General features: G+C 46.6%; 1 protein-coding gene across 15 annotated transcripts; it reads left to right on the top strand.

Moving 5' to 3' along the window:
* Positions 1-33,613: 33,613 nt before the first annotated feature.
* On the top strand, positions 33,614-66,494 carry LOC145516623 (uncharacterized). 15 transcript variants are annotated; one of them, XR_014061557.1, is made up of 8 exons: positions 33,614-33,732; positions 56,350-56,452; positions 57,457-57,871; positions 63,311-63,364; positions 63,436-63,606; positions 63,823-63,921; positions 64,725-65,198; positions 65,777-66,492. XR_014061557.1 is itself a non-coding variant. In XM_081518001.1 (7 exons), exons 2-6 carry the CDS (start codon positions 38,739-38,741, stop codon positions 64,762-64,764), a joined length of 378 nt encoding a protein of 125 aa, XP_081374127.1. In that variant the 5' UTR covers positions 33,614-33,732; positions 38,090-38,738; the 3' UTR covers positions 64,765-65,198; positions 65,856-66,492. The 15 variants fall into 15 exon arrangements, 4 of the variants coding, with proteins under 4 accessions (XP_081374127.1, XP_081374125.1, XP_081374124.1 ...); XM_081518001.1 differs by lacking the exons at positions 56,350-56,452; positions 57,457-57,871 and adding an exon at positions 38,090-38,746 and having other exon boundaries at positions 63,458-63,606; positions 63,795-63,921; positions 65,856-66,492; XR_014061559.1 differs by lacking the exons at positions 56,350-56,452; positions 57,457-57,871 and having other exon boundaries at positions 63,458-63,606; positions 65,777-66,494.
* The last annotated feature ends 4,844 nt before the right edge of the window (positions 66,495-71,338 follow it).

Genomic DNA, 71,338 nt, shown 5'->3' with positions numbered 1-71,338 from the left:
CCCAAAGGAACTTGCCCTCAGGCTCTGGAGGTTGGGTCTTTGGGGTGGATACTACTCAACCCACCGCACTTGGGGAACCTTCTTTAGAAACCGAGCAGGTCTTGGCTGTGTCTGCATCTCTGGGGGTCCCAGGGCAAGTTCTCAGATGAGAGGACGGTCTCACATAGCATCCCCGTGCCTGGTGACCCCTCACACTGTCCTCGCCGCAACCCCAGGGCACCCAGGACGCCCTCATGGAGAGAGTGCCCCCACTGCCGCATGGGGGCCGCCCGGTGCGGAGCAGGCCAGCCCGCTGAGCAGGCATAGGACACGCCAGAAGCCCACTTGCTGAGCCACTGTGGTCAAGACCCCAGGACTTCGCCCTCCAAGCTATCCTTGGGTGCTCGGTGGGTTTTCTCTGCAGACTCAGGTCCTCCCCTTTACCATGGTGGGATGGCATCACCAACTCAGGTGACCTGAGTTTGAGGAAACTGCGGGAGATGGTGAAGGACAGCAAAGCCTGGTGTGCTGCAGTCCATGGGGTTGCAAAGAGTCGGATACAACTTAACGGCTGAACAGCAACAACGGGAAACAGCACCCAGATAGGGCTGGGGGCCAGGGCGGGGTGTTTCTGGTAGCAGGGGTGCTGAGGACACTTCGCCCCTGGGGAGTGGGATTTCATTTCCCTCCTGCACCGCAAGAGACCCCCAGGCCCCCAGGACTTCCGCAACCCTAAGTCACAGCCTCCCTGTCACACCCACATGTGTCTGCTGCACTGCCCTCTGTCAGGCTGCACTGCAGTGGTCCAGCCAGCCCCCAGCCCATGGTTACCCCGTATGTCCCTGGACGTAGGATCACCGGAGAAGCTCACGACTCCCAGAGATTTCCGTTATCCTGTGGCCTCCACACACACCAGCCAGATGCTAGACTCCTCCTGGGATGCTGCCCTGGGGGATTGGACAACTCTGTGCCCTGGACTGTGTTCCCTGTGTACCCTCAGCCATCAACCCAAAGGTCACCCAAGCCAGCCAGCATCCTGAGGCTCCATTTCCTTCAAATAAAGCAAATGACCAGTTTCCTCTGGACAAAACACAAGCATGCACAACTCTGCTTTGCTTCTTTCTGGCTCCATATCTCTGGGGGCTCCCCTGGGTCCTTGACTCCCAGAGGGGCTCACGCCCTCCCTTAGGACTCCTGCAAACTCCTGCCCCTCCAGCCAAACCACAGTCCTGCGTGTCCCCAGGGAACCCATCACGCAGGTGGCACAGGCTGTCGGGAGCAAGGACCTTCTTCCAGGCTCCTGGAGACCTGGATGGCTCCACCGAGCTGGTTTCCCTAAAGAAATGCGTGAGGGTACCATTTAGACCCCGTGCCCTCCTCAGTACAGTCTCTTCTGAGGACCCCACAAACCCAACCCCACAGGCACACCGTAGGCTTGGGGAAGAGAGGGGGAAGAAGGAGAGTCTCTGGGGAGGATGCAGAAAGTGCCCGAGAGGGCCCCAGGAGGCCCCCAGAGGCCCTCTGGGCCCCTCGGAGGCTCACGTCTGTTCCCAGTGGGGGCTGGGGACCGCCTCTTTGAGGCTGCTGGGCTGACTTCTGTCTGAGTTGGAAGCTGAGTTCAGAACTGTCCTCAGAAAGTCTTTGTGGTTCTAGAAGGCGCCTTGGGATGGAGCCGCCACACCAGTCCTAAGGGAGGCATTTGGAGCATCCATCCTCCCACCAAAGCCCAGCACTAGTCCACGCCTCGCTCCACAAGCCCCACAGTGATGTCTTATCTGCAGAAATGGACCCAGGAGAGTCAGGGTCATTTGCGTGGTGCACGGGTTCCAGCATGCCTCTCTGCTGGGCCAACCCATCCATCACCTGCCTGTTCAGCACTTCAGCAGCTACTCATGATGTGTTCATCTGGGGCTGAACATGTGGTCTCTGCCTTCAGGAAGCCAAGGCCCAGTGCTGGGCACCCAGGGACAAGCCAGGAGCCTTCTACAGGGCATGCACAGACCTTCCGGCAGATTTGAGCAATGCCGCAGCTGGTGAGGCTGCATGTCTAGGGACCTGCTCTCTGATGTCAGGAAAGCTTTCCTCTGAGATGGTCTCTGACTTTCACAGGTGAATGGTCCGGTGTGGAAGAATATGGGCATGCTCCAGCGTAGCCTCAATCGCCTTACAGTAGGATCCAGATTTCAACAGATCTGTCTGCCATCTCATCAGGGTGGCAGGGCAGCCTCCATAGGTCCAGGCCTGTGCTCCCAGGGGCATTGTTCCCTCTGCAGTGTGAGCCCAGGTCCTCCAGGCAGCTTGGCTGGGGCCTCTCTTTGCCATGTCCTGCATCCGCCAAGGCTAGGGGGCCAAGGGTCATCTCCAGCTGGTTGGTTCTCTTCTGCACCCTGAGTCAGGAGGGCTGGGACAGGATGTCACAGTGGGTGCTCTTCCGGCTAAGATGGGTGGAAGCTTTTCTGCAGCCTTTAATTCACCAGCGAAGTTCAGAGAGCTCTCGACCTAGGAAAGGCAATGTGAACCTGCTGCATTATGATAAAAGACAGTTTCGTGAAAGAGAAACGTTGAGTGGAGATTCTTTCTTCTCAAGGAGCCCTTTCCACAGTCTGGCCTTAGAGCGTCTTGGTAGAGACAGATGTTCAGCATTCACCCGCAGCGGTGGATGGGAGAGGTCCCTGGACAGGCTGTTTCCTTCCTGTCCTGGGGAAATGGGAAAGACTCCCACAGGGCCGATTGCTCCTCAATCTACCATTTAACTGTGTCAGGATCATGGGACCGGAGATGGGGCTGAGCTTCAGACATGGGGCTGCTCCGTCCCTCCCTGCTCCCCCCACACGAAGGCCAGCCTCACACTCACTTCAGGAGGGGGCGTGTCTCATGCCACACTGCAGGAGGGACCCGACCCATGACCCACGTGGGTGGGAATCTAGCCGTCCTCTGTAGCCTCGAGGCTTAGGGAGCGAACTTCTCTCAGCATTTCTGAGCGTCCAGAGCTCCTGTCCAGTCCACCAGAGCCCCAGAGCAGAGGATGGAGAGGCTGGAATGAGCCGTGGGCTGGCTCGCAGCACAGTCCCCAGGGCATCGAAGGTACCTGTCAGAGGCTGGTTCCCTGCTGCCTCCTGCCATCCTCAGGGTGAAGGGAGAGGTCCTCACAACGGCTTCCTGAGCATGACTCTGCATTCTGGCCTTTGCAAACGTCTCAGCTGTTTCCTGTCCCCTTTCCCCAGGGCTCGGCACTCTAAGGGGGATGCTAGCAGATCCTCACCTTGTCTTCAGGAATCTGTCTCCTCTCCATGTGCTCCCCTCTTCTCTCCAGTCTGTTTTTTGGGGGCAGGGTCTTTGGGACCATCTGTCACCATGTGCCATGCCTGCAGGGGTTCTGGAAAGCCAGGGGCTCAGGCTGGTCAGGCCTGCAGATAAGAGGCAGGTCCCACCATTCTAGCTTCGGGCCAGGGCTGTGGTTCCCATGAGCCTAGTCCCTCAGCAGATGGAGGCTGCACAGGGCAAGTCCTGCTCTGTCCCGGGGGCCCAAGGAGAGCAGGCGTGGATGGGGGCTCACCGTGGACTCCTCTGGGAGGGCTGGAACTCAGAAACCCGTGGAAACTCCTGATGCAACTTAAGAAGGAAATAGAAGGACAGGAAGAGGGGATTGGGGTAATGGAAAGGAACGGTGGAGCCCAAGTCCCGGCTTTTGGCCCAGGGCACCCCGCTGGATGGGCTGAGCCCCTCCTCCTTCTGTCTGGTGGGAACATCATGTCTTGCTTCCTGTCTCAGGTGTCACAGGCCTCCAGTCTTCCAGATGCATTTTTCTTTTTTTTTTTGCCTTCAAGAGCTGGCTCTGCCCTGACTTGAGAACAACCTTCTCTTACGTCACTTGCAGCAGTGACAGTCCTTCCTGCCAGGTTCCTGACAACAGAAACCTCACCCGTGGAGGTTTCTCGCAGAACCGGCTGCTTTGGACAGCTGGCAGCATCAAGTTAAGGCCGGAATTTTTGCCCCCGCCCCCCGGACCCCTGGAGGCAGCCTCCCAGCTGGGCTGGCACCTGGAGACAGGTTGTGGGGTTGAGGTTTGGAAGGAGGGCAGCGAGAGAAGTGGTGGCTTTTACTTTTCTGTGGAGCTGATTCTAATTCCGACAGCAACTCGTACCATATTTTTGGGACGTTCAAACAATTCCAGCTAAACATTAAAACCGTGCGTTGCTGTTCTGGGACTGAAAATTGAAAAGCACGGCACTAAGTCATTATGTTTTTATGACTTTGGTTCACATTTGGGTATAAAATCCAGTAAATAACTGTTAAAAGCAGAGTCATTTGCTCAGAAGTATTTTACGAGCATAGTTTCTTGGAATGGCAGAACTTTCCGCTGGATTTGCCCCGCTCTGTATGTGCGGAAACTCTGTGTTCTGCTGCTGTTAACAATGCTTCTCCTTTCAGATCTGGGCGCGGGTGCGGCCCGACCTGTCCGAGCTGCAGTCCTTCCCGCGCTTTGCGTGGAAGGACCGGTCTTGCTCTCCAGGCTCAGCCGTGGGTGCTGATGTCAAGGTGTGACTGTCCAGCCTCCCTGGAGGCCCCTCCATGGTGTTCACTCTTGGGTCAAGACCGGCAGGTCCTCTGCTCATCGGCTCTTGTGGGTCTGTCCTGTCCGACGGGCATGTGACCTTCCCCTCCCCGCCCCTTATTTCAGCAATGACTGGGCAGGGTCATTCCTCGGAGGTGCTGGGAAGACCTCCTGGACGACAGGCTGGTGGACAAACAAGACCCCTTGAGATCAGCTCCGGAGCTAGATAACTCAGAGATGGCCCTGATCCGGGTGTCCTGTCCAGCCTATCACAGACTAGAGCTGAGTACTGACAGCAACCCCGCAGATGGTGTGAACCCATTTTACGGATGAGCAGATTGAGGGGGCAAGGGCTGAGGGGATTGCCCCAGGCCATTCAACTAGCGAGGGACAGGGACACACTTGTGTGGCCCTCACTGTCCCCACCACGGTGACAAGGTGTTTGAGTAGACTGCATTCTCAGGGGCCATCCGTCCCATGTCAGCATCACTGCAATCTTCTTAGACAAGGCTACTGGGCTCCGAGGGGCAAACAAGGTGCCCTTCTAGTCCCATCCAAGGTGCATCTGTGCTGCCTCCCAGACCTGTCCGCATGCTCCAGGCTGCACAGCTGTTCCCGATTCCTGGGGGTGGAGGCAGACGTCAGAACAGTGTGTGCTGTGGTCCTGATTTGAGTCCAACCTCACTCCTTAAGTGGCCTTGGCCTTAAAACAGTAAATGCAACTCTTTTTAGAAAGCAAGCAGGTGAACCAGGAAAGTGTTTTCTTTGCCATCATTTTACCTTCTCTATGGCTGTTTTCACAACCTGTAGGAACAACAGAATCCAGCATCTTGATATTCAGAATGTCCTTGAGAAGGCGTAGTAATAACATCTTCTGAATATTTATTGGAAAGACTGATGATGAAGCTCCAATACTTTGGCCACCTGATGCAAAGAGCCAACTCATTGGAAACAACCCCTGATGCTGGCAAAAACTGAGGACAGGAGGAGAAGGAGGCGACAGAGGATGAGATGGTTGGATGGCATCACCGACTCGATGGACGTGAGTCTGAGCAAACTCCGGGAGAGGGTGAAGGACAGGGAAGACTGGTGTGATGCAGTCCGTGGGGTCGCAGAGAGTCAGACATGACTGAGCGACTGAACAATAGCAAGAATGCTGCTCACTGCTAACACTATTATCTGCACGCGCTCCCTTCTGAGGTTCTATTATCATGCCTGACAAAACAGGTGCCACTCTTTTCCTGCTTTCTCATGTGAGGAATGGTAGCCCTGAAATGACTCAAGTGTGGGGGCATTCAGTGATTGGCACCCAGAAGGAATCCCCGAGGGACAAAGCCAGCCACCGCCTCGCTCTGGACCCTCAGCCATGTGTCTGTCAACGTCAGGCATCCTGAGAGCTCCAGGGCCCTAATCTTCAAGGACTTTCACCTTAATGTAAGGTTTCCTGAAATGTATAATCTCAAGAGCATTTTCTACCTAGAGTCTGCTTTTAATTTTTCCCAACAAAATCTCGAAGTGTTGGCCAATGATCATGACTAAAGATGGAAGTTTAGGACAGGAAACATGGGAGATGGGATGTGAAAACCAGTCCTTTTGGAAGCCACAAAAAAAGGATGCTGAGGTCCTTTCAACCAGGTGACATGGGGAGGAGTTTAGTGTGGGCCCGTTCAGATGCCAATGCCACAGATTAAAATTTCCCACTTCCGAATAATGAAGCTTGAGTGTCCACACATTCCTTCAGATAAACAGAGGGCATGCCACAGTGTTGCAGAACTATCAAATACCTAAACTGGAGCTCCCAACAAAGGCTTGCTGTGCTGTGCTTAGTCACTCAGTCATGTCCTACTCTTTGCAACCCCATGGACTGTAGCCCGCCAGGCTCCTCGGTCCATGGGAATTCTCCAGGCAAGAATACTGGAGTACGTAGCCATTTTTTCCTCCAGGGGATCTTCCCAACCCAGGGGTTGAACCCAGGTCTCTTGCATTGCAGGTAGATTCTTTACTGTCTGAGCCACCAGGGAAACCCAAGAAGATGAGTGGGTAGCCTATCCCTTCTCTAGGGGATCTTCCCAACCCAGAAATCGAACAGGAGTCTCCTGCATTGCAGGCCGATTCTTTACCAGCTGAGCTACCAGGGAAGCCCCCAACATAGGCTTACTTTACACCAAAACAAAACATTCAGGTTAATGGAGTCTGTGCCATTGGTTAAATTTTATAATGGGAAAACAACTATAATTAAAAGACTAGGTTAGAAGGAGGAAATATTGTACTCAGGGATCCAAGTAGCGTTTGAGATTCTTTTCATGAACTTAGAGTCAGACACTGGTAAAGTATCTTTACAGCTTCATAAATTGTAATTTAGAAACTATTTCTGTTTTGTCTATGTTACCTTGCTTCCTTCCTTATAAGCAGGACTAGCTTAGGAAATGGAAGGTAACAATGGAAAATTGTTAAACTGTAAGTGCTTCTTAGGTGGCAGATACCCACTACCCCCTTATCATCGGATCCAACCTCCACACACCCTCATGAGGTCAATAAAAGAATAACCCATTTAGGGAAGAGGCAACTGAGCTTCAGGGATTCAGGCATCTCACTCCAGGTCTAGGTACTGCTAAGCACGTGGCAGGCTGGGAAACGCACCCAGGTGTGTTGGAGTCTGAAAATTGCCTTTTTTCCATTGCATTACACACCTGATGAGATGCTCATGTAACCCACTGTGAAATATTGCCTGTAATTATAAAAATACAGGGGACTTGTGTGCCGCGTGCCCGTATCTCACTCTTCATTAAACCCCAGTGAGAACCTGGTGATAACAGTGATCAGCTCTCCCGTCACCCAACCAGTCATAACAGTGTCACTAAATTCTCAGAGTGGGGAGCAGGACGCTGCCAATATTGAAAAGCTATTCAACACGCGCCTTTTATGGCCTGAACGGAGGTGTCTGAGTTTGTACATTTTTCATGGTCTTCATCTGAATCCGGATAGTAAATGCTGCGTCAAGATTTAAAGCCCAGGAAATAAGTCCATTACTGTTCTCAGTAGGTGTCACTTAGATGCTTCTAAACCACATCTGCTGAGATGAAATGGCATTCCCAGGACATGTGGCCACCTTGTGGCTGAGCGGTGGTTCCAGGACGTGGGCGTGTTGGGCCAAAGCGAAGCCTGGAGCAGCCCGAGCTCTCGGAGTGGTCCTCCCCAGCATCTAGAGCCGGAAGCAGAATCGCCTGCTGCCAGTGAGGGCACAGAAACACTGGGCCCCAGTCTGGCTGCCCCCTGGACCAGGCAGATCCCGGACACAGGATGCTAATTGGATTCCAGGCGATGTATTTTTTTCTGAGACAAAGCCCCACATCTTGCCCAACGGGACCAGTGTGGTCAGGTAAATACCAGGCAGCCCCATGAGGGACATCCTGACAAAGAAATGAGAATGTCCGTCAGCGCCCCAGCACCAGGCTGGACTGCGGCTCCCCGCGCCCTCCTGGCCTGGCTGGCTCAGTCACCCGAGGTCGGCCCTCACTGGGTGGTCCCCTGCCCTGCCCCCAGTCCGCTGTCACATCAGTTCGTAAAGCCCAGTGAAAAGTACACGGATGCTCATTGTGAGGGGTTTTTTTTGTTTTTTTTTAAACTTCTCATAGGTCTGACATGTTTCCAAATTAACAAGTTGGAGGAAACTTTGTCTCAAGACAAAAAGCCCCAACAGGGTCCTGCTCTTGGTTGGATTTCCTGTTGAGCAACCTTGCAGGGTGTGAGCTCCGAGCTTCCATGCAGATGCTGTTCCAGATTCTAGATGAACCACAAGGCCCCTCTTGGTGCGGTGAGGAGGCAGCCCCTATGCGTCTTGTACTCAGACATGCAGCCCCCATGAAACTGGACCCTGGAGTACAGCCTCGACCAGCTGAGTGGCTCCTTCATTCCTAGCACTCTGGGGGCCCCGGGGTCCCTTAAGCTTCCCAGCAGATGGGGCAGGATCTTGGGGTGATGGGTCCAGTGAGGACGCATCCACTGGGGCCAGGACTGGTCTTCAGAGAATCGGGTAAAGAAGTCTCCCAGGAACCCGGTCCAGGAGGACCAAGGGCAGGATGGAGCTGGGGGTCCCGTTGATAGACTGGGGTTCCTGTAGCTGAGTCCCCTTCTGAGGGCACTGAGCATGGTGACTCAATGCTAAGGGCAAGGCTGTCAGTCAGGGCACCCACACGCCTACGTGAAGGGCTACTCCCCGTGGAGACTGGGCTGGGAGGCGGAGGGAGGGGGTCCCGGAGGTGGGGCTAGGCTGTCCCCTCAAGCAGTGCTGGGTGCTCCCATCATCACAGACTCGGGGTTCCGAGCCCTCTTTACACAGCGGCTTTTCTTAAATGTCATTCTCAGCGTTCAAGGGGAAATTTGGTAGAACAGTGGATAATTAAATATCATGTTTCCCTAATTCTAAGGTGCTGACAACTATAATATGCACCATTAACTTAATAACAGCTTTTCTGGAATTCATCCGACATGTAACACCAACAGGGCTTCCCAGATGCTCCCTGACTTCAGAACCAGTTTTTAAAAGCACCTGAACACAAGGAAACACTATGAGTTTGGGAAACGCTGGGTTAAATTTGGAAAGTGTGTCTTTCCTGCAGAACTTACCAGAGATCGGACACACTGCCATTTCTATGGGGTTGTGACGGGCAGTTTGTTCAATTCAGCCGCAGGTGCCTGGCTCCACCTCCCAGGGCCCTGGCTTGGTGCCCACCTGGAGACCCTGGTCCCTCCATCTGCTTCTCTGCGATGGTGTGAATCCCCCCGAGTCTGTGGTGTGTGAGACGCCATCACTCTGGAGCTGGGGGTCTGTGCATCCCACCAGCCTGACCCTGAGGTCTCCTCTCTCCTTGCAAAGCTATTAGATTTCCTTGTTTCCTTAGGGAACCCTCAGTGTGATCCGGCCACCAGGGAGACTCAGCCTCGTGCAGCTCTGCAGGGAACCCTGGGGTTGAGGGGACACACCTTCACATTCTCGGGCTTCCAGCCTTCTGTATCCTCTGTGCTTCTCAAGACCGCCTTGCCCGTGGGACTCCAGCCCTGCCCCGAAGTCCCTCCAGGTTGGGTTTCTATGACTCCCTGTGATCCTGAAAGAGCCTGAAGGTGGAGTCCTCCCCATGGGTGATGCCCACTGCCAGGCATGTCCCAGTGGGGTGTGGCCGCAGTGTGGACGCACATCCCAGGTGCCCAGGCACAGACTTGCGGAGGGACTGTCAGGGATGCAAGAGCTTTCGATCCATTTATCCAGTGAGTGTTTACTCTGCCAGGATCCCTCTAGGCTCAGGGACCCCGCATGGACCCCGCAGAAGGGGTATCTGCTATTCTGGGGATGGGAGACCAGCCGTACATTCACGTGAGATACAGGGGTGTTAGCTCTGCAAGCAGCGAGGAGTAAAGGGAAGGGGGAGGACGGAGCCCCACCATCTAGGTCGTTCCAGTGGGAACCTGAAACCCCCTCCGATGAACTGGCCCAGGGTGGGAGCCGTGGGCTTTCTGGGGATCTGGGTCAGGATGAGCTGGACTCCCCTAGTGGGTTCAGTGAATAGGCCAATAGTTTACAAACACGGTTTTCTGTAGAGACTTGGGCGTTAGTGGGGATGTGCCTGTCACTCATGAGACCACCCATGGGGATCTGGGCATGAAGACTCCAGGCGTCCAGAGTCTTCTCTGGACCAGCGTCCAGCCAGTGTGTTGCGGGCCCCCCGGAAGCCAGGTCTGAAGCACAGGATGCCAGGCCTTTTCTCGGTCACCCTCTGCACGGTTGTAAGTGAAGAGGATTCAGGTCTGAGTCGGAACTCTTGTCCTTCCAGAATGTTCTTTCTTGGGCTGCATGTTCCACTGTAGACGCGAAGTCCTATCTCATCTTTCTCTCTTTCTCAAACTGAAAATAGACCGACATGGAATTTACCAGAATCTCTTTGTAGGGCAGACTTGTTGAGTCACTACACAGCAAGCACACCTGTGTGTGAGGTGCGTGGTCCTGCATGCCAAACGTCGGAGATAAAAACCAGACTACCCGTCAGTCAGCCACACTCCACCATCAGTCTGTCTTTCTGCAAAGATCGTATTAGTAAATCATTGTCACAAGAAGAAGAGATGAAAATGTGGAAAAGGATTCTGGCAGTTGATTAATATGTTATCATTTTAGACTTTGTGGTGTGTGTGGTCTTCATTAAATTTTTTAAATTTGTAACTTCACGTTCTCACTCTCCATAAATGTCCACTTTTGTGCCTAATTCTTTTCCTCAAAAAGCCTCCTCCGCTCTCCTCACCCCATCCTTGCATAAACTTCTGTTGCCCGCACCTGGATCTGTCTCCATGCGGAGGTGTTGAGGGGGTGAACTCTCCAGAGAGAGAAGCAAGCAGGAGAGCCTGGACTGCCTGTCGGGGCGAGGAGGCCCTGCGCCTGGAGGGAAGGCAGGCAGGCAGGAAGGAGTGGGGTCCAGGGGTGCATCCTGGGGGCCCTGAGGCTCTGATCATGATGTGAGCTTTTAGGAAGAGCGAAATAGGCATTGCTGGGGGAGCCGGGTCAGAGAATTGGCCTGACCGCGTTCAGGCTTTCTGGAACAATTCTGGCCATTGCCTTACAACCTGCTCTCAGGCTTATCCGTGGGCTGCTCCCCAAATTTCCTGATGCTCTTGGAACCCCCTTCCCCTGCCCCTGTGGGGTCTAGAAGGTATTTCATCATGATATGGGAATGAGTTCTAAAGCTGTTCTCAGGGAATGTAGGGTCAGATTCGAGCGAGACCTTTCAAAATGAAGGAAAGAGAAAGAATTACCCACCGCCTTGTGCAAGCCCTCCTCACCTGCATCTGCTGAGGCCTCTGAAGAATTCACCTGGAGAAGGAAATGGCAACCCACTCCAGGACTCCTGCCTGGAAAATCTCATGGACAGAGGAATCTGGTGGGCTACAGTTCATGGGGTCGCAAAGAGTCAGACATGACTGAGTGACTTCACTTTCTTTTCTTTCAGCAGACTCCACAGAGGCAGACTCCCAGTGGGACCACAGACTCTGGACACGTGGAGGGCACACTCGTGGGATGGAAGGTCTGCTCCCCGATGTCCCAGTGTAGTCCTGGGACCCAATACCCTTCTGTCTTTCAGTGTTTACTTTGGAGCCGATTGCAGAATGCCCCGCACCTGTGTGAAATGACACAGAGCCGGTCCCTGCATCCAGTTTCTCTAGACGCTAAACATCTCACAAAATACAGGACATGAGCTCAGCAGACAGCAGCATGTCCTGCCCGATGACCCTTTTCACCTGCATGCCTGGGTGCATGTCTCATTCTACATTGTGAGCATCGTGCAGATTCCCATGGGGACAGCCCGATCAGGATGCAGGCACCGCATCACCCCCAGGACTCCTCCTAGAGATGCTCTGACCTCTCCCAGCCACACCATCCCCTCCTGCTCTACCCTCCTGCACCCCTGGAAATCAGTAATCTGCTCCCTGCTTCCAGAATCCTGTTTTCTCAAAGATGTGGCCTAAATGGAAGCACAGGGTATGTAATGGGGGGTCCAGGTTCTCTCCAGTAGGCATAGACCCCTTGGGATTTGCCCAGGCCATGATGTGGGTCAACAATTGCGCTCCTAGCTATTTCTGAGTAACGTTCCACAGAACAGATGGGCAACGCACTTTTTGAAATGCATTTCTTGTTATCACAGTCCCTTGGAAAAGACCCAAGGGACTGACTCCCAACACGTCTTGAGTGGTTTTAGGGTCTTGGCGGTAAGTCTGTAACAGTGCAGGAGGTCTTCCTCATGGGACTGCATATCGGGGGGCTTATTGGAAAAGCAAAGGGGGCACAGTTAAACTCAGCCTGAAATGCAGCTCAGTGACCAGGGGGCGCCGGGAGGAGTGGGCACAGCTCTACTTGCTGGCCACCTGGGTTCCTGGGGCTCTTTAGGGGATGATGCTCCTTGCAGGGTGCTCTGGGCTGCCCCGGGAAAGGGCAGCGGCTTTTGCTGTCTCCACTGGCACAAGGGGGCCAGGATGCCTTGTTCCTTGCAGAGCATGTGGGCAGTCTTTCCTTCAGGGGTTACCTGGTGTGAAACGGCAGGTGTCCGGGGGGTTGGGGTGCGGTCCGTATCTGTGGGGTGTGCCAGTCCAGGATAACTTTCTTCAGATGTGGAGCGGCCCTGCCCATTTACTCCATCGCAGCTCGGGTACCAGCACCCTCTGCTCTCTGAGAATGAATTGGTTAATTCTGCAGAGTGCTTTGGAAATGTGAAGTGCAGTAAAAGGCCCCGATATAAGAGGCCTTTCCTGTGCACGAGAAGGGAAAGTGTGCAGAGGGGTCTGCGGCGTGTGGTTTGCCTAGTAAATTTCATGATTGCTTTTGGAAATTATGCTTTCTTATTTATAAGTCTTGTCAAAGACATAAATTGGATGGAATCACCAGATGGCCCTAAATATTGTCTTTATTGCCTAGAACCATCTTTAGAGAGCTCTCGTTATAGGAATGGGAAGCCTTAAGATGGGGGAGCCCGGGAGGCAAAGGACGCAGGCTTAATTCCAGTGATTGTCACGACCATCTATTTATTTGCTCAGTAAGGTGAGGGGGAGACCATCTCATTTAGACTTATTAAAGCGTCCAAAAGTGTAACACTCTTCTAAAGGGTCACTATAAATATGCCACATACTGTATTTCATGGAGTTTATGGGAAAGGAAATTGAAATCTCCTAAAAATAGAATTGAATCTTGTCCAAACATATTGGATACACCAAATGAGTGTTTTTGTTATTACATCGAACGGGCTGATATTCCAAGCACATTTTTATAAAACTTCAGTTTGTTTTCATAAATTTTGGACTTTCCTACAATTCTTGGGTTTCTTGCAATTATCAGCCAGTGTGACGGTGTTTTTGAAAGTGAAACTGAAAGGCTGGTTTGTGGCAGGGCGACACCTCCTCCTGTCTGCCCTGTCCTGGTCACTGGCACAGCTGCATGGTCTGAGGCAGCCCGGTGGGGCCAAGGGGGCAGGGGGCGAATGCTGGCTGGTCTGCACACGTCTTGGGTCTGGGAACAGAAACAGGGTCCACCCTCAAAGCCTCTTATCCCAGTCCACGGGACAGGCTTGTGCCCTGGAGGCCTCCCCACTCTCTCCACTGCTATCTTGAGACCAGGAGGAGTGCTGATTTCCTGCAAGGAGACAGAGACCAAGAGATTTGCAGAGATGTGAACCCAGAAGCTTCAAGCTTCTAGGCCTCTCACCTATGACATTCCATTGCACAAGGAAAGTGAAGCCTCATGCTGTTATAGCTGCTCTCTGTAGGGTTTTGCTACCTGCAGCAGAATGCACTGTGCTAATAGCCAAATGACTACCTACTGGGACAAGATAGGGAACAAACAGAAGGGTTAGGAATTACTGTGTAATAGCATGGCTGTGCTTCAGATCAGACAAGTGGAGACATCCCAGGCCATCCCCAAGTCCACCTGGATGGTTGTACCTGGACAGGTGAGTGAGAGGAGGAAGGGTGAGCCTTCCAAGTGTGTTCTCAAGGCAATGCCCGACATTTGAGCATCGACACCAATGCAGCTGAGACGGACATTTTACGGGGTGGATAGGCGCCACTTTCTTCTGGAAAGAGGCCTTAGTAATTCACAAGGAGCCTGGTTTTCTTGGTTTATAGAGCTCTCCACCAAGTGTTTCTGCCACATGGATGCTGCGTGGGCTCTCTGTCCATGTATACATTTTCTCAACGATCCCTAGTGTTAGCGTAGATTATGTTAACTTCTATTACTCAAAGACATACACAAATAAAGCTAATATAAACCCTTTACGCTTGCCTTTTGCACATTAAATTGAAAATTACATGCAAGTAAAGCTTTACTGTCAGTAATACTTAAATCAATAGCATCAGTGCCGTCACTGGGTTTCAGCAGTTGCTTTCCCTGTAAATGATGTTCGGACTTTCGGTGTTTCTTTTGGTTAAACACACTGTGCTGTGTGGTGATGAGAGTCCTCATCACTCTCCTCTCCTTGAACTATAGAGAATATCCTTCCAGTCACCTGGATGTTGAACGGACCTTGCTTGTACAAAGGGTAATAAATTCCAGTTCTCTTTTTCTTATTAGCAGGTCACAACCAAGTCCAGTTTATCTATAAAACAAAGCTCTTATAGGTCCTTACATGCTTGATTATGACTGAAACTCAAGTGCAGAATTAAAAACATCTTATAAAGGAAAGATGCATGGGTTTCTGAGAGCGTCTAGTCTATGGACCCCTCCTGATCTGTAGGACATGCTTATAGAGAAACAATCAACTGATTCTAGAGTGTTTGGCCACAGCGTCTAAAGACCAACTTTTCTTCGCAGTATGCAGATGTGGACTTGAATTGGTTTAGATGTCCTTGTGGGAACATGCTTTATTACATTCATAAGGAAGTAGCTTAAGAATCTTACATGGTGACATACCCACTGCAGTAAGATTCTGAGCCTCCCCTCGCTGGCGGCTTTCCTTGTTGGAAAAGCACAGGCATGAGGCGCAGCCACAGAGCTGTGTCAGGGGTTGAGAAGAAGATTATTCATTACCCAGCACCTCCTCACAACAAATGTCATTTCTTAAAGCAGTTTCATGTTGGAGTGCAGCAGAGTAGGTTCAGGTAGACAGCAAACGGACTGAGCCATAATATACATGTATCCATTCTCCCCCAAATGCAACTGTTTTTAATCTACCATTAAAAGAAATTTTACCATCCTCAAAATGCTCAATTGACTTTTCTGAATATATAGTGTTCTATTATGGGTCGAAATTTAACAAAATAAGTAAAAAGTGTCATGGAGAAAAAAAAACTCCCCCCTCCACCCCCGCAGCCTAGACGTGATCCCTCGCCCAACAGCTGAGGGTACTCGGCTCATGTGTCTGCCAGGGTGTTTGTGTTACGTACAATCCTGTACCAGCACTTTTACACACAAGGTGATCAACGATACATTGTTCTGCCCCTTCAGCTTTTAAATTTCTCTCTTTTAACTTTACAGTCCTCAAGTTGATATGAGCATGCTCAGTTGCTCAGTCTTGTCCAACTCTTTGTGACCCTATGGACTGTAGCTTTCCAGGCTCCTCTGTCCATGGAATACTCCAAGCAAGAATACTAGAGTAGGTTGCCATTTCCTTCTCTAGGGAATCTCCCTGACCCAGGGGTTGAACCCACGTCTCCTGCATTGGGGAGCCACGGGGGAAGACCCTCAAGTTGATATAGGGACCATATGTTCACAAACAAAAATGATGCAATTTAGCAACTTTCATCTCGGGTGACAGTTTTGATGCTCATCCCATGACCATTTGGCATATTCTCAGAATAGTCCTAAAGACGACTTGATGTGGATTTGGGATTGATAAATGAACTCCACCCAGAACTGGGGGAATCAGTGATTAGCAAAGGACTTTGAATACGTCTTTTATTCATGCATCTCAAATACTCACTTGTTCAGCTTGACTCTGGACCTTCACACAAGGAGGACAGAGGGAATCCTGACAAGGCTGTCCAGAGCCACCGTCTGAAGCCCAAGGGCGGCTCCCTGGGGGCGTGTATGTGACATGGGGAAGAAGCACAGAGCCCTCCGTCTTGCTCCTGCAAACGCATCTCTCTGGTCCATTTAACAACCGCCCTTCTTGACCATTGCCCACTGTCTTCAATGTGCTATTTGTCTCACGTTCTTTATTGCTGGTTTGAGTCCAATTCAGCAAGAGTTGCCCGTTTCCGCCCCCAGCATCTCCACCTGGTGCCGGCTGCCCCTCCCCCACCTCCCTGCAGGGCTCAGCCCTCTCTCCCTCCCTCCCTCTTTCCCTTGGGGCCTTCTCCAAATGCCACCTTCTCCAGGAAGCCTTCCCAGACCACCCTCCTCCCACCCAGTTTGTTCACTAATCCCCCCCCCCAGCCTCTGCTTCTCTTGTATTTTTTCTCGGCATGCAGAAATGATTTGCTTATTTGTATGTTTCCTTTTTAGTAAGACCCCTTCCCTCCCAGGAGAGAGGGAGCGGGGGCTCTCGATCCACCCCGTCCCCCTGGTGAATCACAGGGACCCAGAACAAACACCTTTGACGAGTGAGCAAGCACACGAGTGAGCGGGTTTCTGGGGCAGCCACCCGCACGCCCCTGACAAAGGCCCGGGAGCTCACGCGGGCCTCCCTGAGCTCACAGACCACCTTCCCAGGAGACAGATGACAGGACATGCCTGGGACTCTGGCCTGCCTTCCTCCAAGCTTTCTTTCAACCTGAATATTTTACATTATAAAACAAACTACTGGCAGGAGAGACCCCAAAACCAGGAGGACTGTGGTTTTCAAGCAGAAGGGAGACTGAGGAGGGGCAGAGGAGACAGTGTGCCCGAGAAGACGCTCCTTCCATTGTGTGTGGAGCATCCTCGTTTTAAAGTGGATTCTGCGCATGTCACTCCTGAGCTGTTAGAAGTTGAGTCTTTGTTAAATTATTTAGAGCTTTTGGGGGCTGCCAATCAGGATGGGATTAAAGCTGGAGATTCCTTTTTTGGTCCTGTTGGTCTGCTGCTACATATTTTCAGTAACAACTCATTTTCAGAAAGCACCATTTCCAAAGGAAACTAATTAGCCTCTGATTAGATGAAATCGGCTAGGCCCCGTTCAAATCCTGCCAGAGATGGTCACCCTGAGAGGAGATTCTGTACGGAAGGAAATCAAGGTTCACATTCATCTTCTTTCTCTACGCTTCTCTGGTTTGTGCAAGGCCAATTTATGGTGAAATGTAATTCCCATTAAATCGTGGTATATATACTTAATTTGAGGTTAGAACTATTAGAAAAATCATTAGGAAATTATAAACAACTTGTAATGATCTTAGAAAAGTATTTATTCAGAAGTCTTAGCTTAAAACTTGTCTTGTGAACCTATTACTTAGGCAAGAAGAAAGATATCTTTGACAGTCTTTACAAAGAGCAGGAGCCATGGACCTCACTGGCCCTTAGGGGTTATTTATGATGGAGGGTACAACCTTATACAGTGTATTCCTAACCAGAAGTTCTCACTGTGTCCATGAACTCCTGCCATGTTAGAACCGGATATTTTATTCTGCATGCTCAACTCATCCCGCACAGAGAAGTTCCAACTTGTTGGACATTCTTCTGTGTTGAAAATTTCCTCTGAGGAAAATTACCTGTAACTGTCATTTCTTAAATGCTAAGTTTTTTACATACATCATCTCATTTAATTCTCATAACAATAAATGAACTTGTACGTTATTATCAAGTATTGATATTTAAAGATAGGAAACAAAGGCTCTCAAAGAGGCCAATGCAGATTCAGGACCCGTCGTTATTCAACAGACAAGGTCTGAAGTTAAGACCCACTGATAAAAAGGGCTTCGCTCTTAACCACTGTGTGCTCTGCTCCCAGAAGCAGAGGGAAGGACGAAGTGTGGATAGGTATCCCACGCTGCCCACAGATGGATGCTGTCATGTTGTTGTTTAACTGCTCAGTCGTGTCAGACTGTTTGTGATCCTATGGAGGATTGCAGCAAGTCAGGGTTTCCTGTCCTTCTCTTTTTCCCAACATTTTCTCAAACTCAAATCCATTGAGTCAGTGATGCAATCCAACCATCTCATCCTCTGTCACCCTCTTCTCCTCCTGCCCTCAATCTTTCCCAGCATCAGGGTCTTTTCCAATGAGTCGGCTCTTTACATCAGGTGGCCAAAGGATTGGAGCTTCAGCTTCAGTTCTTCCAATGTTGATTTCATTTAGGATTGACTGGTTTGATCTCCTAAGAGTCCAAAGGACTCCAAGGGTCTTATCCAGCACCACAATTAGAAAGCAACAGTTCTTCGGTGCTCAGCCTTCTTTATGGTCTAACTCTCACATCCATACACGACTACCGGAAAAACCATAGCTTTGACTATATGGTCAAACTTATATGCAGAATATATCATGCAAATGCCAGGCTAGATGAAGAACAAGCTCTAGTCAAGATTGCCAGGAGAAATATCAATAACTTCAGATATGCAGATGACACCACCCTTATGGCAGAAAGAACAGGAACTGAAGAGCCTCTTGATGAAAGTGAAAGAGGAGAGTGAAAAAGATGGATTAAAACAACCTTCAAAAAACTTAAGATCAAGGCATCCAGTCACATCACTTCATGGCAAATAGATGGGGAAACAATGGAAACAGTGACAGACTTTATCTTCTTGGGCTCCAAAATCACTCCAGATGGTGCAGCCATGAAATTAAAAGACGCTTGCTCCTTGGAAGAAAAGGTAAAACCAACCTAGACAGCATATTAAAAAGCAGAAACATTACTTTGCTGACAAAGGTCCGTCTAGCCAAAGCTATGGTTTTTCCAGTAGTCATGTATGGATGTGAGAGTTGGACTGTAAAGAAAGCTGAGTGCCAAAGAATTGATGCTTTTGAACTGTGGTGTTAGAGAAGACTCTTGAGATTCCCTTGGACTGCAAGGAGATCAAACCAGTCCATCTCAAAGAAAATCAGTCCTGAATATTCATTGGAAGGACTGATGCTAAAGCTGAAATCCCAATCCTTTGGCCACCTGATGTGAAGAACTGACTCATTGGAAAAGACCCTGATGCTGGGAAACATTGAAGGCAGGAGGAGAAGGGGATGACAGAGGATGAGATGGTTGGATGGCATCACTGACTCAATGGACATGAGTTTGAGCAAACTCCAGGAGATGGTGATGGACAGGGAGGCCTGGCAGGCCGCAGTCCATGGGGTCGCAAAGAGTCAGAAACGACTGAGCGACCGAACTGACTATATGGACGTTTTTCAACAAAGTGATGTCTCTGCTTTCTAATACACTATCTAGATTTGTCATAGCTTTTCTTCCAAGGAGCAGGTATCTTTTAGTTTCATGGTGGCAGTCATTGCAAGTGAAAGAGGAAGTCACTCAGTCGTGTCAGACTGTTTGCGACACCATGGACTACACAGTCCATGGAACTCTCCAGGCCAGAATACTGGAGTTGGTAGCCTTTCCCTTCTCCAGGGGATGTTCCCAACGCAGGGATCGAACCCAGGTCTCCTGCATTGCAGGCAGATTCTTTACCAGCTGAGCCACAAGGGAAGCCCAAGAATACTGGATTGGATAGCCTATGCCTTCTCCAGTGGATCTTCCTGATCGAGGAATTGAACTGGGGTCTTTTGCATTGCAGACAGATTCTTAACCAGCTGAGCTATCAGGGAAGCCTGGGTGCAGCCACCGTCCACAGTCATTTTGCAGTCTAAGAAAATAAAATCTGCCACTGTCATAGGCGTTTTTATATTTCTTCTTATGTGAGCCTCAAGGCAAGCTTGGAGGGAAGGATTGTAATAACCTCCATTTTCAGATGAGAAGGCGGAGGCTCAGAGAAGCTGAGGGACATTCTCACAGTTGGGCCACTAGTGAGAGGCTGAGGGGGATTTGAACCCAGAGCTTCAGTGCACCCCGTGCTGGCTGCTCCACCCCTCTGAGAGGTTGCCTGGGCCCTACACTGAGGTTCTGTCTATTCTTGAACATAATACTCACCAAGTGTGTGTCTGTGTCTCTAAACTTCAGTATGAGCCCAGCACCTCCGCTATGCTGGAGAAACAGGAAGTGGATTCCGGAGTTTAGAAACACATTCTCCTCATTTGACTTGGATCACTGCTCCGCCCTGGCCCCCGTGGGCCACGTCCCTAACTGTGTTCTGATTTGGTGTTCCCAAGAGACCAGAAAAGACCTGCCATCACAGGTTGTACACCCTGCAGTTGCTCCCTGCTGAGCCCTGAGGGCAGCTGAACGCCCAGTGGTCTCACCAGAGGGCCTGGGCTGCAGGGTCGGAGCTGGGAGAAATGTAGATCACCAGGTCCTGAAAGCCAGCCTGAGCCCCAGGCGGTTTGCAGTTTTCTGTGACTGGGAGCAGCTACCCTGGGCTCTTCCTGAGTGGCCTCTTGGTGTCCCATGCCCCTCTGATGAGCCCCACTGGTCTGCAAACCAGTGAAGGGAGAGGCCTTGTCCTCCTGCTGTTGGGCCCTGGGCTTAGTACTTAATATGTCCCTCGAGCCCCTCATTCCCCAGGGAGGACCCCACACCTGGGACAGCCCCCTCCTGCCCTGTGTCCCTGCTGGCGGCACAGTCCCTGGGCAGATGGTTTCTCTCTCCTGCCCGACGCCGTGTGGATCCTTCTTTATAGGCCTGGTTATAGAAGAGCCCTTCTGCTCGCTCCCAGGCCGATTTCAGAGAGAGCGGCTCTCTGTGACGGTGAGGTGTTGCCGTGTTCCTGAGGGGAGCACACCCAGCCTCCCCCTCTCCACCGTCCTGATCTGTTTCCACCGTGATCACATGCATTTTGATGAAGCAGGACCACTGGAGTGGTCAAAGATGCCTGGGGTCTTCAGTCTGAACATTGCTTTTTCCATATTGATGTATATGATTATCTTGGGGATTCCCCAGTGACTCAGTGGGTAAAGAATCTGCCTGCAATGTAGGAGGAGATACAGGTTCGATCCCTGGGTGGGGAAGGTACCCTGGAGAAGGAAATAGCAACCCACTTCAGTATTCTTGCCTGAGAAATCCCATGAACTGAGGACCTGGTGGGCTACCGCCCGTGGGCTCATAAGAGTTGGACATGACTTAGCAAGTAACCAGCCACCGTGTGATTGTCTGAGGGTTACTAGTACCTTCCCTCGTCCTGCCCTGTCTCCTCTGTTCTTTCCTTCTGAGTTTCTGTTTTCCACCCACAGCCCTTCACTCAGTCAGTCAATCAATTGAAATATCCCGTTACTGCAGGGCCTTTAGTTTACTCACTCCCAAAAATGGCTCCAGGAAGCAGGCAGACCCGTGCCCTGAAACGATCGGTTCTATGTGGTGTCACAGGTCTGTTACAGGGGACAAAGGTTCCAGATACCCACTGAACTCACACTTTCTCCTCAGATGAGATGGAAGACTGTTCAGTCATTTTTTTTCTCTCTCTCAACCCCTGCCCACTAACCTCTACTGAACGTATTTTCTTCCATTTCTGTAATCTGCATCTATGAATTAGTAGAGACACAAATGGAAATTATACTTCCAAACTGCTGGTCTTAGGGGAAAAAAAAGAAAAAAAGACTTGTTCTTTTTCACAGAGTTAGTTGATTGCTTTACATCTGAAGCTCTTTCTTTGGTTTTGTTCCTTGTGAAAAATGATGCTTTAGGAACATGGAGACTGGCTTCCCTGGAGGCTCAGTGTAAACAATCCACCTCCCAACACAGGGGACGTGGGTTTGACCCCTGGGTTGGGAATATCCCTTGGAAGAGGAAATGGCAACCCACTCCAGTATTCTAACCTAGAGAATTCCGTGGACAGAGGAGCCCGGCAGGCTATAGTCCATAGGGTCTGAAAGAGTCAGACATGACTGAGCAACTAAATCACAACGGGCATACGAGAAGAGCAAATGAGTCCACAGCCAAGGCTTTCATCTGACCCCAGCAGCGTGGCGTGGTGAGTATTGTCTCTTTACTTTTACTGGAGAGGGGCTCAGATGCAGCTTCCTCTACTTCAGCTACAGAGGGACCAGTGGGTCCTGGTGCCATTGGTCTGAGACACCTGGGGGCAGGGGACTTTGATGGACACAGGGGCACTCGCCCCAAATCTCAGACGGGATGCTGTTCAGAGAAGCTCCCGGATCCGCACCGCCCTCTGCTGCCCCTGTGGCTGTTCTCTCTCCTGGTCACTTAATCCATCAGAGGGAGGCCCGGCGACATCATCCATCTCATCCTTCCAAGTGTTTCCAGATACGAGAACAGTTTGGCTCTTCATGGGTCCGTTGTCTTCAAGGGGAGAATGTGAAATAAAAACCAGCTGAGATTAAAATGCACCAATCAAGCAACTTGCATTCAGAAAACTTCAAAAAATATTTAAACCAATTGTGGTGGGTCAGCTTTTATCAGCCTATGAACTGTTTTGGAGATGAAGACACAGTTGGATTCTGGTCGTATACACAGGCTTTACCATTCAGTAGGTGGAGGCAGGTCCTGAACTCCTGCAAGCTCAGCATCTTCATCTGTAAAATGGAGTGATACATGAACACACACCATAGTCAGTTGTGTGAGGATGGGTGAGACTCTTGCAAATGGTTTTATCAGGATGCCTGGGTCAGAATGAGTGTCTTAAAAGCCTCCTTGCATGCATTAGGCACAAGGAATGTTTGGAACGAGTCTAGTGGACTGGAGGGCTTCATCCACATGGTGGACAGCTTACTTACTGAGGCATTAATGCGCTGAGTATTTATCTGGGAAGCATTTGAGATGTTTGAACTGTGGTGCTGGAGAAGACTCTTGAGAGTCCCTTGGACTGCAAGGAGATCAGACCAGTCAATCCTAAAGGAAACCAACCCTGAATATTCAGTGGAAGGACTGATGCTGAAGCTGAGGTTCCAATACTTTGGCCACTGGATGCAAAGAGCTGACTGACTGGAAAAGACTTGGATGCTGGGAAAGAGTGAGGACAAGAGAAGAAAGGGACGACAGAGGATGCGACGGTTGGAGGGCATCACTGACTCAATGGACCGAGTTGGCGCAAACTCCAGGAGATAGTGCAGGACAGGGAAGCCTGGCATGCTGCAGTCAATGGGATCGCAAAGAGCTGGAGATGACTTAGCGACTGGACAACAACGACATGGTGGTTCACACCGCTCGTTGGGCAGGGCGCTATTCTCTGTGCATCAGTACTCCTGCATTCCTAGTGAGATGGGGGTTGCAATTTGCTGCCCATCAATGGAAAGAGCCCTTCTGATGTGAAGCCAGAGTGTCATGGGCATCAGTGACCAGTAGGGCATCGGTAATGCCACCAGGCCAAGAGCTTGTTGGGAGCAACCATGTTCTCTCTCTTCTCATGACACTTCTGGGCTCCCTGCCCCCGGGTCCTCTCCAGGCCCAGGCGGTGGAGGGTCCTGCCCTTGATGGGGGACTCTGGTTGCTCCCTGGGAGGTTGGCTGATGGCTTTTTAATTGAGCCTCAAGTCTGTTGACATAATGGGAGAGTCAACAGCAGTCCCGTTTGCAGGAGGCAGAGGGCAAAAGAATTATTTTGCATTTTAATGATTCCAGGGAACTCTTGTTAGTTTTCCCTGTTAATTTTATATTCCTTTCCTGTTCTAAGCTCAAGAAACAGTCTTAGAATCTTCATAACAGTAAGTTTTTTTTTTTTTTTCCAAGTTAATGTTGGCAGGACAAGAGTTGTTTTAGTCTCACTTTGGTTGATAAATGACACTTGTTTTAATTTTGTATCGTGGAGAATTGATTCAAGATGACTTAAAACGTCTGGAACAGCGGTGCCTAATGTGAATCTTGTTTTGACTAGCCAGAAGTCATTCTCATATGTGACAAGGAGGCCTTTTAATTGAGGCTGTGTTGCAGGGAATTCACGTCTGATCGCAGGTAGTTCTGGAATCATCCAGTCAACATTTTAATCATAGTTGTCACTTGCTGGCTGGGTGACTGGGGCACATAACCTCTGTTTCCAGATCACCAGTTTCCTCGTCTGTAAACTGGATTGGTGGTCACCACAGAGGCTACTGTGAGAGTGAAGTGGGGGATGTTCGTAACTGTTCATCCAGGAGCTGGAGCCTGGCCCATGGTATGCACAGTGGATGCTTGAAGTCATAGGTGGTCTTTGGTTGGTTTGCCTTCTCTGTCTGTCTCTGTCTCTGTCTAGGACTCTCTCTCAGCTGTATTGGTTCCCGTGGGTGGTTGGAAGCAGGTGGAAGTCTGCAAAGAAGGAAAGATCCGTTTCGAATATAGGGTCCTTGGGTCGGGCAGCACTGGAGCCAGGCTGCTGATTTTACTAGAAACCTTGTCAGGTCTCAATGTCCTGAAGCTGATGATGCTTGCTCCTTGGAAGAAAAGCTAACCCAAACCTAGACAGCATATTAAAAAAGCAGAGACAGCACTTTGCCAACAAAGGTCCATCTAGTCAAAGCCACTGTGGTCCTAGTAGTCACGTACAGATGTGACAATTGGACCATAAAGAAGGCTGAGTGCTGAAGAATTGATGCTTTCGAATTGTGGTGCTGGGAAAGACTCTTGAGAGTCCCTTGGACTTCAAGGAGATCAAATTAGTCCATTCTTAAGGAAATCAGTCTTGAATATTCATTGAAAGGACTGATGCTGAAGCTGAAGCTCCAATCCTTCAGCCACCTGATGGGAAGAGCTGACTCACTGGAAAAGACCCTGATGGTGGGAAAGATTGAAGGTGGGAGAAGGGGAAGAGAGAAGCTTAGCTGGTTGGATGGTATCATCGATTCAATGGACATGAGTTTGAGCAAGCTTCAGGAGCTAATGAAGGACAAGGAAGCCAGGCATGCTGCAGTCAGTGGGGTCGCAAGGAGCAGGACACAACGTAGTGACTGCACAACAACAACATAAAAAATGTTAAAAATATTTACGATTGCATTAGATGGATTCTTCTGCTTTTAAAACCCAAGATAAATTCTATTATCTGCCTATAATCACATACACCCCTCACACACAGGGCCGGGTCCAGTGTCCTAGGTGCAGCTTTTCTGACGCCCAGAGCAAGCCTGCGGTTTATCACTCAGGCATCTGTGTGCCTGGTGAGGCCCCCACGGACATGGAATCAACCAATCAACTCCAGCAGCTTCTCCTCTGTCCGGGATGAATGAGTCAGCATTCTAGTCTTCTGGGAGAAAGGCAGAAAGGAAGGAGAGAGGAAGCCCACAGGTCTTCCTCAGCTGAAAAGTGGAGACCCTTCACTCAGCTGGAGGAGCATGAAGACTCAATTTGTGACTGCAATTTAACCTGTTAAAAAGTATAGCTTTAATGCAGGTCACGGCTCAGATGGTAAAGAATCCTCCTGCAATGCGGGAGACCCGGGTTCCCTCCCTGGTTCAGAAAGATGCCCAGGAGAAGGGAATGGCTACTCACTTCAGTATCTTTGTCTGGAGAATCCCATGGATAGAGGAACGTGGTAGGCCACAGTCCAGGGGGTCGCAAAGAGTTGGACATGACTGACTGAGCGACTAACACGCATGCTGTTACCAAGATCTGTTGTTCATGGAAGTCAGCCTTCAGATTTCAGAGAGTTTCTATTGTGTGAAACTTCCCCTGCATTCCACGTAGCTGTTACCTGAAATGCAGGAGGAGGTTTGCGCCGTAAGAGTTTTTCCAAGACCGAGGACAGAGTCTGACGGCGCTTCAGCCTTCAGAGTGCTGTTCTGTGTCCCTGTCACTCGAGCCTACAGGTGAGATCAGCCCCTGGTGTGGACCTGGAAGGAGGAAGAGGATCCGGCATCCAGACGTGGGTAACCTGCTCATCGGGGCCCCTCTGTGCTAGACCCACACCTGTCTTGGATGCACGTCCATCTAGGGCTTGCTGCCTTGAGATGCCTGGTGAGTGTGCTCACCAGGGCTGCCGTGCAGAAAGGCTGACGTCCGGGCAGCTCAGCTGCGAGGCGGTGCTCTGTCACTCCTAGCTCATCGGAAATTGAAGCTATCCCTCTGGGTTTCAATTTTGACCAAGTTGAAATGTCTACTTTTTTTGATTGTCTGGAAAACTTTTAATAGATTTTCACCAGTAGACCTCAGGTCGCAGGAGGAAATACAGGGCAAAAAGATTAGACCAACGCTCTCATTTGGCTTTGCTGGAACCGGTTAGAGCCACCCTATAAATAGTCGGCCCTGTGCAACCTTGAGACTTTTGAAAACCCAACCATCACCTCAGCACAGCATGCTGGGGGAAATCTGTGCTAACAAAATGTCATGAGGCTGACAAACTGTCAGCTGTCCTGAAAAAAAGTCTCCCCTTCTTCTCAGATCTAGTTTTCCTCCATCAAATGGCTTCATACTTCTTTCCATCTGGGAATGGGCCCCTCGCACACCGCTGAGCCAGGCTCAGTCTGGGTTAGGAGTAGAGCGCCTGGACAGACCTGTCTCCCCAAAAGCACGGGGAGAATCCTGGCCACCCCTGTCCTGGGGTCTTCAGCACCAGGAGCCCAGGAGCCTCTTTCTCGATTAACAGCCCTGGGCTGGGGTGGTGTTTGTTCAGAATCACAGCCCCATGTCCGCACCCCTGCTATGCTCAGCCCTTCATACCATGCCTGGCTTTCTCCAGCCCGTGTGGATCTCTCTTTAACCTGGACTACTACTGAGAAATTCATTTTTAAACTCTTTCAGCTGAGCTAGTTTTTCTTTTCTGACGTGATCGGGCTTCCTCGGTGGCTCAGATAGTAAAGAATCTCCCTGCAACACGGGAGACTGGGGATAGATCCCTCAGTCAGGAAGATCCCCTGGAGAAGGGAATGGCAACCCACTCCAGTATTCTTGGCTGGAGAATCCCATGGACAGAGGAGCCTGGTGGGCTATACAGTCCATGGGGTCTCAAAGAGTCTGACTTGACCAAGGGTCTAACACTTTCGCTTTTTTTTTTTTTCTCTTCACTTCTTTACAGCATCTTGAGAGGAACCGTAGTTCATAATTATTTTACTTCTGTTTTTCTGTTCCTCTCACAGTGTTGAGCTCCATACCCATAAAGGGGATGTCTTTTTTGTTAACTTCTTTACTGAAACGTAGCATATAGTCAAAAGATTAAATATAATGCAAAGAAGTGGGAGTAAAATAAACACCTTTGGGCCCATATTGCAGTTTAAGAAATAGGAAAACCAACACCATTGATGGTTCCTGAATTCCTTCTCCTACTTTGCCCACATCCCAGTTTCCAGTTTGAGCTTTGTGGTTGTAATTCTTGGGGTTCCTGTAGTCCTAGCCCATGTGGATGTCACCTTAACCACATCCTGTTTACTTCTGCATATTTTTACACTGTGAAAATAAAAGTCCATTTTATTTAGTCTCTTGGCTGCCTTTCTCATTCACCCTTATGTTTCAGATGCTGAGCTCTGCTGGTACGGGCTGCAGGTCGGTCTTTTTCACTCTGTATGCAAAGCTGCAGTTTATCCATCCTTTTGTCCTTTGACGTTGGACATGTTTTCGTTTTTCTTGCAACAAACATTCTTCTAGAGACCTCCTTGTGCACGTCCCCTGAAGCAGATATAAGAGTTTCTCTAGGGATTATATGACCAGGAGTGGATGTACTGAATGGCTGGATCCCCCCTGGTGTCACTGAAAGTGTTTGTGTCCAGATGCCCCCCGTGGAGGGTTTCCATTACTACACGATCCTTGCCAGTACTTGCTATTAGCTGATATGTTAGTTGTTCACATCTGATGATTGTGTAAATGGTTCTCTTGGAGGGTTTACTTTGTTTTTCCCTAGTGTTGATTCAGAGAAGGCAATGGCACCCCACTCCAGTACTCTTGCCTGGAAAATCCCATGGATGGAGGAGCCTGGTGGGTTGCAGTCCATGGGGTCGCTAAGAGTCGGACACAACTGAGCGACTTCACTTTCACTTTTCACTTTCATGCACTGGAGAAGGACATGGCAACCCACTCCAGTGTTCTTGCCTGGAGAATTCCAGGGACAGGGGAGCCTAGTGGGCTGCCATCTATGGGGTCGCACAGAGTCAGACACGACTGAAGCGACTTAGCAGCAGCAGCAGCAGCAGTGTTGACTATCTTTTTGTATATTCATTTTTTAAAAAAATCTCTTGTGTGAAGATGTGCCTATTCACATCTTTTGCTTATTTTTCTTTTACTTCTTTGTTTCATTGAATGAGTTTATATTCAGTATCTAATCTTACAAAATTCAGGCACTGACATTTAGTTGTATATGTTGTAAATATCTTCAGTCAGTTTTGGGCACCATTCTCTCATGTTTTGCATAGAGCTTTGCAGAAGTTGTCCATTTTAACATAACCTAATTGATCTATTTTTTCTTCTAAAATGTCAATTATTTTTTTTCTCTTAATTAAAACATCGTTTCCTACACTAAGGTCATGAAGATATTCTATTTTGTCCCTAAATTTTTTTGGTTTCAACTTTATGTCATCCGTAATTGATTTTTTATTGTGATTAGTTACTCCACATGAGTAACTGCTTTGGCAACATCTTATTAAATAGTTGATAAATCTACTGATGAGTAAAGGCACATCGGTCATATTTCTTCCCCGTATGTGTGCAGAACTCTTTCTGGACTCTCTATTCTATCCCAAAGGTCTACTGGAACCCACTGCCAGTTCCACAAGTTTTTTATAACTGAGGCTAAGTGCTGCTTGCTGGACACCAAGATCTTCTTCAGCCCGAGCCTTTGTTCAGCATCGCTCTTAGAAATGCTTGGTATTTGCTGGGTAGCCCATGACTAACAGGTTACGCTGCTCAAATCTAATTTGCTGTTCAAGTTGTATCCATACTGAACTTTTGCGGTCGGATTTAATTTGATTTTTCAATTGCTAGCAAAGGTATATTATAATCTCTCATTATAATGATAGAAACTTCAATTTGACTTATTCAACTTTTTTGGCCTTATTTTGGAGATCTAAAATTAAGTTTATGCAAGATTAGAATTTCTATATCTCCCTGGTGAATTAAACATTTTATCCATTATGGGTGAATTATGCACTAGGATTGCCTTTCTCCTTACTTTAGTATCATTATATCTCTTCTATGTTTTGGGTTTTGGCCATGAAGCTTGTGAGATCCTAGCTCCCCAGCCAGGGATGGGACCTGTATCCCCTGCATTGGAAGACAAAGTCTTAACCACTAGGCTGCCAGGGAAGTCCCTTTCACCTTTTAATATGCTCTCTTTTTCCCTTATTAAATGTCATTGCTATATACTCTGGTAATTTAATCATTTGAAGACTTTGGGAAATGTATGTTTGTTGGTTCTGTTTCTTTTTGCTGAGTCTGGCTCATAGTATCTTATTTCCTCATATGTCTTCTGATTTTTGTTTTTATTTTTTTTGAATTGTGAACTCATCATCCTTAGAGGTTTGTGGAAATTCTTGAGGCTTTTAAGGTGTATTTCTCCAGAGGAACTCATGACTCCAGACACAATCTTGACTGCACTATCAGCTCAGGGCCACTTTCTTATGACTTTAAAATTTTCACTTTGCATTAATTTTAGACTGCATAAAAGTTGTGAAAATAGTACAGAAGTTCCATAGTTCATATACCCAGATACCTTTGACTTAAGCATTCACACAGCCATAGTATTAACAAAGTCATCAAAATCAGGGAATTAGCATGGCTACAGTACCTTTAATTAAACTATAGATCTTATTCAAATTTTGCCAGTTTTCCACTGAAACCCTATTTGTGCTCCAGCACCCAGTCCAGGATTCCAAGTTCCATTTGTTATACTTGCTTAGCTCACAAATCTGTGTCAGACCCTCAGTCCTTGTCTTCCAAAACTTGACACTTCTAAAGAATATTGGTTGTACAATATTTTGTACAAAGATGTTCACTGCAGTGTTATTTACAGTAGAGAAAGACTGAGAATAAACTAAACTAAAAAAAGTGATTAATTAAGTTAGGGCACATAAATTTGATAAATTACCATGAAGTCACTGAAATTGTGTTTTTAAAGAATGTTTGAACATGTAAGATAACATAGATATATTGTGGTTTCAAGTGAGTTACACATATCAGATTAAAAAGTACTTAGAGAAACCTTGAGAAAAAAAACATGTGTCAAAAGTGAATAGGGTTTATTCAAGATTCACATGTATTGCTATGCTTTAAAAATTTTCTACACTGGTGTATATTTATAACTTTGTGATCAAAGGAAGTAAAGGAAAGCCGTAAAGGGGAATTTTGAGCTGCATTAATTTAATAAATATCTATTGAGAGCCTTCAAACTTAGATATTGCAACATTACAGCCATTTGCTCATCCAGAATTAAGAGTGAAGTCACAGTTAATGGAGGGATTAAAGAATCGCATATTATAATGATAAGCCTCTTCCCTTTAGTCAGGCTTAGCCAGGTAGCCTCTGCAGAGCTGAGGGCAAAGTGTTACTGGCTTTTGCTTTGTCTTTCTCATCCCCTTGTAACTACTGATGGTAAAATGAGGCACTTTTTCGCCAGGCGGAAAAAGCAGTGCATTCTCTATTTGCAAGCGCCTCTGCAGCACCCTTGTTGCATTTCTGTCCAAGCCCTGGCTCTGCGCTTGCTGGCTGTGCAGTCTTGAGCAAGTTGCCACCTGTTCTGAACCACTCATCCCTCATCCCTTCCTTTTAAGTGGGATCGTCTCCAAGATCTATTTCAGTTTTGTTTTTTCAAAGGTGGGGTTGCTATATAAAGCATGTTTTATTTTGTGATTTTTTTATAAGTGACATTTTGTGTTGAATATAAAATAAGGCTTTTGTAAAACTCAAATTCTTCCTAGAGAGCAGTCTTTTGGGTTCCAGAAATACAGGATTTCATTGAATATGTTTAGCCTGAGAGTGATGCTTTTCACTGCAACGGCAGTTTGGTTTTGTGTGTGTTTGATACTGACAGCTTCACTAGCAGATGAAATCTAGAGGTTGCTGCCATTGAATGTGAGGTGGTAAAAAAGGCTGTAAAGTGATGGAGAGAAGGGAGTTGGTCCTTGGTGATTCTGCTGTCTGAGGGAGGGATTGGGCACAGAAATGAATGAGGCTGCTTAGAGGTTTGTAGAAACTTCCCTGCCACCATGAAATGAGTTTCACAAGATTGTATGTCTCTTAAAAATTAAAGGTGTTTAGCTCGTGTGGCTCCATATCCAAAAAATAAACAGCCCAATCAAAAAAATGGGCAGAAGACCTAAGTAGACATCTATCCAAAGAAGATATACATATGACCACAGACACATGAAAAGATGCTTGACATCACTAATTATTAGAGAAATGCAGATCAAAACTATGATGAGGTATCACCTCACACCAGCCAGAATGGCCATCAGCAGAAAGTCTACAAACAGGGAATGCTGGAGATGGTGTGGAAGAAAGGAAACACTTTGACACCACTAGTGGAAATGTAAGTCGGTATAGCCACTATGGAGAACAGTACGGAGGGTCCTTAAAAAACTAAAAATAGAATATAACCCAGCGATCCCACCCCTGGGTATATATCTGGAAAAAACATGGTCTGAAAGGATACATGTGCCACAATGTTCATGGCAGTGCTGTTCACAATAGCCAAGACGTGGAAGCAACCTAAGTGTCCATCGTCAAATGAATGGATGAAGAAGATGTGGTACATGCATACAATGGAATATTACTCAGCCATAAAAAAGAATGAAATAACGCTATTTGTAGCAACATGGATGGACCTAGAGATGATCATACCAAGTGAAGTAGGTCAGAAAGAGAAATACAGATATCATAGAATATTGCTTATAGGCATAATAAAAAATGATGCAAATGAACTTATTTACAAAATAGAAACAGACTCACAGACTTAGATTTATGGTTCCCAGGGTGGAAGTGTGGTGGACAGGGATGGATTGGGAGACTGAGGGCGGGGCCCTCAGGCTGCATCTGTGGTTGCTGATGACACCCCAGGGGAACATCTTGGGCTGGGCTGGGAGCTCCTCCTGCAACTCCTTGAAGACGAAGCAGCCCTTTGTGGCATCTTCCACCAAAGCTGTGTCCACGTCTCTTTCGGTTCTCTTTTCCTCCCAACCCCTTCTTGGGTGGTGAATTCCGAGAGGCACTTCCCTTCATGCCTCCGTCCTTTTATGCAGGCAGTGGACACGAAGGGTTATTAATTTCTCTCTTCTCATTTAATTCTATCATGTGTCTTCCAGAAGGAGTCATGGCTCCGATGTTGGTAGCTTCAACCATCAGACCTGCTTTTTTGACACCAAAAGTTATTTGTCTCCTTTTAAAATATGCATAATTTGTATACAGTAGATGTTTTTGCTTGCTTTTGGTATGAAAATATTGAATTCTTAAACTAGGCTTGGCTTGGTCTTCCAAGTTCTGATTAATTGGGACTTTATACTAATACCAAGGCCCAGAGTTAAGTGTAAGTCTTGGAAGTTTATTAGAGGAAGTGGAGAAATCTGTTTTCTTTGTTTCATCTAAAGTTATTTTCCAAGCTGGAATTTATCAGAAGCTACCTCTGGATTGCAGTTGCACTTTCACTATTAAAAATGAAAAACCAGTGGGGCATCTTCCATTTCTGACCACACCTGCAATTACCTTTGACCTCTAGCATAAAAAACAAAAGTACTTGTGCAAAGACGACATTTTTTTCCCCAAAACTGTATATCATTATTTTCTGGTTAGCGCAAAGGATGGAAACAAACACTGTTCCCTGTAAAATATCGTGATATAGTTTGATGCATCTGTAGAAAATATCAGATTTCCACCCCCCCTCAGAGAGCATAGCCTTTATCATGCAATTATTACTTGACTAATTGGTTCTATGTTAAGTACAAAGTTGGGCTATTGGCTAATCTGGGTCTGAAAAAATGCGGTCATCAATTGTTTAGATGTCTCCTTTTGATGGGCATCACCTGTGTTCTAAATAATTGCGGTTTTATTCCAGTCAATATTGCTTGCATTTATCATTCATGGAGTGGAGACTCTGGCATAAGTGTGGGGATAATTGGGCATTGGGGATTATTAGAAATCTTTATTATGTGGAAATGCCTAAATAACATCTGTTCCAACATTCTTGCTCTTCAGGGCTGCTTTGTAGTTGCCACGTCTTCAGGGACCTTCAAACCAAGAAACAAAGAAATTCAATATAAACTGCACTTCACTTAAAGCCCTTTAAACCCATCAAGTGAGTGTGGCCAGGGCCTGGGTTAGCCTGAGCCTCAGCGAGGAGAGGAGGGCTTACCCCTGCGCTCCCCGGGTTTTAATGTAAACACCAATCATAGGGCCCTGCGTCTCTTCCACTTCCAGCAGTCTACACCGTAAGAAAGCTGTGTTTGCTGAAGCCAGTGACTCAACGGATCTCTGACTCTCAACCTAACACTTGAATTTTAATCCTGGGGCTTAGGTATGCACAATGGCGCATGAACACTTTTTTGTTTGGTTTGGTTTGGTGAGATTTTTGCTCTTGAAATGAGGCGTTTCTTCCCAAGAAAGGGACACGTTCTGTGGGAATGTGGGGAGGAATAACACCGCGGGCAAAAAAAGGGTTAGAGGTCGCCCCCCAGGCTGAACCCGCGCGCCATGCGGCGGCGGGTCTGAGGCCACCCCCCCAGCCTTGGGCCCCCACCCTCACGCCGCGTGAGGACCCGGCGCCACGAGCTTTGTGCGCGGTGGGCCGTGGACGCAGTTAGGGCTCTTGACGTCCAGGCCCCATGGCGGGGGCCGTTAGCCAGCAGTGGTCCTCCCCGGGTGCTGACGGAGTTGGGGCGGCTGGTGACCTCGGTGAGGAGCTAAGGGGGGCAGGTTCGGAGAGAGGGACGCGTCTGGATGAGCGCAGGTCCCCCAGGCTGGAGGCCTGTGGATGGAGACTGGCCCCTGAGGCTTCTGCGGGGAGTAGGGACAGGTTCAAGCCGCTTTCTCACGGGCTCTGGGAGGGCCAGCCCACTGGGGCAGCTCCCGCTTCCCATCCCTCTTTCAACCTCAGCCGTCAGCCCGGGGACCTCCGCCTCAGCGCCGGACACCAAGGACTGCTTTAGCAGCTACTGCGATGGCGTCAAGTCGAACCTAGTTAAGAAAGCGCTCACGCCACAGCATGTCTAGGAGGCTTTTTCTCTGACGCACGTGTGCTAAGCTACTTCAGTCAGTCCGACTCTGTGCAACCCCATGGGAAACTGGTGGTGGTGGTGTGGTCACTAAGTTGTGTCCGACTCTTGCGACCCCATGGACTGTAGCCCACTAGGCTCCCCTGTCCATGGGATTCTCCGGGCAAAAATACTGGAGTGGGTTGCCATTTTCTTCTCCAGGGATTCTTCCCCACCCAGGGATAGAATTCAGGTCTCCTGCACTGCAGGCAGATTCTTTACCGACTGAGCTATGCGGGAAGCTGCATGGGCAACTAAATAAAATAATAAATAATTAATAATAAATAATAAATAACTAAATAATAATGATAAAGTAAAACTGAAGGGATATACTCAAGTGTATGGATCCTAACGTCAAGCGTCAAGGAGTCAAATTATCTGGTTAGAGAGCAGAGACTGTCTTGTGAGGTTAAAATTCAAACTCTCATTTTGTGCTGTTAAGGAAACTGCTTATTTTCATGTCTTCAGTGCCTTATGAGAGCACCTACCACAGAGAGGATACTCAGCGCATCTTTTAAGAAACAAGTGGATCCCTGGAAATATCTCAAACATTTCTCTTGGATACTTTATTGCTTAAAAAGTCAAGGAAATAAGTGTATCTGCTTTGGAAAGTTTTCCAACAATAAGATTGATACAAAAAAAAAAGATTCTGCTTAACCCTCAGTTGATCGGTTAATTCATTAGTCAGAAAATCTAGCTCTTCTAAACATTTTTATTACTTGAATTTTTACTACATGTAAAGCAGCACATTTCTTAATTAAAAATGCCTCATGACTACTCAAACTCTTCCAGAAAATTGCAGAAGATGGTAAACTTCCAAACTCATTCTATGAGGCCACCATCACCCTAATTCCAAAACCAGACAAAGATGTCACAAAAAAGGAAAACTACAGGCCAATATCGCTGATGAACATAGATGCAAAAATCCTTAATAAAATTCTAGCAAACAGAATCCAACATCATATTAAAAAGATCATACATCATGACCAAGTGGGCTTTATCCCAGGAATGCAAGGTTTTTTTAACATCCGCAAATCAATCAATGTAATACACCACATTAACAAATTGAAAGAAAAAAACCATATGGTTATCTCAATAGATGCAGAAAAAGCCTTTGACAAAATTCAGCATCCATTGATGATAAAAACCCTCCAGAAAGCAGGAATAGAAGGAACATATCTCAACATAATAAAAGCTATATATGACAAACCCACAGCAAACATTATCCTCAATGGTGAAAAATTGAAAGCATTTCCCCTAAAGTCAGGAACAAGGCAAGGATGCCCACTTTCACCACTACTATTCAACATAGTTTTGGAAGTTTTGGCCACAGCAATCAGAGCGGAAAAAGAAATAAAAGGAATACAGATAGGAAAAGAAGAAGTAAAACTCTCACTGTTTGCAGATGACATGATCCTCTACATAGAAAACCCTAAAGACTCTACTAGAAAATTACTAGAGTTAATCAATGAATATAGTAAAGTTGCAGGATATAAAATTAACACACAGAAATCCCTTGCATTCCTATACTCCAATAATGAGAAAACAGAAAGAGAAATTAAGGAAACAATACCATTCACCATTGCAACAAAAAGAATAAAATATTTAGGAATATATCTACCTAAAGAAACAAAAGACTTATATATAGAAAACTATAAAACACTGATGAAAGAAATCAAAGAGGACACAAACAGATGGAGAAATATACCGTGTTCATGGATTGGAAGAATTAATATAGTGAAAATGAGTATACTACCCAAAGCAATCTATAGATTCAATGCAATCCCTATCAAGCTACCAATGGTATTTTTCACAGAACTAGAACAAATCATCTCACAATTTGTATGGAAATATAAGAAACCTCGAATAGCCAAAGCAATCTTGAGGAAGAAGAATGGAACTGGAGGAATCAACCTGCCTGACTTCAGGCTCTACTACAAAGCCACAGTCATCAAGACAGTATGGTACTGGCACAAAGATAGAAATATAGATCAATGGAACAAAATAGAAAGCCCAGAGATAAACCCATGCACATATGGACACCTTATCTTCGACAAAGGAGGCAAGAATATATAATGGAGAAAAGATAATCTCTTTAACAAGTGGTGCTGGGAAAACTGGTCAACCACTTGTAAAAGAATGAAACTAGAACACTTCCTAACACCGTACACAAAAATAAACTCAAAATGGATTAAAGATCTAAACGTAAGACCAGAAACTATAAAACTCCTAGAGGAAAACATAGGTAAAACACTCTCCGACATAAATCACAGCAGGATCCTCCATGACCCACCTCCCATAATATTGGAAATAAAAGCAAAAATAAACAAATGGGACCTAATTAAAATTAAAAGCTTTTGCACAACAAAGGAAACTATAAGCAAGGTGAAAAGACAGCCTTCAGAATGGGAGAAAATAATAGCAAACGAAGCAACAGACAAACAATTAATCTCAAAAATAGACAAGCAACTTCTGCAGCTGAATTCCAGAAAAATAAATGACCCAATCAAAAAATGGGCCAAAGAACTAAACAGACATTTCTCCAAAGAAGACATACAGATGGCTAACAAACACATGAAAAGATGCTCAACATCACTCATTATTAGAGAAATGCAAATCAAAACCACAATGAGGTATCATTTCACACCAGTCAGAATGGCTGCTATGCAAAAGTCTACAAGCAATAAATGCTGGAGAGGGTGTGGAGAAAAGGAAACCCTCTTACATTGTTGGTGGGAATGCAAACTAGTACAGCCACTATGGAGAACAGTGTGGAGATTCCTTAAAAAACTGGGAATAGAACTGCCATATGACCCAGCAATCCCACTGCTGGGCATGTACACCGAGGAAACCAGAATTGAAAGAGACACGTGTACCCCAATGTTCATCGCAGCACTGTTTACAATAGCCAGGACATGGAAGCAACCTAGATGTCCATCAGCAGACGAATGGATAAGGAAGCTGTGGTACATATACACAATGGAATATTACTCAGCCATTAAAAAAATACATTTGAATCGGTTCTACTGAGATGGATGAAACTGGAGCCCATTATACAGAGTGAAGTAAGCCAGAAAGAAAAACACCAATACAGTATACTAATGCATATATATGGAATTTGAAAGATGGTAACGATAACCCTATATGCGAGACAGAATAAGAGACACAGATGCATAGAACAATTTTATGGACTCTGAGGGAGAAGGTGAGGGTGGGACGTTCTGGGAGAATAGCATTGAAACATGTATATTATCATATGTGAAACAGAACACCATTCCATATTCGATGCATGAGACAAGGGCTCATGGCCAGGGCAATGGGATGACCCAGAGGGATGGGATGGGGAGGGAGGTGGGTGGGGGGGTCCAGGAAGGGGAACACATGTAAACCCATGGCTGATTCATGTCAATATATGGCAAAAACTATTACAATATTGTAAAGTAATTAGCCCCCAACTAAAATAAATAAATTTATAAAAAAAAAAAAAGAAAAGTCTTCAATGAAGCAAAGTATTGTAATAGCCTATAAAAAAAAATAAAATAAATAAAAAAAATAAAAATAAAAATGCCTCATGAACCTACTCTATAGCACAGGGAACTCTACTCAGTACTTTAATGATCTATATAGGAAAATAATCTTAAAAAAATGAGTATAATAATGCATAAGTGATTCACTATGCTGTACAGCAGAAACTAACACAACAGTGTAAGTCAACTATATGCCAATAAAATTTTTTTAAAAAAAGTTTTCATCACAAGAAAAAAAAGAGAAGTAAAAACTTTTGTTCTTGGGGGAGAAAAATGCCTCATGAGGTTTTGTTATGTTTCCTGGAAAGAAGGGTATTAGAAAAAAGACCAGAAAACTCCACTTCCATTCACAGGTCTTATCATTTCTTACTTAGTCATTTCTTGGTTCCCAGCAAAAAAATGTGTGTTTTCTCCACGATTCATTGTGCCTGTCTTGTGGCTCTTTCTTACTGTTTTGTTTGCCCTTACCAGCTGGAGTAAGTAGTCATGTGTGGATGTGAGAGCTGGACGGTGAAGAAAGCTGAGCACCAAGGAATTGATGCTTTTGAACTGTGGTGCTGGAGAAGACTCTTGAGAGTCCCTTGGACTGCAAGGAGATCCAACCAGTTCATCCTAAAGGAAATCAGTCCTGAATGTTCATCGGAAGGATTGATGTTGAAGCTGAAACTCCAATACTTTGGCCACCTGATGTGAAGGACTCATTTGAAAAGACCCTGATGCTGGGAAAGATTGAAAGTTTGAGGAGAAGGGGATGACAGAGAATGAGATGGTTAGAAAGCATCACCAACTCGATGGACATGAGTCTGAGTAAACTCTGGGAGTTGGTGATGGACAGGGAGGCCTGGCATGCTGCAGTCCACGGGGTAACAAAGAGTCGGACACGACTGAGCAACTGAACTGAACTGAACCGGCTGGAGGCCCTTGGACGTTACTCCGTCTCTGGCTGAGTGATCCGGGGGCTGGGAGATGGTGAGCTGGACTGGCCCTGCAGAGTGCTGTCCTACCTTCGTGCTTGGACCATGCTGGAGAGCTCGGCCCTGGGGCCTGCCCTGGGTGCCAGTCTGGCCGTCAGCCCTGTCACTGCAAGCTCCTGTGATTTGCCCTGTGAGGCCTGATCTGCATGCACTGGTAAGATTTCTGGCATCACAGGGGCCCTGAAAGCCAAGCAGTGAGAAAGGGTCTCTTGAGTATCACTCATGGGCTTCCTCTTGCCTCTCCCACATCCGCGGCTCCAGCTCCTCTGTTTATTGTATGGGAGGGGAACGGCTTTCAAGCCTGAGAGGCCCATCCACTCCTCGGCTGGAGGCAGGCGGGCAGCCCCCGAGAGCAGGTCAGTGTGGTCTCCCCGGCTGGCCTGACCTTCCCATCCGAGCCCGCCGAGATGCTCCAGATAAAACTCTTCTCCCCTTCCGGGTGGTGAACGGTGCTCTCTCTCGCCCTCCTGGCCAGGTGTGGCCCGCAAGATGTCCATGCCAGCCACGTGCCCTGGGAAGATGGCTGTGCTGGTGGGGATGGGGGTGAGGGAGCAAGCACCAGGTGCTGTGGGTTCCAGAACTTTCTTTTACACGGCAGTGATTTGTGATTGACATGCATCTGCGACAGGAAAAAAAAAACAAAAAAACACAAATGGGCTGCTTTTGCCTTTGTGCAGTTTCATTTTGGAGATGTTTCCCCAGTGCGCTGTTCTGGAAAAAAATTTCCACATAAACAAATTATTAGTTTCACCAGCCCTACTTATAAACTCTTTCCCAGTCTCCCCCACCCCCACCCCCCACAAAGCCACAGTTATATGGAGCAGGGATGCAGTTTAGGACTTGAGAAGAAGGCGATGCTGCCAAATACGTTATTTCATTCATGATTTTAATGGTGCTTCTTTGCCTTTTATCCTTTTCCATCCTGGTTGCCACAATGCTTTTATCACCTGATCATGTATATGGAGTTTGGAAATTTCTAAGCAAAAGTAAAAAACAATTATTTTAGATCATTTTTCTGAGGGCCTTTTTACTCTTGCAGGGGTAATGAAACACCCCACTTTGTAACTCTCCGGAGTTGGGGTTCTCCGGGGCACTTTTTGCCTCTGATGGGAATGCGTGGAATTCTGATGACCAGGCACGGAGCATCTTTCCAGGAGAGATTCGTGCCCTCGTGACTGCAGGGCAGACGGCATCTTACTGCTGGGAACATCCCAGATCTGCTTAGCCGGACTCCATCCAATTTCTTAAAATCAAGAGATGCTAATGAAGAAATGGAAAGTTATCCAAGCAGCATAATTTGTTACTTAGATATTGCTTTTGCCGTGGAGAGAAAGAGAGAGAGGACGAGAGAGCATGAAAGCTCCTGCAGTGCTGAAACAGCCGGTCCTGGGTTCGGAGCTCTGGGGGGCGGTCAGAGGTGGCACTGTGCCAGCTCCTTGCTTCCTCGCTCGACACCTCTAATTGTCGGGGGAAGACCCTCCCCATGTCCTGGTTGCATCTCCCCTCTGTCTGCTTTTCCTACTTGCACCCCCCATGTCACACCTTGGCAGTGGGTGAGATGTGCACCTCTCTATTGCCCTGTGAGCATGTATGGATTTGCACTATGGTCAGGCATGTCTGTATGTTAAACCAATGCTAACCAGCATTGCTGGTGGGGAAGTCAGATGGCAAAGCTCCAGGGAAGACAGTGTGGAAATCCTTCAACAATTGAACCTAGAGCTACCATACCATCCAGCAATTCCATTTCTGGGTATGTACACAAAAGAATTGAAAGACTCACACAGCTACTTGTAAACCCCTATTCACAGCAGCCTATTCACCACAGCCAAAAGGTGGAAGCAACCTGAAAGTCTGTCAACAGATGATGGATAAACACAATGTACTCTCTGCATACAATGGAATATTATTCAGTCTTGACGAGGAAGGAAATTCTGACACAGGCTACAACATGGATGGACCTTGAAGACACTGCTAAGTTAAACAGGCCAGTCACAAAATAATAAATACTGTGTGATTCCACGTAATGAGGTTTCTAAAACACTCAAATTCATAGATTGGAAGGGTGGTTGCCAGGAGCTGGGGACAGAAAGGAAGGGAAATAGGTATTTGATGGATGTATGCACACTCAGTTGCTTGCCATGCTGGACTCTTGTGACCCTATGCCATCCACTCCCATCACTTCACGGCAAATAGATGGGGAAACAAAACCCTGACACATTTTATTTTCTTGGGCTCCAAAATCACTGCAGATGGTGCCTGCAGCCATGAAATTAAGACACATGCTCCTTGGAAGAAAAGCTGTGACCAGCCTAGACAGCATATTAAAAAGCAGAGGCATTACTTTGCTGACAAAGGTCTGTCTAGTCAGAGCTATGGTTTTTCCGGTGGTCATGTATGGATGTGAGAGTTGGACCATAAAGAAAGCTGAGTGCTGAAGAACTGATGCTTTTAAACTGTGGTGTTGGAGTAGACTCTTGAGAATCCCTTGGACTGCAAGGAGATCAAACCAGTCCATCCTAAAGGAAATCAGTCCTGAATATTCACTGGAAGGGCTGATGCTGAACCTCCAGTACTTTGGCCACCTGATGTGAAGAACTGACTCACTGGAAAAGACCCTGATGCTGGGAAAGACTGAAGGCAGGAGAGGGGCTGACAGAGGATGAGATGGTTGGATGGCATCACTGACTCAATGGGAATGAGTTTGAGCAAGCTCTGGGAGTTGGTGAAGGACAGGGAAGCCTGGTGTGCTGCAGTCCACGGGGTCGCAATGAGTTGGACACGGCTGAGCAGCTGAACAACAACAGCATGGACTGTAGCCCCCAGGCTCTCTGCCCGTGGGATTCTCCAGGCAAGAATACTGGAGTGGGTGCCATCTCCTCCTCCAGGGGATCTTCCCGACCCAGGGACTGAACCCAGGTCTCTTGTGTCTCCTGCACTGGCAGGCGGATTCTGTCCCACTGAGCCCCGATGGATACAGAGATCCAGTGTGGGAAGACGCAGAGGCTCTGCAGATGGATGGTGGTGACGGTGGCCTGGGTTCCTGAATGAGCTTAATGCCGCAGAGTAGTACTTGGTTAAGACTGGTTAAAATGGTCAATTGTAGGTTACATATTTTACTTCCTTTAAAAAAATGCCAAAAAAATGATACTGGTGGTACAATGCTATAAATCTCATTCTACTTTGAAGCTCTCTCTGTATTACAGAGTATTCAGGTCGTGTCATCTCTGAGCGCTCCTGCTCACGGTCGGCAGCAGTAGTTTCCTCACCTTTCCCGGAAGTGTCCACGTTCAGACTCCCTGCAGCTCTGTCAGCAGACCGGACGCCACGGGGACCCACTGTCTGTCCCCTGTGGTCTCTGCTCTCTGCTCTTGGGAACAGAACTGCCTGGCTTGGACAACGCACATATGCTGAGTTTAACTCGGCAGAGCCGGTTTCGTGTCCAAAGGGCTCCGTGCGGCCCTGGTCCCCTCAGAACAAGCCGCTCCCCTTTCCTACTTATCCACCAGTGCTCGTCCAGCCAGCCTTCACGTACTTGTCAGTTTGCGGGATGCCAAGTGGGGTCTTGCTCCTTTAACTTTCAGTTCTCCGATTATTAATGAGCCAGCGCATCTTTTCACATCTTGTTAGCCTCGGGGTTGCCTCTGCCCGTGAACTGGCTCTTCGTGTTCTCTGCCTCCCTGTCTATTGTGTCTTTTCATTTTGATTTATAGGCATTTCTTGCATATTCTAGATAATAGGGTCCCTTGTTGGTCTTAGATATTGCAAATATATTCTCTCAATCTGTTATCTGTTGCTAACTTTGCCCATGTGTTTTTCATTAAAATCAATCCCCATTTAAGGTAATAAATTCAACATACTTTTTCTTTGATTAGATCATTTGTTTTCAATCTCTCTTGCCTCATGAAAATGGATTGTAACATATAAATTTTACTTTATGTACTATTCTAGGTGTATCTGCGCATTTTAAATTATAACATTTTTATGTTGTTCAATTCTAAGTATTTCACAATTTCCTCTATTACGTCCTTTTTTGTTCTTTTGCAAAATATACGTTGTTGATATCCTAGAAACAGGGGGGGCTCTTGAGTTACACAGGCAGACCTCAGATTTGCTGCAGGTTTGTTTTCAAATCACCACTGCAATAAAGTGATTATTGAAATGAAATCAGTCACACAAGTTTTTTGGTTTCTTAGTGCATACAGAAGCTGTGTTTACATAATATTGTGGGCTATTAAGTGTGCAATAGCATTATGTCTAAAAAAGTACATATGTTAATTAAAAAATAGTTTCCTGCTAAAAAATGCTAACCATCACATGAACTTTCAGCTAGTCAATCCCCTTATAATAGTAACATCAAAGATCGCTGGTCACAGATCACCTTGACAAATGTAATAATAATGAAATCGTTTGAAATATTGCAAGAGTTTTAAACCCAGGACACACAGACATGAAGGGAACAAGTGCCACAGACCTTCAGGTGGTAAAAAACAAAATCTGCAAAACATGATAAAGGGAAACACGATAAATGAGGTGTGCCTGTATTTTAAAAACTAGTGTGTAGTTTTCCTCACTGCAGTAAGAACCTCATCTGATGGCGCTGGCTCTTCAGGATTTACTGAGCGTTTATGTGTGGTCTAGTCTAGCATCAATGTCTGCAGCTGTCCTTTAGACGCTCAGAAATAGTGTGTGTCAAACGTTCTGTGCTGAAGTACCAGAAATGCCAGAAAATGATCCTATGATTGGATGTATCAGCAATAACAGACTGTTTTAAGTTTTTAAACGCTCTCAGTTTTTAAATTCGTCTAATTGCAGATTGGTAAGAACAGTAGTGGGCGGGGGCCACTAAAAAGCCAGGAAGACTGTGTGTCCTCTCTTTGTTAGGCTTAGAGTTCAAAGTCAAGTCACTGGAGTTTTTTAAATTTCACTATTCATATAGCCTCTATCTCTGTCTATTTTTTGTATGTTTCAGGTGAGGGGTTTTTTAAAATCTCCAACTACTATTCTTTAAATATCAACTTATCTTCTCAGTTTTCCAGTAGGTTTGCATATTTTGAGGATATTTGCTAAGGTATACATATTCATGTTGGTCATAAGGTATTTCTATTATTATACCTTTCCTCTTTTTCCCTTAAGACAGTTCTGTCTTGATATTTATTAAGTCAAATGTCGAATTTTCATTTCATCTTATCATGGGCAATATTCCTCTGGTAGACGTTTTCCCACCCTTCTGTTTAACCTCTCTTGATTCTTTTGAAGTTACGGACCGCTGTTTTTTTAAATCCCATCTGTAATTCTTGATCTTTCTGTTGCTGGGTTTCACACATTTTCATTGACTGTCATTATGATTAATTAGGATTTATTTCCATGTTCAACTCATGTTTCCAATTTTCTATATTTGTGTTTTTTTTTTCTTCTCTCATGTTCTTTATTGGACAGATGAGATTTAAATTACAAGTTAAAATTATATGTTTTGTTTTTATTCTTATAGTGGTTTCCTAGAATTAGAATCCCATAATCATGTTTACCACCTTTTTAAACCTCAGTTTTTCTGAATTGAGGTAAAATTTACTTTCAATAAAATGCACGTCTTAAACCTTTAGTTTGATACTGTGCTATGTGCTTAGTTGCTCGGTTGTATCTGACTTTTTGTGACCCTGTGGACTGTAGCCCGCCAGGCTCTTCTGTCCATGGGATTCTCCAGGGAAGAATACAGGAGTGGGTTGCCATGCCCTCTTCCAGGGGATCTTCCCAACCCAGGGATCAAAAGCATGTCTCCTGCATTGCAGGTGGATTCTTCACCATCTGGGCCACCAGGGAAGTCATCCTGGCTATTCATAACCACTGTCTCAAATAAGAGTGCTGGGCATTTCCATTTACCCAGAAACCTTCAAGAGCGCTTCAAGTCAGTTTCTCCTCCCCCCAGAGATGACAATATTCTGATTTCTATAGAGGTCTTTGCTTGGTCTTGTACTCCTGAAAAAAAGAATTACACAAGTCTTTAGTGTCTGGCTTGTATTGTTTAACAGTTGTTCAGAGATCATTCATATTTGCAATTATCTGTATTTTATCCCTTGCTAAATACTAAGTTGACTTAAAACTCAGCATTCAGAAAACTAAGATCATGGCACCCAGTCCCATCACTTGATGGCAAATAGATGGGGAAACAATGGAAATAGTAAGAGACTTTATTTTCTTTGCTCCAAAATCACTGCAGATGGTGACTGTAGCCATGAAATTAAAAGATGCTTGCACCTTGAAAGAAAAGCTATGACCAACCTAGACAGCATATTAAAAAGCAGAGACATTACTTTGGCAACAAAGATCCGTCTAGTCAAAGCTATGGTTTTTCCAGTAGTCATGTATGGATGTGAGAGTTGGACTATAAAGAAGGCTGAACACCGAAGAATTGATGCTTTTGAACTGAGGTGTTGAAGAAGACCCTTGAGAGTCCCTGGGATGGCAAGGAGATCCAACCAGTCCATCTTAAAGGAGATCAGTCCTGAATACACTTTAGAAGGACTGATGTTGAAGCTGAAACCCCAATACTTTGGCCACCGGATGCAAAGATCTGACTTATTGGAAAAGACCATAATGATGAGCAAGATTGAAGGCAGGAGGAGAAGGGGATGACAGAGGATGAGATGGTTAGATGGCAACACCAGCTCGATAGACATGAGTTTGAGTAAGCTCCAGGAGTTGGTGATGGACAGGGAAGCCTGGCGTGCTGCAGTCCATGGGGTCACAAAGAGTGGGACATGACTGAGTGACTGAACTGAACTGTTGCTAAATAGCATTCCATCCTGTGAATATATGAATACACCATGATTTTTTAAAACTCAGTTCTTTTTTGATGAACATTTGAGTTATTTCCAGTTTGGGGTATTATGAATAAAGCTGCTATAAACATCCCTGTATGGTCTGTTTTGTGGTCACATGTTTTCATTTCTCTTGAGTAAATACCCACCAGTGGAATTATAGGTCAAAGGGTATATGCATGCTTAACTTTTTAAGAAATTGACTGACCATTCTCTGAAGTGTTGTATCAGTTTACATTTTTGCTGGCAAAGGACAAAATTTCCAGTTGCTCCACTTCTGTGCCAACACATGCTATTGATGGTTTTAATCATCTCACTTTATGTGTGATAAGATCTCACGGCAATTTTAATGTTTGTTTCCTTAATGACTAACAGTGCTGAGCAGCTTTTCATGTGCTACTGATTCGCATACCTTCAAAGCTAATGTGCCTATTTAAATCTTTTGTTCAATTAAAAAAAAATTGGTTGATTCTTGTTGAACTTTCAAGAATTTTGTATAGACATATCGGATGTATGTGCTACCAACATTTTTTCAAGTTTGTGATTTATTGATTTACTGTCTCAAGGCTCTTTTGATTAGCAGACATCTTTAATTTTGCTGAAGTTGAACTTACTAGTTTTATTTTGGTGGGTTCTACTTTTGATTTCCTGTCCTAGAAATTTCTATCTGCCTGAAGACTGTGAAAATATTCTGTTATGTTTTCTCCTAGAAATGTGGATTTTGATTTTACAGTTAGGTCTATGATCGACTTTGTATTAATTTTTGAGTATGGAGTGAGATGAAATCCCTATTCATTTTTTCCCCCTATACTCCTATCTATTGCTCCAACAATATTTATTAAAAGTACTTTCTTCTCCCCACTGGATGGATGTGGTACTGTGGACAAAAATCTACTGACAGTGTATGTGCAGGCTGCTTCCTTCATTCCTATCCTGTTCCACTCTTGTATTTATTTCTCCTTTGGCCAAGACAGGGTCGCCTTGCAGCAGGATTTAAAATCACACCGTATTAGACCTCCACATTACTCTTCCTGTTCAGGATCATTTTCACTACTACACATTCCTTACATTTCCATATAGATTTTAGAATCAGCTTCTCTATTGTTTTTAAAGCCTCTGGGATTTGGACAGTGTCTGCATTGAATGAATAGATCAATTTGAGGAACATTGACGTCTTGACACACTTGAAACGTCCATGTTTCTGCCAAACGTGCGAAGACTTTGAGTGATTCTTATATTGTTTTGATCGTTTTTCTTTTTGCCTATTCTGTGTTCACTTAACGAAGAATTTTGTAATTCTAACACTAAAGCGGATTCATTCTTCCCTTTTCTTAGGTTCTTACAATTTTATGTTAAAAATTTCACTAAATTTCTTGATCAATCTTACTTTCCATCATTTGCAGAACTCTTCTGGACTCATTATTTTTCAAAAATCTGGTCTTTTTCCAAGAATGTCTTCAAGGTGGATCTTCCTGTATCTAATCTTCAAAGGTTTTGTGCCTGAGGATATTTTAAATTGACTTTCACATTTAAATAAGAATTTGATTGAATGCATAAAATAGGTTCAAGGGTTTCCCCCACCTTCATTAGTTTGAAAATATTAATTCATGTTTTCTTGCATCCTGTGTTGCTATTGAGAAATCTGATTGAGAGTGTTTGTCTTTTTCCTTTCCAGGGAATCTGCTTTTTCCCTCTTGAAGCCATTAGAATTTTCCCTGTGTTTTGATTTTCTCAAGTTTTCCAATGACGTGTCTGAGGTGTGGCTTTTGCTTTATCTAACCACTTATGTCCACTCTGAGTATCTGCAACATAAGATCTTTCATCTCCATTTTGGACAAAATTTTAATAATTTTTCATCTATTTTGGGTATCTGTTACGGCGATGTAAACGTGTTTGAATCTGTCCTCCTTACCTCATGCTTTTTCCTTCATGTTTCTACTTATTTTTTCCCTTCTGATGACTTCTTAAGCTCAAATAGAGATTCTCAAGCTATATGTATCCTGCACACTCTCACATACGGTGTTCTTTATTTCATCATTGCCTTTTTCAGCATCAGTATTCTGATAATAATTAATATTTTGCTGGCTTCCAGTCTGGAGTCAAACGCTGCAGTTTAAATCGAGCTCTGTCACCCCCCTCCCTTCTTATCTTTTGCTTCCGGCTTTCGTTCTCCCCCGGCCTTCTGTTTCTAATTTCATGTCTCTGGTCTTAGAGAAAAACTCTCTCAGTTTCTTATTCGCTCGCACCACTTCAGGAGCGGGCTTTAATCATGTGTGTGTTTTTTAGTGAATCTACTGTGATTAAGGATGTGTCGACAGTGACCCCGCAAAATGTGCCGGCTTGTTGCACTTTTTTCGTTGTCATATATTTACATTTGACTCTCTTCCTCTTTATAATTTTGTAAGCCAAAGGTTTAAAAAGCAGAGAAAATCAACAAACACTGTAATGCCAGTAAGTGCTTCGAAGAGCCCAATTCCATCTAGGTGTGTATAAGAGGCGGGAATCAGGGTCTGCCCACATTCAGATATATGGCACGTCCATCCCAGCCTCCTGCCCTGGTGATGGTATATTAATATATAAAACCCCAGAGTGCTGCCTTTTGAATTCACTATTTACTGTGTGTCTAACCTTTCTCTTGTGAGAAGAGAACCTTTGATTCAAGTTGTGTTTATAACATTTTTCAAGTTATGATATCTCTGGTTTTGCACTGATTGCATATTCGCAATATATTGTCTTTCTGTCTTCGGAAGGCTGTGTATGGAACAGAATTACATCTGTCCTGGACACTCACACCTGTTGAGGGAGGCTTGCCAATTTTCATAATATGTCTATTTATTTATTGGAAACAAATACATGGCATATTTTAAATTAAATTTTATTTGTTTTATCTTTTCAAAAATTTTTATTGGAGCAAAGTAGATTTACAATGTGGTGTTAGTTTCAGGTGTATAGCAGAGTGTATCGGTTATACATGTACATAGATCCACTCTTTTTTTAGGTTCTTTCCCCATATAGGTCATTATAGAGTATTGAGTGGAGATAAGATACGTTTAAAAGTATCTCTAAATAGTTCCAAAAGGGAGAAATAAATTTTGGAAAATTAGAGGGTGAACCTCGTCTCACTGAATTGAGAAATGTTGAGTCTGCACCCTACTAGCAGGGAGCGGTCTTGTGGCAAGGTGAGACCTCGGAGAGCCTTCCAACCAATCAGGCTTTGAGTTTGCTGATTGGGCCTTTGGAATTTTAAAGTTTGGAATGTAAATAAGTGCCCTTCATTGAAAAATGTTAGAAAACCTGTCAGTAATGAGGAGCTGAACCTCCTTTTTCTCAAAGAGGCATGAATCAGGGTGAGTCTTCGCCTCTGCCCAGCCAGAATGCCCCTCCACACACAGGTCAGTCTCCTGTCCCTGCTGTGAGCTGTGCTGGGAAGGACCGGGCCCTCCATCCTGCTTTCCACCTTCACCCTGAATCTCTGACCCTCTGAGAAACTAGTTCAGACTCATCTTGAAAATCAGTTTTGCATTAAAAATAAACGTGAAATTGAAAGTTGCATCTGACTCTTTGTGACCCCCTGGACTATACAGTCCTTGGAATTCTCCAGGCCAGAGAATACTGGAGTGGGTAGCTTCTTCCTTCTCCAGGGGATCTTCCCAACCCAGGGATTGAACTGAGGTCACCTGCATTGCAGGTGGATTCTTTACCAGCTGAGCCACAAGGGAAGCCCAAGAATACTGGTGGGGGTAGCCTATCTCTTCTCCAGACGATCTTCCCGAGCCAGGAATCGAACCGAGGTCTCCTGCATTGTAGGCAGATTCTTTACCAGCTGAGCTATGAGGTAAGCCCATGCATTAAAAATAAGCAGAACTTATATTAATACAAGGTAAGACTCTATAGTGGTAGATAGATGAATGCCATTTTTTTTTTTACTGTGTGCTACACAATTTGGGGAGCTGTGGAGGTTAGGATCTCAGAAATGAACCTATGATTCACTTTGAAGAAAAGGAAGCTGGAATCAGTTACATTCCCGAGAAGTTACAACTGAGCTCTGATAAATGCATTTAAAACATCATATACAATCCAGAAGGTATTTCTCAGTTTTTTTAGTAGCACTTGTGAGCAAATACATTAAATCATATTAACTTGGAAGCATGATGAAGAAAGGGTATTTACGAAACACAGCAGTGACCACACTTCTATATATTAAACAGTGCATCATGAATACAATGGGGGCGGAGGTTATAATTCTCATAAACATAATTTCATAAAACATTTCCGTACACAGTGGAATTTTATAGGCAAAAAAATTGTTTTCCTCTGCACTAACAGAGCCTCTTCAACCACGGCCATGGTAATTAGTGGATCACAGTGGTCAGGTCTGCAACTCAATGTAAAATTCGTCTGCAAGCCGGCAGCAGACACACTCTCTTCTCTGAGGCTCTGTCCCTCCAGCTGTGCTTCGTGCCCCTGTTTTCACAGCTGTGTTTGGCTCAGCACACTTTTTTGTCTTGTGTCCAACTTGGAAAAGTAGGATAAGTTTAATTTAAAAAACTTTTTGCACTTTTTGGTTTTTTGAACTTTGAGTGGGTGGATCTTCGATAAGAGTCCTTCCAGTGCGCCTCCATGGTTGGCTTTTTCCCTTTGTGATTCCGAAACGACGTTTGTGAGGAGCACTGATTCAGAGATTTCAGGCTTGAGGTTTCCTTGGACACGTGCAAATAGCTTAAACTGCTGAAATATTCAAATTCTGCGGAAGCAGGACCGCAGAGGCACTTGTGATATCTCCGACCTGTAAAGTTCACATCTTGAGAAGTGTCATTAAGCCTGGAATGTCCTTGGCCAGGGGGCTTCTCGAGTAAAGAGCCCACCAGCAATGCAGGAGTCGTAGGAGACGTGGGTTCGATCCCTGAGTCAGGAAGATCCCCTGAAGGAGGGCATGACAACCCACTCCAATATTCTTGCCTGGAGAATCCCTTGGACAGAGGAGCCTGGTGGGCTACAGTCCATGGGGTCGGACACGACTGACTGCAGCGACTTCACATGCATCCACATGCTCAGCCAGCCAGCTCAGGTTAGCCTCCCATATTTGTGGCTGGCTGTAAACCTCTGCTTTACTGTGGGGTGCAACCGACCTCACGTAATCAGAGAAAAGTGTGATGTCCTGAACTTTCCTTCCAGGCCCCTCCTGCCCTTTCTCATCTCTTTAAAACGATTTTTAAAATCAAGCAGCCAGCACCAAGCGAACTTTCTTGGTGAAACAACTGTGACCTTGCAAGGTAATTAGCAAGCTTCATGCATGTCCAAAGGGACAGAGAGGTGGTCTGTAATCTTTCAAGCATTGAAATATCTCTTTTCCCTTAAAGAAAATTTTAATGAAAGGTGCCATTAAAATGGAAGGCCTTTGTCCACCCTCAGAATGCCTCAGTATGGGGCCTCTCCTGACACATTTAAATGCTGCCCTGCAGAGAGACAGCCTTGGAGGTTCTGTGACCAAACGCTTGTGTCCATTTAACCCTCCCCTTCTCTGCAGGAATTGAGGACAAGAGCCCCAGGGAGTGCTTTGGGGGTGGAAACCCTGCCTCCTAGGTATGGGCCCAAGCCACAGCATCACTTCGGGGGCAGTCAGGCAGGCGGAGGTGAGACGGCAGGTCAGCCGGCTTCCCTGAGGACACGGGGCCAGCTTCCTCCCCTGCAGTGTCTCCTGCAGTGCTCCCCATAGGATCAGAAATGCTGTCCACTAGATCCATTGATTGGAGCGTTTATTTCAGGAAGACAAAGGGGCAGCACGTGTCACTAGACAGAATCATAATTGAGTGGTTCAAATGTGGGTAAAGTCACTTCCATGTCATGAGTGTAAGCTGTGGGTCTTATGTTTTAAGACCCCAAAATTATATATGCTCTTTATTCAGTGCATTAGGTATTTGATGATTTACAAAATCATTTCTAAATTGGTTGATTCTACACGGGATAAGTAAAATTTTAAATTGCTTACGCCACGAATCCTAGCTGTTCTGTCTCTGTCAAACTAACCCTTTAGGGTGAATCTCATCTATATCACCGAACCAAAGAATTATTTGTATACACTTTAGACCATAAGTGATGAGGAAATGAAATAATTTTCTGATCCCCAAAGTATAAATCTCACATTCAAATTTTTCTATTCATTTAAAAAATGACTAAACGTCAAGTCAGGACTCCAGGCCCAGCAGGAGGACCGTGTGTTGTAAACCTCAGCTCGCAGGGACCTCTGCTCGGCAAAGCCGTCCCGGTCGTTTGCCCAGGGAGACATGAACGGCCAGGTTCGTGGGCCACGTGCCTTGACCCTGCAATGAGCAGGGATGAGCTTCTGACAGTCACCGAGCTACTCTCCCCTCAAGTGTGTTGCCAGCCTCCTGGGTGTTCGCTTCAGGGCTCCGTGGGGTTTGGGCAGAGAGCAGAAAGGCTGAGACAGACTGTTAGCTTGGAAGACGCTCCTTCACTCACTAGCTGTGTGAGTTTCCTGGGACTCAGTTTTCACATCTGCAAAATGGATGCGTCTCCCTTCCAGGCTGGCTGTGAAGAATCCAGGGCCCCACTACTGGGAAAGCTCTTTGAGGAGGACCCGGGATGGGGAGGCTGTTTTGCAGGCACATGATAGGAGAGTCAGAACTTAATCAGGAAGAGGGCTTTCATCCTTTCTCAGGGGTCTATTGCCATTCCCTTCAGAACCGCCGTCAACAGACAGAGTATGCCACCCTCCATGCTTGGAGGGACGCCGGGATTTCCAGAGTGACGTTGAGATGGGAACCCCTGGCTGGGCACGCGCTCCCTTCCAGCGCCTTGCCGCAGAAGGAGCCTTGCTCCTGGCCGCACGCCTCTGGAGCTGAGCCGCGCTGTGGGAGGGCCTGCTTTGTCCCTCATGTTTCTCTCCGTCCTCACACAGCTCCAGGCACCATATTTCTAAATCGATTGCGAGTCCCTGAGATTGCTTCTCGCAGAATAACAGGCCTGGCAGGGAGGCATCTGCCATATGGGGACACCCCACGCAGATCATGGAGGCCCTCGTGGACCCCTCCACCTACTGAGAACATGTGGCGGAACCCAGGGATGTGAGGACAGGCTGAGGTTTGTGGTTACCACACCCATCGATTCGATGGCCCGGGATGAGCTCGGATTCCTTCTGGACGCCCTGGCATATCGCCTGTGACCGGGCCCGGGGCAGAGGCACGGAACCACCAGGGCCCCCTTGAGCCCACCGTCTTGAAGGTGGACACGAGCTTGTCAAGCTGGACTTGCCACTCATCTGAAGGGCGGAGGGGAATCTGGAATATTGGAGAGACCTTCCGATGTGCTGTGGGAAATGCCACAAAATGAAACAAAAGCCAAGCCTGGTTGAGAGACTGCTGTCCTGTTGGAAGGACTGATGTTGAAGCTGAAGCTCCAATCCTTTGGCCACATGATGCAAAGAACTGACTTATTGGAAAAGACCCTGATGCTGGGAAAGATTGAAGGTGGGAGGAGAAGGGGTCAACAGAGGATGAGGTGGTTGGATGGCATCACCGACTCGATGGACATGAGTTTGAGTAAATTCCGGGAGCTGGTGATGGACAGGGAGGCCTGGCGTGCTGCGGTCCATGGGGTCGCAAAGAGTCGGAGACGACTGAGCGACTGAACTGAAGAGCCCTGGGTTTGTACCTGATGGAGTTCTCTTAAAGATTCCGTCTTCTCTTTCTGGTCTGTGAGTGATGCCGGGGGTGGGGGATTGCCCTGGGGTGGGGGTGGGGTCTTGACAGTGATGCTGAGTTGCTGGTGACGACCGCCTCCCCCTCCGCATTCCTGGTGAAATCCGCTTGGGGCTTGCAGATTGTTTGCTCTGGAGTGTCCACCCCCCCCGCCCCCCTGCCCAGGTGTTGAGACCCTCCCAATGGCTGTGCATTTATGGTCGAGGAAGGCTGAGGGGGAGCCCTTCACGCCTCAGGGCCGTCCTTTCTCATCCGTGGTGTTGTCAGGGTTTAGGATTAAGTGGAGATACTGTCTTCATTGGAGACTGTGCTCGGTACCAGCGTAAAGCAGGGTTGGTCAGAACGTTAGAACATGCCAGAGAAGGAGTTCACCTCTGTAAGCCTCCTGACCTCACGAGAGACGAGGGCAGTAAGAGCGAGGCTGAGGAAGAAGGACGCGTCATCTTTTTTGTTGTGAGGAAATAATTGAAGTCATCCTTCCAGGAAAGGAATTTGGGGTAGAAAAGATCGGAAAGAGCCCGTCAGAAGAAGCCGGGGGGGAAGGACGTTGTCCCCCCAGACCTGGTGGGAGGCAGAGGCCCACCAGCCTTGACTCAGCACGGGGAAGCCCCTCCCACATGGGGCCTCGCCCCCCAGCACCGCCGCGGGGGCCCAGGCGAGGCTCGTCTCCGGAGCTTGGGAAGATGCTTGGACCCCATTTCCTACCAGCGGCTCAGACCTCGTCCGGTGACCCGGGTCCTGACCTCCCAGCAGGGACTGCAGGGGAGAGCTCTGTTCTCAGGGAAACAAATAGGAGGAGAGGGAGGCACACTTCCAAAGACTCATCCGAAGCACCTTCTATTCCCAGTTTCAAATGAGTTCTCTGTTCACCATTTCTCTTGTTAGAACCTTAGTTTGAACTTTGGAATGTCAAAGTCAGCAGAGTATAATGTGTTTGCATGATCATTAGTGGCAGGACATATTTTTGAGTGATTTAAAAATAAAAAAAATCAGAACTTACACATTGCAAGTGGTACTGGGTTTCGATGGGACACTTTGGGGAGAATTTTGAAGGCATCTCTTATCTGCACCCAAAGGAGAATAAAGGGTGTGGGTTTCAAGGGTCTTTGTTAAACCTGGGGGCAGTAAACATAGTTACTTAGAACTTCAGCAGGTAGAGCAACAAAGGAAGAAACAGCAGTCACTTCCAAGGAGAGACCTGGGCCGGGGAGAAGTGATGGGGAGACGGACGTCAACCCGCCCCGTGTGCTGCCTGGACCAGGTGGTCCCGGGGCTCAGCTAGAGGCACTCTGAGCTGCTGGAAGGCAAAGAGCAAGGCGACATCCCTCAAGGGCACCATCTCTAAGCGGGAGCTGCCTCCGGACCAGGCATCAAAACTGCCTTGTGAACAGGCAGCCTCACATTTAAGGACAACTTAAAAAAAATCGAGTTCAGAAATTCCCCCATTTAGGTTCCACATCAGTTAACAGGCTTGGCCCCGAGTGGCCCCAGAATCAAGATGCATCTTCCTGTCATGCGGTTTGCAAGCCCCTGAGGTCACTTATAGCACCTAATCTCATCAAATCCCAGCCTTTTCATCTGTAAAAATATAACAACCACAAGACCTTAACCACCAAATGGAAACAAACAAACAAGCAGAAAACAAATGACAGTTCTCCGGTATTGAGTAAATAAATTGAGATTACATCGTGCATTTTACACTGTCTGGCACGGGGTGGGCGCTCAGTAAATGTTTACTCTCTTTTGATACGTTGCAGACTCCAGGGACAATCCTAAATTACAAATTCTAAAAAGGTTTTGAACAACACCGGTGTTAATGGAAAGAGGATGCTGTGTGTGATCTCTGGGTAAATAATCACACTAGACCCTCCCTGCTTGTCCACAGACCTTCTGAACCATGGCTGTATTTTTCATCCATGACACACATATGTGTGCTTCAGCCACACGCATATGAAGTCGCTCAGTCGTGTCTGACTCTTTGTGGCCCCCTGGACTGTAGTCTGCCAGGCCCCTCCGTCCATGGGATTCTCTAGGCTAGAAGACTGGGGTGGGTTGTCGTGTCCTCCTCTCGGGAATCTTCCCGGCCCAGGGATTGAACTCATGTCTCTTATGTCTCCTGCAATGGCAGACGGGTTCTCTACCACTGAGCCACCTGGGAAGCCATTTATAACGCATATACAAGTCAAATAGACTAAAAGTGTAAGACTGAGTGGAGACACATTTTGCATAAAGCTAAAATTTCTTTTTTTGTTGTTGTCAGAACTTTTTTTTTTTTTGGAGGTGATCAGTTCCTGGTGGCATTGTTACAAATTGCCAAAAGATTTGTTTTTTTAATTCAATATATAATAGGTCCAACATATAGTAGGTAAGTTTCCAAATAACACATTATCCTGAAGTCAAGCATTTCTCCGGAACGCTTTCTGAGATGAAACACCACAATATAGAGTGGTACAGCACTCCAATAAAGGCAAAATGTGATTGCAAAATAAATACCGTATGTGACTTTTATTTTTCAAATATAAAAAAAGCACTTTGGGGATTGTTTCCGTAACTGCGTATGCGGTGCTCTGCTCACCCCTGGGTAACCAGTAGTGATCCCATGTGCCCCTAAGGTTCCGATGTGAGGAGCTTAACTTGACACGGAGGTGATCCCTTTCCCAACCGTAACTTACTGCTGTCAAAGGACAGGTCACCCCGGCAGTCTCGCTGAGTCCATCTAGCCACTGGCCGTAGTAGTTCTTCTCTTTTTAGAGATTTTCCATGTTATAGTCTATTAAGATTTTACTCTTACAATATTTTTAACTTTTTCCATAAAGATGGGCCATAAACACGAGAAGTAATGGGATCCAGGGCTGTCAGGGAGCCAACAACTCAACATAATTTCTGAAAACATGAACACCCTGGATGGGGATGAATGGTCTTATTTCCATACCCTTTATTGTTGCCTGTAGCCTCTAGTGTAATGGCAACTATTAGGGTTTTAATATACGGATTGAAAGCCCATTTGCTCCAGATTTGATGAAATATTAATATTGCTTCTGAAATATGTTCTAAATGTTGCGCTAACGCGTAGCCCTGCGTTACGGTGAGGGGAGTCGAGACATATAGGTTCTTTCTCACTTTTCAGTTACGACTGTATGTCATGGAAACACGTGAAATTTATGTTTTAAAACCCGTAAAGTCTTCTCCTTAAATATATTATTAATTTTAAAGTTCTGTTTCAGAATAATCATATATTTGTAACCAGAAGTACCGTGAAAGAAGTAAATTTGTACCTGAATTAGAGCTGTTTCTCGAGGAAGCAGTGGAGGGTGACTTGCAGGCAAGGTGTGTTGTGCTTTTCTGAGTAGATCTTTGTCCGCCGCTCTGTTGTAGGTGGCCACAGGGGGGGTTTTACTGCGCAACTCCCCACACCTCGGTTTGGGAACAACTTATTGCTGATGGGCAGAAAATACTGAGCGTTCAGGAAACAGAAGACAGTCTTATGGATTGAATGTATCTCCCGGCCCCAAATCTGTACCTTGTGGTCTTCATCCCTCCCACTCTGGAAATAGGATAAAGAAGTAATTAAGGGAAAAAGTCAGACAGTAAAGAATCTGCTTGCAATGAAGGAGACCTGGGTTCAGTCCCTGGATTGGGAAGATCCCCTGGGGAAGGGACCAGCTCCCCACTCCAGTATTCTGGCCTGAAGAATTCCATGGACTGTATAGTCCATGGGGTCACAAAGAGTCGGACATGACTGAGCTACTTTCACTTCACGTCAGCGCTTTCCAGGTGGCTCTAGTGGTAAAGTGCCCACATGACAATGCAGGAGACGTAAGAGACACGAGTTTGATCCCTGGCTTAGGAAGTTCCCCTGGAAGACGGCAGGACAACCCACCTATATTCTTGCTGGGAGAATCCCATGGACAGAGGAGCCTGGCAGACTACAGTCCATAGGGTCGCAAACAGTTGGACATGACTGAAGCGACTTAGCACACATGCATGCAAGGAAAAAATGAGGTCATATGCATTGCTGTTCAGTCACTCAGTTGTGTCTGACTTTACAACTCCATGGACTGCAGCACACCAGGCTTCCCTGTCCTTCACTATCTCCCAGAGTTTGCTCAAACTCATGTCCATCGGGTCGACGATGCCATCCAAACATCTCATCCTCTGCTGTCCCCTTCTCCTCTTGCCCTCAACCTTCCCCAGCATCAGGGTATTTTCCAATGAGTTAACTCTTCGAATCAGGTGGGCAATGGGTTGGAGTTTCAACTTCAACGTCAGTTCTTCCAATAAATATTCAGGGTTGATTTCCTTTAGGATTGACCGGTTTGATCTCCTTGCAGGCCAAGGGACTCTCAAGAATCTTCTCCAGCACCACAGTTCGAAAGCATCAATTCTGTGGTGCTCAGCTTTCTTTATGAGGTCAAATGGATGAGGCTTCATTCAATCTGACAGATGTCCTTATAAGAAGAGATGAGGACACAGACACTCATAGGGCAGCAACCACGTCCAGGGAGGGGACAAACATCTACACACCAGGAGAGAGCCATCAAAAGGAACCACCCTGCTGATACTGAGGACTTCCAGCTTCGGGAACTGTGGGGAAATAAATATCTACAGTTGAAGCCATCCTAGGAAGCCAATCCAGCAGGCTACCTGTGGGAGCTGCAAGGTCCTTGGAGACAGATAATAGTTTCCAAAACCTCTTGGATGCACTGTTTATGTGAGCATGCCGTCTTAGAAGACTTAAATCAAAAAGTGAGTGAGAACACTGACAGCCATTCATCAGCCATTCGCCACCTTGCTGGTGGTACTAGGGGATGGTGAGGGGTCACCCTGTCCCTCCTGTCTGTGCCTGCTGTCCAGTGGGGTGAGCATCTCTGTCCAGAGTGGCCAGGACTGTGGACAGAGGAGCATGCGCAGGCGACATCCTCCTTTGGGAGATACTTGATAAGGTCGCTGATCGCCGTGCAGCACCTTGGGACTCACCTGAGCTTGTCTCTCCGTTCCAGGCACAGTCCCCTCCCATCCTCACCTTTGTGCTGATTCAGGCTCTTTTCTTCCCAAAGGTGCTTGTGTCACTTCCTTCAAGTGCCCCTCTCAGTAGGAACCCCCCACACCTTGCATTTCCACTCCACATAAATGCTTTCCACACAAGGTGACTTTCTTTAAGAACATTGAGACCTCATATTTCTTTCTGGCCATCATTTTGGATTGTCAGGAACTAGTTAACAAAGACCCAAGGTCTACATCCATACTACCAGGAGATAGCATAATGTCAAAACAAAGCAAAGCAAATTCCTTCATCTGACAGTTTAGCATGGATTTCTGAAGCCATATAAGCATCAGAGAGCATCCTTGTGATTTTCATCCCTGGGTCTCTTGTATTAGGTTGTGTGAAGGGAGGTTGTGTGAACAATTTACACTCTTGTGGAATGGAAATGTGGGGGAAACCTACATTTTTGATTAGTTATCCTTTTTTGAGAGCAAATGGGCTGTTTAGCTCAGTTCAGTTGCTCACTTTTGTCCTACACTTTGCAACCCCATGGACTGCAGTACGCCAGGCTTCCTTATTCATCACCAACTCCTGGAGCTTATTCAAACTCAACCTCAGTGATGCCATCCAACCATCTCATCCTCTGTCATCCCCTTCTCCTCAAACCTTCCATCTTTCCCAGCATCAGGGTTGTTTCAAATGAGTCAGTTCTTTGCATCATGTGGCCAAAGGATTGGAGTTTCAGCTTCAGCAGCAGTCCTTCCAATGAATATTCAGGACTGATTTCCTCTAGGATGGACTGATTGGATCTCCTTGCAGTCCAAGGGACTCTCAAGCATCTTCTCCAACACCACAGTTCAAAAGCATCAATTCTTTGGTGCTCAGCTTTGCTCATAGTCCAACTGTCACATAACTACTGGAAAAACCGAAGCTTTGAATACACAGATGTTTGTTGGCAAAGTAATGTCTCTGCCTTTAAATATGCTGTCTAGGTTGGTCATAACTTTTCTTCCAAGGAGCAAGCATCTTTTAATTTCATGGCTGCAGTCACCATCTGGAGTGATTTTGGAGTCCAAAAAAAAATAAAGTCTGTCACTGTTTCCATTGTTTCCTCATCTATTTGCTGTGAAGTGATGAGACCAGATGCCATGATGTTAGTTTACGGAATGTTGAGATTTAAGCCAACTTTTTCACTCTCCTCTTTCACTTTCATCAAGAGGCTCTTTAATTTTTCTTCACTTTCTGCCATAAGGGTGGTATCATCTGCACATCTGAGGTTATTAATAGTTCTCCCAGCAATCTTGATTCCAGTTTGTGCTTCATCCAGTCACATTTTGCATGATGTGCTCTGCATATAAGTTAAATAAGCAGGGTGACAATATACAGCCTTGGCGTACTCCTTTCCTGATTTGGAACCAGTCTGTTGTTCCATGTCCAGTTCTAATTGCTGCTTCCTGATCTGCATACAGATTTCTCAGGAGGCAGGTCAGGTGGTCTAGTATTCCCATCTGTTTAAGAATTTTCCAGAGTTTGTTGTGATCCACAAAGTCAAAGGCTTTGGCGTAGTCAATAAAGCATAAGTAGATGTTTTCCTGGAACTCACTCGCTTTTTCGATGATCCAGTAGATGTTGGCAATTTGACCTCTGGTTCCTCTGCCTTTTCTAAATCCAGCTTGAACATCTGGAATTTCAAGGTTCACATACTGTTGAAGCCTGACTTGGAGAATTTTGAGCGTTACTTTGCTAGCCTGTGAAATGAGTGCATTTGTGCAGTAGTTTGAGCATGCTTTGGGATTGGAATGAAAACTGACCTTTTCCAGGCCTGTGGCCACAGAATGATCTGTTCATTTCCAAGGCAAACCATTCGATGTCACAGTAACCCAAGTCTATTCCTCAAGCAGTAACGCTGAAGAAGTTGAAGTTGAATGGTTCTATGAAAACCTACAAGACCTTCTAGAACTAACACCCCAAAAAGATGTCCTTTTCATTATAGGAGACTGGAATGCAAAAGTAGGAAGTCAAGAAACACCTGGAGTAACAGGCAAATTTGGCCTTGGAGTACAGAATGAAGCAGGGCAAAGGCTAATAGAGGTTTGCCAAGAGAGTGCACAGGTCATAGCAAACATCCTCTTCCAACAACACAAGAGAAGACTCTACACATCACCAGATGGCCAATATCAAAATTAGGTTGATTATATTCTTTGCAGCCAAAGATGGAGAAGCTCTATATAGTCAGCAAAAACAAGACCAGGGGGCTGACTGTGGCTCAGATCATGAACTCCTTATTGCTAAATTCAGACTTAAATTGAAGAAAGTAGGGAAAATCACTACACCATTCAGTTATGACCTAAATCAAATCCCTTATGATTATACAGTGGAAGTGAGAAATAGATTAAAGGGACTAGATCTGTTAGAGTGCCTGAAGAACTATGGACGGAGGTCTGTGACATTGTACAGGAGACAGGAATCAAGACCATACCCAAGAAAAAGAAACACAAAAAAGCAAAATAGCTGTCTAAGGAGGCCTTACAAATAGCTGAGAAAAGAAGAGAAGGAAAGGCAAAGGAGAAAAGGAAAGATATTTCCATCTGAATGCAGAGTTCCAAAGAATAGCAAGGCGAGATAAGAAAGCCTTCTTCAGTGATCAATGCAAAGAAATAGAGGAAAATAATAGAATGGGAAACACTAGAGATCTCTTCAAGAAAATTAGAGATGCCAAGGGAACATTTCATGCAAAGATGGGCTCAATAAAGGGCAGAAATGGTATGGACCTAACAGAAGCAGAAGATATTAAGAAGAGGTGGCAAGAAGATACAGAAAAACTGTACAAAAAAGATCTTCACAACCCAGATAAGCACAATGGTGTGATCACTCACCTAGAACCAGACATCCTGGAATGTGAAGTCAAGTGGGCCTTAGGAAGCATCACTACGAACAAAGTTAGTGGAGGTGATGGAATTCCAGCTGAACTATTTCAAATTCTAAACAATAATGCTGTTGAAGTGCTGCAGTCAATATGCCAGCAAATTTGGAAATGGGCTGTTTACTGGGACCCCATTGGAGATTATATCAGGTGTATCAAAGCTATTTCTAAGGATGAGAATTTCTGCATCCTGAAGAAGGAGGAACTGATTAGGAGGAGCCCCTTGCGTGGGGCAGACACATCTCACAGAGGTAACCCGAGTCGTTGGTCCAGAAAGCAGTGGCTCTATACACTCTCCCTGCCCCCACCACATCCCCCAGCTGGTATCTGGTTCTAGAAATGGGTACTCACTCTCTTGCAGAATATTAAAAATAATGATAGTGTTTTAATCTGATAGAACTATATAAACAATGGAGCATTGATCCTTACTGCAGAGAGGAAGAAAGGATGGCTTACCTATCTGATGTCAGTCACTCAGGAAGGAAAAGCTCAGTGAATAAAGTGCTTGACAAGGTCTTTTTTCTCCTCACGAAGTTGATGCCTAGAGGAATTTCTATCAGAGCTGCGGTGCTTCCTGTCTCGATTCCTCCCCTGCTCCTTGTTCTGGCGGTGACAGTCATCTTAGAATGTGCAGATTCTGGGCACTTGGGGTCAAAGAATGAGACACGTTGAAAACTCGGCTCTCTCTGGCGTGTGGCCAGGCCAACCTCTGCGTTTCAGGGCAGACCCTCTTGCCCTCTCTTTGTTTGCTTCCTGGCATTTGGCGTGTGAGTTCACCTGATAGTCATTGATTCATTAAGTAGTCCAAGGGGCAAAGGCAAGGATGGCTTTTTAGTGCATTATTTTAACGTTGGCCAGCAGCTACTGGACTGGAGGGTGTCGGCCGCAATATGTGAACAAGGTGATTATTACCTTTAGGCTTGACTTGCGCCTCCTAATGTTGCTTGTGTCTGGTGTCATTTTTTCATACAACCATCCCTGTACAAACACAGGGGGCTTGGACCCAAAGTCATGAGCCCTGAACGTGAATTATCTCTGGTGGCTCTTACGGCTCTCACATCAACCCGTGACTTTTTACTCCTTGCAAGTGACCCAGGATTAGAAAAATGTTTCCACGAATGGAAGTTGTTAGCCTCCGTTTGGCTGTTTCTCCACCACGATTTTCCATGATTTGATTTTATTTTTCCTAAATGGCTATTTGTATTATGCATGAAATCATTCTGTTCGCCTCTGGGGTTTGTGTGATAGGAGGGCAGCTAACTGCTTTTGTTAGGGTCATCGGTAAAGTGATCTATTGTCATGAAGGAATTAGGGATCGCTGGGAAAATTGACCTCACATGCTACTTGTGTGCACTGCAGATTTGGAACGGTGCTGCCCAGCATTTATTATATCATGAAGCTCGGCATCTGTCCCTACTTAAATGTCACATTTTTGGTTGTTTAACACAAAGATTGCCCTGCTGCCAGCCTCTTGAAGATATAACCTGAGAGGCGTCGGCTTTGATGCTAGAATCTTGAAGGGTTTTTCTTTCCTTTTCTGACTGTCACGACTACTTATGAGGGAGTTGAGTTTGACAGTTATAATAGAATGAGGAAAAATGAGCAGAACATGGAGCGCTTAGGGAGTTCCAGAAGAGAGCCCAAAGTGATACAAGATTTGAACATAAATCCCCTTGAGAGAAGCTTAAAAGTATTTTGCTTTGAAAAAATATATATATATCTGAGGATGGACTTAATAATTGTGGCTGGGTCTGCATAACAGACTTCAGATGGTTGAGGTTTGGGGGAAACAGAGATGAAATTGCCTGTTTGGTGATGTTTTCAACCACTAAATGTTTGGTGGAGGCTTAAATGCAACCACAGTCCCCATCTCTCCCAAGCTGGATACCTTCTCAACCACTCCTCCAAGTCCTTGGCTCACCAGGGAGAGGTTTTGTACAGCCGAGATCATTCCCACTTGCTTTTGTTTGATATTTCCTCTTTCAGCTGAAAGCACCCACGGTCGCTTTTCTTTAAATTCTTGGCTGCACCTCATTGACGTCTGCGGTAGGCAAATGCACCTCAGTGTGTTATTAGTATCATGGCGTGCATTGACAGATGTCAAATATCACCCCAAATATGACGCTGGTGATAGTAAGCTGGCCCTAGCGCCTGTGTGTCAACATGCCTGAGTAACCAGCTCATCTCCCAGAAACCCTCAACAGCCTTCTCAAAGTCCTGCCAAAGACCCCAGATACACACAATTTTCAACATCATTTTTTTTTTTTCTGTTTGACAGGAAGTGGCACACAAAAGTTAACAGTATGTCTGCACCTGGTGACTACCAGGCAAGGTAATGCAATCACTGAATACACGAAAAAATTCTTACAGGAGGGAGCTGATTGTCCCAAGCCTATCCTGTAGTTACGACCCCGTGTCATTTCAGCTTCCAAGTTCAAAGCAAGTTCATTGAGCCCCTAATACAAGCAACATCTCTCCTGGAAACTGGGGGATCCAGGACAAATAAGAACCGGATCCTATTCTCATCCAACTGGAGTTTCTTGGTGGGAAGAAAGAACACAGCAGTGAGCACAGGTAAGGAAGGCTCAGGTGGGCTGGGGTCAGAGGAATGTAAAGACGCCTGTGAGTCCTGGGAGGCGCCGGAGTACGGGAAGGATGGGGTCGACAAGGGGGTCCGGCATCGCCGGGAGCAAGGGTTGTCCGTCTGCAGCCGGTGGGAGCTCCTTCAAACTGGCTCTTGGGTCTTCTTGACCTGATTCCAGAATGTCACCCTTCCTGTTCCCTTGAAAGAGGTCACAGGCTCACCTTGTCCAAGGCCTACCCCAGACCTGGACTCAGCCACCCCTCCAGGAGCTCCGATTCTTCTGAGCAGCACAATCTGGACTCCAGGTAGATTGATTTTTTTGTTTCATCACAGAAATGTTTCAGAATTTGGAGAGATAAAACTTATATCTTGTACCGCTTCAAATGCAGGCATACATGTTCCAGTAGCTTTGACATCATTTAAGAGTTCAAGGCTCAGAGAACACAAGTCTAGTAAAGGTGTTTGGATGTTTTGGTGGGAAATATTATCCTATCTTGGAGTATGTTACTTTTGTATTTCATGGTGGTTACATTTTAATAGAATCAATATTTCTTACAGTTTCAGTTTTTCAATTTATATTAAATATTTTACCTTTTTAAAAAGCCTTCAGCACGCTGTATTCCCAGGCAGTAGCCCATCCAGGTACTAACCAGGCCCAATCCTGCTTAGCTTTCCAGATCAGATAAGATCAGGCTGTTCAGGGTGGTGTGGCCATGGACCTCCTTAAATATTTTAATTGCCTCTAACCATTAAAGCTTCAAGTTAAATTGTTGTTGTTCAGTCACTAAGTCCTGTCCAACTCCTTGTGACTCCATGGACTGCAGCATGCCAGGCTTCCCCGTCCTTCACCATCTCCCAGAGGTTGCTCAAACTCATGTCCCTTGAGTCAGTGATGCCATCCAACCATCTCATCCTCTGTCGTCCCCTTCTCCTCTTGCCCTCAATCTTCCCCAGCATCAGGGTCTTTTTCAATGAATTGTGTCTTTGCATCAGGTGGCCAAAGTACTGGAGTTCCAGCTTCAGCATCAGTCCTTCCAATGAATAAATTAAGAAAATTAATTTCCATTTAAATAATGAAAAACAGCACATTCTTTTCTTGTTAAAACAGGTGCATGCATACCAGCAAGGACATCAGCAGGCAGATGTAGAGGCAAGATCTGGGGACATGATGCAGTGAGGTGGAGTGGAGTCTCTGTTAAGAATCTGCAGTTAGAAGCCAAGGGCTCTTGGGAAAGAGATGCCCCCTCTGAGCTTCCTCTGAAATGGAGCGTGACAGCCCCTGCTTGGGAGAGGGCGGAGAGGTTGATGGGATGCTGCTCCTGAGGTGACCAGCAGGGCGTCTGGCTCACAGACGCACTAAAAAGAATAGAAATGCACGAGCTGTTTTGCTTCTGGAAACGTTACATGAAACGTGACCATCAGTGAGGAGACCTGGGTTTTCAGTGCTTGTTCTGTCTCTAAAGAGCGATGTGGCTGCTGAACTATCGTTAGGTCTGTGGGGCTCAGTCTCCAAACATGGAAAGACCTGGGCTTGGACCACAAATCAGAAATGATGGAGCCAGAACCTGGCCTACAGAGTGAGGTAAGTCAGAAAGAGAATGACAAGTACTGTATATTAATGCGTGTACATGGAACCTAGAAAAATGGTACTGATGAACCTATTTGCAGGGCAAGGATAGAGACGCGGATGCAGAGAACACACTTGTGTTCTCTTGTGCAGGAGACCGGGGTTCGATCCCTGGGTCTGGAAGATCCCCTGGGGAAGGAAATGGCAACCCACTCCAGTATTCTTGCCTGGAGAATCCCATGGACAGAGGAGCCTGGAAGACTACAGCCCATGGGGTCACAGAGAGTCGGACACGACTTAGCTATGACTGTGTATGTGTGTGCGTGTGTGTGTGTGTGTGTGTGTGTGTGTGTGTGTGTGTCTGTGGGCATGTGCTGTGGCCCCCTGACCACTGTAGCCCTAAAATATTTCTCATCGGAAATGCACCCTGGAATTTGCTGCAGACCTGACCCAGAGGGAATCAACTCTGGGCTGTGGGCTGGTGTGAAGGAAACCCCCAGTACAAACTGTAATGGTATAGAAGTTAATTCGTAACTCCCTTTCGCTTGAAATGTAGCCTGTGTCAATTTCTTCTTTTCCCTCTCTTTTGGAAGTGATTTTCTTGGATGTTGTAAGAAGTCCACGAGCACAATGGTGAATATTGAAATCCCTTTCTTCTTCATAAAACTGCAGAGCTACTGTCTGCCGTAGAAGGCAAAATCTCGTTCCCCTGGAAAAAGTGATCCCTAGGGTGATGTGGAAGATGTGGCAGCCGGGTGTCTCAGCTGAGCTTCAATGCCTCCATGGTCTATCAGCCCCTGTCTTGTTTCTGCTAGCACCAAACCGTAAAATAAGTCTTTTTCCTACATCTTCAAGTCCGACGTTATTGGGAAAAAAATTCCTTTTTAAGCCTGCCATTTTGTCTTCCTAACCAATTAATTTCCACACCACAAATTAAAAAAAAAAAAAATCGATCTTGTGTGCTAATCGCCCAGACGGGAGATGTGTATTTTATGTCACCCATGAACAACTGGTTTCCCGGGGTTTCTGGCACTGGGTGACTTTCCCACCTTCTGTTGGTGACAATAGGTAATTCACAGAAACTGAGTTCTGCCCCGGGCCACGTCTGTTACACAGCGTACTTGACCAATTGCCTGTGTCACAGGATGTTCTGGTGGTCTGTAGTCACTTTAGGGTATGGCGATGCCAAGGTGCCAGGCTGAAATGTATTAATTTAAGATGTGAAACGGAGAAGGAGAAAGAACCTTGAGGTCTCCATCTGTCTTTCTTCCTGTCCTTCTGAACATTCAATAAAGTACATTTTCTTTTATTGGATGGTTTCCTCTCTTTACCTCACTAGGAGTGATTCCTTCAGGAGATGAGCATTTTAAAAAGGTAAGCTAGCAGCTAATGTTAAACCTTTAAGAAGCCCGATATTCCTGCTGCAGTACTGACTCCTCAGGCCGCACACCAGCTTGTAACCCCTGCGCCAGCTACATCTGAAGTTTTCTCCAGACCACATACAATTGTAGAGGGGAAGGAAATATTTGAGTTCAGCAGAAGCTCTAGAATACTTGCAAATTTTAAAATATGTGACCCACAGACATAGTCAATAAATGAGGCACCATATGTTAAGATGCCTGTGCACAGGTGCCTCTAAGATACACCATCATTCGTCCCATAAGTATTTTTGAGTCCTCATTGGGCAGGTGGTGTTTTAGACACTGGGAAATAAGTCAGTGAACAAAAGACAGAAATCCCTGACCAAGAAATGTGATGAACAGTAGATGATGGTGTCTGAACGTGCTATGGAAACATAGGGAGTGAGACAAGGGAGGTGGAGGTTTGTGATGGAGAGCGGGTACCACGAACAAAGAGGTGGCCAGTTAGGCATCACAGAGAAGGTGAAATTTTCACAAAGATCTGAGTGAAGTGAGGAAGTCAGTCCAGAGATACCTGTGGGGAAAGAACCCCAGGTCAAGAGAAGAGTGGTGGAAAGACCAGGCATGAAGAGGGAGGGCGCCTGGCGTCTCGGGGCCAGCAAGGTGACAGTGTCCCTACAGCAGAGATAAGGGTAGGAGGAGGCAGGAGATGGGGCTGGAGCCCCTGTGAAGACACAGCATTCACTCTGGATGGAAGGGGCCACTGCTGGGGTTCAGATGGAGAGAGACAGGTTTGGCTTCACTTCTCCCTTGTGCAGCGAGCTGCCAGAGTGGTCCAGATGGAGACCACTGGACCACTGGTCCATGGGGCAGCAGTGGGAAGGGTGAGAAGTGACCATAGTCCAGGTGACCTTGAACCCTGAGCCAGGGACGTTTCCCAACCCATGAGCTATGACATGAGAGGGAGAAAGAGTCAAAGTCAGTTCCAAAGACTTTGGCCTGAGCAACTGACAGGTGGGGTGGATGCTACTTGAGATGGGAAAACTGTGACCCCGGTGGGTTTGGGTGTGAAGTTCAGGAATTCAATTTTGGACGCAGTAAGCTTGAGATGTCTGTGAAACATCTGAGCTGGGATGCTGAGTGTGAAGGAGGGTGGGTGAATCCCTAGTCAGAGGTCGGTCAGGCTGAGGATGCAGAGATGAGAGTCACTGGAGTACAGACAACGTCTAAATCCAGGAGATGGGAAAGACACTGCCAAGGAACTGAGTCAAGATACAGAAGAAAACAATTATGTCAAGACGTTAGAGAAGCGTATTGTCCTCCACTGAGTGTGGGAGCCTGCCTTCTGGTATCTGATGGGGGGAGGGTCACGGGGGGTCTCCCCATGATTTGGGCTTCTACTCAGTGTTGCTGCCTTCTGTGTGACACTCCAAGATGTGTCCTGCTTTGGACCCTCCCAGACAACATGCTACTAGGCTCTGCCAGGGTGGGGAAGGTTGAATTTAGTCACTTCATGGCCAGTGGCTTCTTGGGTCCAGGTGCTTCCCACCCACACTTTGCATATTCCTTCCTGTCTTCAGGACCCCCCCTCCCTGTTCCCCCATCTCTCTTCCAGAAGAATGAGGCGCCTCCACCTAAGGCACCTCTGAGGGTCTCTGGTCATCTCCCCTACTGGTTCATCACAACCTGGCTCACCCACCACTTTTATAGGTTTCAGCCAAGTGGGCCACGTCAATGCTGCTATCTGTTTATTTATAGTTGCTATATTTTTCATTATGGCCTCTTTTCCATTTTCTTTTTTCTTTTATGCTCCTCTTTTCTAAACACCCCTTACCTGTCCCCCTGGGGAGACTGTGCGTGGGGTCTAGTGCTTCAGTTTTCATTACTTTCCTTTAGGACTAGAATAAGCAGATGTACATGTGGCTCCATTTTCTCTTTTTGCTATTTGTAAACAATTGTCTTAAAGCAATTGCAAGACTGAGACACCTACAGGAATGTGCTCGCCGGTAAGCAAGGCCCTCAGAGTTAAACCTAAAACCCAGGACAAGTGGATGCAGCCCTTGCACCCATACACAGACGAAGGGAGGAGGACTGTCTGCAGCTGCTGCATGGAGAGCCACTCTCTCCACTGCCTCCTCCTACACCTAAACTTAGCCTGAAATATGATGCCTCTGCAATCCACTCGTTCCTGACTGATTTAGGGACTCCTGTTCTTTTGAGTTCAAAGGTGCTTTTGCCATCACCTCAGCATCTTGCTCTCCCCCTCTACACTCCTCCAGCACACCCAGGATCCTTCTAGGAGCCACTGTGAAACAACCAGGGCATTGGCCATCCCCTGCCTTCATGCTGGGACCCACGCTCAATGTACACAATCAGCTCTCCTGGGTGACCAGCTTGTAGCTGCAGATCTTGAAACTTCTCAGCTTCCTAGTGGTTCTGTTTTTCTGGGGAATCTTGACTAGGACAATAGATGTTTCCTGATGCTGGTGTGACTTACCTGCCCCCTGACTTACTGAACTTAAAAAAAAAAGTAAGTTGGGACTTCCGTGGTCCAGTGGTTCGGATTCTGACCTTTTACTGCTGGGGGCCCAGGTTTAAACCCTTGTCAGAGAACTAAGACCCTGCAAGCTGTGCAACGTGGCCAAAAAAAAAAAAAAACTAACTAAATTTTTCATAATCAAATTATAATTCTATAATGCATACCTTAAGATTCAAGTGGACCACTTTGTAATCAAACAAGCATTTATTAAGTACCTAGCATCCAGCATGTCCCTAAATCAGCTTACTCCACAACCACTGGTTTTCAAAGATTCTGTGTACCAATAAGGAGAGGAAGGCCATTGCATTCCCACAAAGGTCTTTTCAAATGCAGGGATGGTAGCCCCTGGAACATCCAAGCCCTCTGGCTCCTGATACCTTACAGGCATCAGAAGGGTTAGTGCACAATTAATGTGAGCTCTTGGAGCTCTGGGTGAATGGGGCTCAGTGTTATGCTGCACGTGTGCCAGCTGTATGTGTGTTACAGTGGTTTATGCTCAAGAAAGAGATGGGTTGTGAGATTCAGATCACAGAAGGGCAGACCTGAAGTTTTTAGAGAGGCCTTAAGAGTGATCAGAGAAAGAAGAGGACCATCAGAGGGAGAAGAGGACCACCAGAGGGAAAAGAGGGCCATCAGTGGGAGAAAAGGACCATCAGAGAGAGAAGAGGACCACCGGAGGAGGATGAGGACCATCAGAGGGAGATGAGGACCATCAGAGTGAGATGAGGACCAGCAGAGAGAAAAGAGGACCATCAGTGGGAGAAAAGGACCATCAGAGAGAGAAGAGGACCATCAGAGAGAGATGAGGACCATCAGAGAGAGAAGAGGACCATCAGAGAGAGAGGAGGACCATCAGAGAGAGAGGAGGACCATCATACAGAGAGGAGGACCAAGAGAGAGAGATGAGGACCATCATACAGAGAGGAGGACCATGAGAGAGAGAAGAGGACCACCGGAGGAGGATGAGGACCATCAGAGGGAGAGGAGGACCATCAGAGGGAGATGAGGACCATCAGAGAGAGAAGAGGACCATCAGAGAGAGAGGAGGACCATCAGAGAGAGATGAGGACCATCATACAGAGAGGAGGACCATCAGAGAGAGAAGAGGATCATCAGAGAGAGAAGAGGACCATCATACAGAGAGGAGGACCATCATACAGAGAGGAGGACCATCAGAGAGAGTTGGGGATAGGCAGATGTCAAGGCGATGGTGGGAGCATGGACTGTGTGGGGGCATATTGGAGGGAGACGGGCCTCCCTCCAGGCTCAGGCCAGCCTGACCTCCACCCAGGAATCCATAGCATCATCTCAGAATGACATGCCAGGTACTTGCCCTGGGACTTCCCTGAGGTCCTGGCTGCTTCCTTGTTTTCATCTTCTTGGAGACGATGGGGAGCTGGGGATGGCAAAGCTGCAGGAAAGACTGTGCCTCTATTGGAGGAGAAGCAAAAGAGAAACACCAGTGTGGTTTCAAGGCCATTTTAAAAACAAAACAGGGGAAAAATGAAGATGTATTCAAGATGTATGTGTGCAGAAGAAAAGAATAAATTAAGACTTAGTCTGTGCTGAGTGCCCACAAAAGTCCCTTTCAGAGCTCACCCCAACTCCTAGTTCACTGACTTTTAAAAATGCTTGTTTATGCAAAGTCACATGTCACATCCAGGACAGATCTCTCCTTTGTCTTAAATCCATCTGTAAAGTAAAGAGAGGACATGGAGAAACAGCTAAAAGGGAGGGAGATTTGCCTGGAGACCACATTAAGCCCACGTAAGCCCAGTCCACAGGCGTGACGTCCCAGCTCAAGGTGCTCCCTGTGACCCACGCGTGTGCAGGGTCATTCCCTGGGTGAGGGTCTTCCCTCCCCTCCCCCGAGGACCCTGAGAAAGCCTCCCTGTCTGCTCAGGTGCAGCCTCCCCTTCATAAGATTTGCCCTGGGAAACCACGGGCCACCTCCTCACGATGGAAAAGCTTCCAAACAAAACACCAGCCCTGGTGGGATCTGGCCACCCAGGCCCTCACTAGGTCTGCTCTGAGATGCTGGGAGCACCAGCCCCAGCGGGTGGCCCGGCTGCAGGCCCAAACCTCACTGTGCATGGACTGCATGCCCTGGACCATGGCTGTCACCCGGGTCTGCAGGAAACACCACGTCCCCCGAGTGGAGTCTGGGCCACACTCTTTGGAAGGCTCCAAGCTTCTCCCGGGGAAGTGGGTGCTGCTGTGTCAACTCCCTTCTGTGACCAGCGTGGACGGCAGTG

Source organism: Giraffa tippelskirchi, chromosome 8 (genome assembly GCF_054371585.1).
Source record: "Giraffa tippelskirchi isolate mGirTip1 chromosome 8, T2T-mGirTip1v1.2.pri, whole genome shotgun sequence".
Lineage (NCBI taxonomy): Eukaryota > Metazoa > Chordata > Mammalia > Artiodactyla > Giraffidae > Giraffa > Giraffa tippelskirchi.
This window is presented reverse-complemented; position numbering and strand designations above follow the sequence as displayed.

Bases quoted from the DNA above. Each gene is read 5' to 3' on its own strand.
- LOC145516623 (XM_081517999.1), top strand. From the start codon at position 33,663: ATGGCGGGGGCCGTTAGCCAGCAGTGGTCCTCCCCGGGTGCTGACGGA. The intron at 63,365-63,435 runs GTAATGCAATCA...CCTATCCTGTAG, and splicing joins CCTGGTGACTACCAGGCAAG to TTACGACCCCGTGTCATTTC. The intron at 63,607-63,794 runs GTAAGGAAGGCT...ACCTGATTCCAG, and splicing joins GAACACAGCAGTGAGCACAG to AATGTCACCCTTCCTGTTCC.